Here is a 72089-nt window from a genome sequence, read left to right on the forward strand (position 1 = left end):
ATGTGGAAGTGTGTGTACCTCTGTTTGTGGGTAAGTACCAATGAGTGCGCGTATGTATGTATGAATGAATGTACGTATGTAAGTATATATGTATGAACAATTGTGTGAATGTGTGTATGAATGTGTGTTTGTATGTACAATATATTTGTCTCCCAGTGTGTGCGGGATCCAAAGTACGGCCCCAGCCACTCAAGGAGCCCAACCCAAAACAGCAGTTGTGCTGCGCAGGGAACCAGGGACCACCGGCCCCATGCAGTCAGGCCGGCCAGCGACAGGACCCCCAGACCAGGGTCAAACATGCCGCCCGGCAGGACCATCAGCAGGCCATAGACAGACGCGCCCAGCAGAGGACAAGGTACCTGGGAAGCAGGGGACAGCCAGCCCCCAAGCCAGCGAGAGATCACACCCCACACGGGCAGAAAGACGGGACGCCCTACCCTGAGGGGCCCAGAGACTCCCTGCAGCCGGACAGGAAGACTGGGCCGCACTTTGCAGTAGGAGGAGCGGCAGCACTTGCTGGCACCCCCTCAGCACTGCTTATTAGATTTTAGTACAGAATTTAGCACACACAAAAATCCATATTTACATAGATAATATAACAAACTGTAATGTCCTGGGTTCGATCCCCGGGCTCGGGGTCTTTCTGTGTGGAGTTTGCATGTTCTACCCGTGACTGCGTGGGTTCCCTCTGGGTACTCCGGCTTCCTCCCACCTCCAAAGACATGCACCTGGAGATAGGTTGATTGGCAACACTAAATTGGCCCTAGTGTGTGAATGTGAGTGTGAATGTTGTCTGTCTATCTGTGTTGGCCCTGCGATGAGGTGGCGACATGTCCAGGGTGTACCCCGCCTTCCGCCCAAATGCAGCTGAGATAGGCTCCAGCAATGGATGGATGGATAGATATAAAGAACTGTAATGATAATAATCATGGACAGTTCTGTAGATAAAACTATCATGATGAGTACTTGAGTAGAATATTCAGAATTAACAACGAAAAAGAGATTTATTCCAGTTTTTACAAGCACATCAGATTAACTTGACAAGAAAAATGTTTTTGATTTATTCACAATCACAATCAAATGTGCTTCTTAGTTTGAAGAAGTCCTCATCCGGAGACACCAAACACTTACATCAAAGTGTAGTGGTTTTCAGCCTGAAGGAGACGTTTCATTTTCCTGCCAAACTGAACAAAAAAAAGTAAAAATGTGACATCTTAATCCTTGCTAATCGGACTCTAAAATACAGACAAATCTTACTGAGGAGCTGTAGTACTCCGAGTCACAATGAGTCACAGGGGCGTACGTAAGCTAAAAGGTGCTTGTTGCCAACATCTCTTTTTTTAGAAGGAGCCAGAGTTAATTTTTTTCTAATTTTATTGAAATACACAACCCTTACACAAAACCCCTTAATAAAAGTAAATTTGTCATTATCCTTCATGACAGTTTGGGCACAGCTGGATCATCATTGTTTGTTTCTACTTCGATAAGTGTTGATCTTTTTGGGCACTTCCTAGCTGTACAAGTTATCGTTTGCATTTATTAAATTATCATTGTACCTTACCCTGTCTCTGCATCCTGGGGTCTGCCAATAACTCGAAACAAGTTTCTGACAAAACTAATCTCTTATTTTTCTTGTTCTTCTTCTATCAAACAACCTGTATTAACATTGATTAGAGTATATTAATTTTAAGTTAAATTTAAATAAATATTGTGAACATACAGTATGCACACGTCACTGATAGTCAAGTAGTTACATTGTCAGGCGGTTTCATTGTCAAGTAGTCAGGTTGTCAGAAGGTTCAGTTTTTTCTGTCATGATGGCACAGGTGCCCTCTGTGTCACAGTATTTGGCTAAGGTTTTGGCAGCATTGGCAGCTGGGAGAGGGCTGTTGTCCCCGATCAAACGGTTAAGATGGACCACGGTTGTTCTGGATGGGACAGAGTGTACGTTCTCTGTCATGTGGTGCCGGAAGTGGAACAGGGTCAGGAAGCAGCGGTAGAACTAGGACGGACAAAGAAAGCGAAATCTAGTCGATGATGATGGCAGGTAAACTAAGCTGGACGCTATGCTAAGGCTATTAATGGCAGTAAATGTTGATGTTTGCAGTGCAACTACAGTACTTAGTAACGCCTCACCTGCTTGTTCATCAGGATGTAAATGACTGGGTTGAAGACAGTGCTGCTCTTGGCAAGGATGGAAGGCACCACACTCGCCACCGGGCTGATGAGACCCGGCTGGCCGAACGTGGCTATCATAGCGACAACGCCATAAGGCATCCAGCAGAGGAGGAAGCACCCCACCGTGACTACAACCATGAACAGGATGTGGAACTCACGTCGTCTTGCCGCGGTGTGTCGAATTCTCCCCACCTGAAAACACACCAAATGTCGTTGTTTGCACGTACTGTATGTTCTTTGGTCAACCACACGTCGGCCTCAATTTCCTGCTTTTAAAGGCTTCCCTAATCTATTTTAATTTAATCTAAGCAAAATGATCAAGAAACCATAATCGTACAATCTTATCACTTCAGTTTAGTGAGCATCTAATTGTTGTTTTGCTTTGTCTTTGACTTTTGACTTTGCAACAGAGGAACAAACATGTCTGTCCTGATGCTCAACTTTTTTTTACACTTGTATGCTAGTTAACAGAGCTAAAAATCTTACTTGCTTTTAAAACAAACGAAGAATTATGCTGACTAATCCGACTATTTTTTTTTTATACAATTTCTAATTTCAAAGGTGCTCCTGAAGTGGACAAATACACACACATATTTGAAATATATGTTAAAAGTGTTTAATTTATCATCTATAAATAAATGAATATATTCCAAGTAAATCTTATAAATATTCATTTTTTATGTATTAATTTCACTATATTTGTATTCATATTACGGATATGTAACATTTTAGAGGGAACTTTAATTACCGTATTTTTCGGACAATATTGCGCCCAGGATTATAATAATAATAATAACTGGGATTTATACAGCGCTTTTCTAAGTACCCAAAGTCGCTTTACATGTAGAACCCATCATTCATTCACACCTGGTGGTGGTAAGCTACTTTCATAGCCACAGCTGCCCTGGGGTAGACTGACGGAAGCGTGGCTGCAATTTGCGCCAACGGCCCCTCCGACCACCACCAACATTCATCATTCAATTCACCGGTGTGAGTGGCACCGGGGGCAAAGGGTGAAGTGTCCCGCCCACGGACACAACGGCAGCGATTTTTGGATGGTAAGAGGCGGGGAGCGAACCTGCAACCCTCAGGTTTCTGGCACGGTTGCTCTACCCACTACGCGATGCCGCCCAATTATAAGGCACACTGCCGATGAGCGAGTCTATTCAGGTCTATTTTCATACAAAAGGTGCACCGGATTATAAGGCGCATTAAAGGAATCATATTATTATGATTTTTTTCTAAATAGAAAACACTTCCTTGTGGTCTACATAACATGTAATGGTGGTATTCGGTCAAAATGTTGCATAGATTATGTTTTACAGACAATCTTCAAGATGCTTTCTGACCGTTGCTTCAGGATGCACCGTTTTGTGGGCAGTCTTATTTACGTGGCTCACCTTTGACAGCGTCTTCTCCCCGTCATCTTTGTTGTAGCGGTGTGGCGTGCAAGGACGGGAGTGGAAGAAGTGTCAAGAGATGGAGCTAACTGTTTTAATGACATTCAGACTTTACCTAAATCAGTAACGGAGCAGCATCTCCTCATCCGTGGCTCACTCGTGCAACAACAACGCCGGAAATGTGTCCCATGAAAAACCGTCTGACCGGAACTCTCTAATAACTAAAGTTCCGTGGGTGAATTATGTAAACCCACTATACTGGTAGTTTTTAGCACTTCCATAGTGAGTCTACTGACAGATATAAGTTAGAACTTTACTCTACTTTATATTAGAAATGGAAACAGCGGAGGATGAATGTCCCATTACAAGAAGATTGTGAAAAAGAAGCTTATCGACTACAGTGGTGGAACGGACTACAATAGCGGACATGCGCACAAATTTTCAGGACTTATACAGATCAGCAGGCATCTGAAGGTAAGAAAAGTTGGTTTTGCATTAGATTGCGAAACAAAACGCCGGATAAAATGTCTGCTAAAAGGTGCCATTTTGCGGTCCTTATAGACACACACCATAATAATAATACCCGTATGTTGAAGCACAGTACGCCTGAATAGAGTAGCCATAATGCTCCGACAATCCATCAAGCGGTGCAGCTTCATAGCTTACCAAAGTCGTACTAAAACATTTTGACAGATTTTTGAGCGCCGTGTGTAATGTTCTATATCTTCAATGGAACATTCAAAGTTTTGGTGTTGTTTACTGGCCTCATCTTGCATTCTACACGTGTCTCTTATGTGTGACTGCCATCTACTGGTCACACTTATCATTACACTATGTACAAAATAAAATAGCTTTGAGTTCGGTAAGCACAACCAGAATTATTCCATACATTAGGTGCACCGGTTTATAAGGCGCACTGACGATATTTTAGAAAATTAAAATAATTTTAAGTGCGCCTAATAGTTAAAAAAAATACGGTAATATTTGAATAAAGAATTATTGAACGTATTAGAATATTTTTCGATTTCAGATTAAATCTCATCCGTGTCTTTTGATTGGCCGCAGGCAACCCACCTGTTTGACGGCGTGCAGCAGACGGCTGTAGCAGTACACCATGCTCAGGACAGGCACGCCCAAGCAGAAGATGAACAGACAGATGATGTAGGAGTGCGAGCGAGACGTGGGCTCAGTCCAAGCGACGGAGCAGCTGGTTCCGGTTCCCTCAGGCCCGTAGCTGCTCCAGCCCAGCAGGGGGGGAAATGTCCAGGCCAAAGAGTACAGCCAAGCCCCGCCTACTGCAAGCAGAGGCTTCCTGTAGTCGAACGTCTGTTTGTTGTAGACCAGCAGTGTGCTGTAGCGCTCGTAGGACAGCAAGGCCAGCGATACAAGAGACACGATACCTAAGGATGGAACCACACCTGCAGGATCAGCTGTTGGCTTAAACAAACTACTTATAAGTTCATTAACCTCTTTAATGTTTTCCTACACACTTCAAATATTACGCTTTACTACTATATAATCTCAATATTTACTAACGAGCGCTGACTGTTGGAAATTTTTATCCTCACAAATGTCCATATTGACTAAGCCCTCTATGATGAACTTCACACCAATAATGCATTGATAGTAAGTGAATCAGCTTTGCTGATGGAGTTATTGGCAAAATGATGATTGTAAGTACAATGTATGTCAGATAAGAAGTCCAACGTAGCTGTAAAGTCAGCAATCTCAACATGACTGACAGGGACAAACGCACAGCAACGTCCAAATGCTCCAAACATACATCATAAAACACAAACGATGCATCATAAAGGCCTTACCTGGCTCTCTTGACACAATCTTTATTTAGTCCCCACTGTCTACCGTGTTTTACGGAGGGTTTCAGTAAGGACAGAGCCCTGTTTCTTCCTCCACACCAGCTTACAAAATCGTAGCATTGATCTCCTTAGAGTGCTACCTTCCTCGCGCAGACACAATGTTTACCAGAGAATAATGAATACTAGTGTGATGGGATCGATATTTAAGTTTTAGTTTCTCATCTGTTGGTTGAGCAAATTGCTTGTTTTTCCTCAGAGTTCATGCGAGCACAGCATCTTTTGCATTTCTACCTTTCTCAATCACTCCTTTGCTCTAAAAATGATTGTCTTAAATCTATTAAGGACATGTTTAAAATACAATTTATATGAATACTTTGTTTTTTATAGTTGCTTGTAGTTATGAAAATATTTTATTAGGCTCAAATATTTTTCTTGTGTTACAGTCATAACCGATAAGAGGAAAATTCACAAAATGATTAAATGATTATGACATTTCAAGTCAAAGTATCAGTATTGGTTTTAACCTAGTATTGGATCGATATAAAAATTCCTAGTATTGTCCACCCCTATTATTCGGCCCTTGTCTTAACTGTTGCTGGCTGTTTAGTTTTGTTTCCATGGAGAGAAAAGACGCATTTCTATGTGTTGCCTAGACTATCCTGCTCTTATTGATATTCCATCCATCCATCCATCCATCCATCCATCTTCTTCCGCTTATCCGAGGTCGGGTCGCGGGGGCAGCAGCCTAAGCAGGGAAGCCCAGACTTCCCTCTCCCCAGCCACTTTGTCCAGCTCCTCCCAGGGGATCCCGAGGCGTTCCCAGGCCAGCCGGGAGAGATAGTCTTCCCAACATGTCCTGGGTCTTCCCCGTGGCCTCCTACCGGTCGGACGTGCCCGAAACACCTCCCGAGGGAGGCGTTCGGGTGGCATCCTGACCAGATGCCCGAACCACCTCATCTGGCTCTTCTCGATGTGGAGGAGCAGCGGCTTTACTTTGAGCTCCCCCCGGATGACAGAGCTTCTCACCCTATCTCTAAGGGAGAGCCCCGCCACCCGGCGGAGGAAACTAATTTCAGCCGCTTGTACTCGTGATCTTGTCCTTTCGGTCATGACCCAAAGCTCATGACCATAGGTGAGGATGGGAACGTAGATCGACCGGTAAATCGAGAGCTTTGCCTTCTGGCTCAGCTCCTTCTTCACCACAACGAATCGATACAGCGTCCGCATTACTGAAGATGCCGCACCGATCCGCCTGTCGATCTCACGATCCACTCTTCCCTCACTCGTGAACAAGACTCCGAGGTACTTGAACTCCTCCACTTGGAGCAAGATCTCCTCCCCAACCCGTAGATGGCACTTCACACTTTTCCGGGCGAAAACCATGGACTCGAACTTGGAGGTGCTGAATCCCATCCCAGTCGCTTCACACTCGGCTGCGAACCGATCCAGTGAGAGCTGAAGATCTAGGCCAGATGAAGCCATCAGGACCACATCATCTGCAAAAAGCAGAGACCTAATCCTGCAGCCACCATATTAGTTGAAAAAAATAATCCATTACGGTTGAATGAGTCTGTTTTAAACTCCCTTCACTCTGGACCTCTGCATCGTTACCATCCTGTTCGGATTCATGATGGGGATAAGTACTTTCCCATGACCTTCTGACCGGGCTCTCAGAACGACAAGCTGGACGCCCTCTCCAGGCAGTACTCCTCTGCCTTGTAGGATATCCACCAGGAGAATATCATTCCCCAATCCTAAATCATTGGTGCTCTTCAGTGGGACTTGGGGATCCTTGTGGTTGATGCCCCCTTAGGACTTCTCCCCTCCAGAATGCTGCCCATTGGGTTTGCATGTTTGTAGTTCAGAGGCTTTGCTCTGACGTTCTTTGTTGGGCACGCAGTTCCAAGATCACCTGTCATCCTGGAGTTACCCCATACCATTTTCCTACTGTCACAACAGCTCTGGTTGCCCTTGTTGTAAGCAGATGGCAATGATTGTATGGCCGTATGTTTCGTCTTGTGTGTGGAACAAATATTCCCACTTTAAGATGATGATGAGCCTGAGATTGACATCCCAGCTGCAAACGAAGGTGAAACTGACCCTGTGAGACAACGACCTCAGAGACTCAGACAACAACCGGCTGTACTAGAGTTATTACACTTTAAGTCAGCCAACTTTGGTGCAGAGAGACTTTAAGGTACCTGAGAGTAATACCTTCTTGAGACTATGAGCTCTTAAAGTGTGTTAAAGTGATTGTTGAATATATGATGTGAAAAAACATCAAGTCCCTACCTTATGTCAAAAATGATTTACGACCTAGCTGTCAAAAATGATTTACGACCTAGCTGTCAAAAATGATTTACGACCTAGCTGTCAAAAATGATTAATGACCTAGCTGTCAAAAATGATTAATGACCTTGGGGTCAAAAGGTCAAAGGGGCGTGGGGTTATGGAAAGGTCAGAGGGAGGGGGAGGAGGGGGGAATACACCTTGTGTCAGAAATGATTGATGACCCTAGAAGAGGTGGTGGGGTTATGGAAAGGTCAGAGGAAGGGGGGTATGAGGAGTCCCACGAGTCCCGCAGTCGTGGGAGGAGTGGTGGAGAAAAGTTGGAAAAGTGGTCAAAAGTCGTCAAAATGTTCAAAAATCACACGCGTAATAAACAGCATGTGCTCTCATTTTCACACACACACGCACACACACACACAAACATATATATGTGAATGGGTTTGGTTATAACAAAGTATTTGTTAGTACGAGCGCCAAGAGGAAATGGAAAAGATGGAGAAGCCCTTTGTTTCAGCAGCCGTGATTAGTGAAACGCCAGTTTCGATTTATAAAAATAATAAAACTTACCTGGCCGCTCCTCGCAAAAGTAGAGTTTTTTTGAAACGCACTCAAATTCCTCCAACCGAGTCTTTGCGTGAGAAATGGTGCTTGGATGCTTACGGAATGGTTGGATCTTTTGGATATGTTTTCAAATATCAGACAGGAGATATTTGCTTGTTTCAGCTGAAAGAGAGAAGAGACGAAAGCCCTTTTTCGATTGCTTCTTCGCTATCAACCGTGGATTGGGATGTGTTAAGTCTGACAATGCCCGATGTCCTTTGGCATGATCCTTCTCCGATGGAAAAACGGGTAAAAGGAAGCTTGTTTACTTACCCGACGATGGATGAGTTGAGTGAGAGAAGAATTCTGTTTAGCGCTACTTGGGAGACGAAATCTTCGGCCTCAGGTCGTTGGTTTTTCCGCGCCAGTCTCCGTGCTCCTAAAATCAGCGGTTCCTATACGCCCCAGTTGACCGAGCCAGACGTCTTTTCCCTGGAGTCTTTCAACTCCGAATGCGGGGTGTTTACACCGGTGGTGGTCGTGCCCATAGCGGCATGGCGAGAGTGTATGGGGGAATGAAGGAGAAGATAGACGTCTTGTTTCGAAGCAGTCGGAATTGGAAATGTATGGTGACAACGAGAAGAAGGTTGGGCTTTGAGACCACACCCCCGACGGAGTACGAAAGGACCTCCCCCGCTTCAGTTTCAACCAATAACCTTCAAGGGAATACTCCCGCCGAAACCTCAACCAATACCATTTGAAAACAACCCCTCCGATAGTCTGATTGGTTGAAACTTTTTTTTTTTTATCGGACTCCACCCCCTTTGAAAACAACCCACCCCAACAATTTTTTGACCAATCCACATCGGTTCCTTTTTTTTTGTACCCTTTAAAAACAAACCATTCCTGCAATTTTTGACTAAGCCACATCGGTTCCCTTTCTGAACGCAAGGACCTCTCAAACAAGAAAATGGCAAACAAGACAATTAGACGCGTAAAGACCTGTTTTATACCACAGGACCAATTAAAACAGACTGATGAAGCAACCATGGATGCAGCCATGGCTGAGATTTTTAACCCTCCTGAGACGACGGAGGATGCGTACGACGAAGAGACGCCTTCAGTCCCGCCGTGTCGCTTCAGCAGATGCCTCGGCAGACGGGGGATGAAAACCAGCGACGCTACACAGTCTTTGCCAGACAATGATGCGGAGGAGGAGGAAAAGGAGAATTGTTTCGTAAACATAACTCCGCCAACATCCCAGCCACCATCCCCGTCACTCTTGGAGCCCACATTGCACATCGGTGATGAAACCGATGGGGGTCTGTTGTTGTTTTTTGCCAGCACGGTGAAAACGGCCGTGTTTCATCTCCTCAGCCAGGCCATTTGCAGGTTCAGGCAGAACGAGTGCTACGGCTGCTGGGTGAACCATCCGAGCCAGAGACAACATCCATGCCTGGAACCCTACGAACGGGACTTTCTGCTGTACAACTACTCCGAAATCGTCAAGAGTCTGCGTACACCTAAATTCATTCAGGCCATTCAACGCTTGCTGATGCTTCATCGTATTAAGGCCGAGGATTCAAGGGTTGAAGCCTACGCCAACTCTCTGCTGTCTCAACTGGAATCTGAGAAAGATATCTGGGGGTCCATAGATGACATGTACAACGAGATGGTGACGGATGATGAAACGATTTTGGGACATTTGGATATGGTGACAGAGTGTTGGAAGAATTAAAAAAAAAAAAAGAAAAAAAAGATGGGTAATTATTGGGCAAAACTTGTATACTTTGTCGAGAACCACGCTGTTATTTACCCATTGACGGATGTGATAGAAGCATTTATTCTAAAACGAGACAGACCTCAAAAACTACAAATCATTCTTGACTATGCCCGCTCTCAGCCCGCATGGGAAACTATCAAGAAAGCCGTTGTCTCTCATGCGTTGGACTTTGACATTTTTGAAATCATTTTGGCTGAATGGTCTAAAGAAAAGTCTTTTCAACCCTCACCTTGTCATGTGTTTGTTTTATATGCTCTGTTTGTTGATATGACAATGTATCGTCTGCGACGTGACATCCCCGTCAATGTTTTGTTTGAACTACAAAAACTACACAATGCGATTAAATTTACCTACAGTATACCTGTTTTACATCAAACCTTGATTATAGTTTATAGTTTATAGAAAAATGTTTTAGATACATCGTGTTGTTTTTCATGAATAAAAACAAAATGTTTTAGATACACTGTGTTGTTTTTCATGAATAAAAACAAAATGTTTTAGATACACTGTGTTGTTTTTATGTGTTGTTTTTCATGAATAAAAACAAATTGTTTTAGATACACTGTGTTGTTTTTATGTATTGTTTCTCATGAATAAAAACAAATTGTTTTAGATACACTGTATTGTTTCTCATGAATGAATAAAAGAAATGTGTACCAAGCAAACCGAGGTCATTTCTCGGTGTCTTTTCACAATGAAGAAAGCTACGGAAAAAGCGTACTATACACCCGCAACCCGGGTAGTTTTGGAGGGGTAGATCGACTCCGTAGAGCTGTACAGGATGAAACGGGGCAATGTGTCAAAAGAGAAAAAGTTCAAGAATATTTAATGGGGCAGGATGCCTATACACTCCATCAACCGGCTCGCATCAAATTTCCAAGAAACAGAGTCTTTGTACCTCGACCTTTAGACCAATTTCAAGCCGACCTCTGCGACATGCAAGCCTTGGCTGAATATAACGACGGTTTTAATTATTTAATAACGGTCATCGATGTATTTTCCAAGAAGGCCTATGCGAGGGTTTTGAAGAGAAAGACCGCCGATGCCGTGGTTAAAGCGTTTCAATCAGTGTTGGAGGAAAGCCAGATCCCTCGTAAACTACAAACTGACGCGGGAAAATAATTTTTCAACAAAAGTTTTCAAGCTCTGATGAAGAAACACAATATTGTACATTTTTCTACAGCCAGCGATCTCAAAGCCTCGGTGGTTGAAAGATTTAATCGTACTTTGAAAGGACGAATGTGGAGATATTTTACAGCCAACAATACTAGGCGCTACCTAGACGTCTTACAAGACTTGTTAAAAAGCTACAACCAAAGGTTATCACAGCAGTATTAAAATGAAACCGGATGATGTGACTTTGGAAAATACCCCTCAAGTGTTTGAGAATCTCTACGGCTCAACCACAGTGTCCAAACACAAATACAAATTTGCCGCTGGAGATACGGTGAGAATATCCAAAGTGAGAGGAGTGTTTGATAAAAAAATATGAACAGAGTTTTACAAACGAGGTGTTTACAATAACCATAGGTGGATTAATGAACGGGCCTACCGGGCCCAGGCCCAGGGGGCCAGAGGCCCCAAGGGGCCAGGCCAACTTGGCCCCGCGGCCGCGACGCATGCAAAACTACTTTTGCAAAAATAATAATCTTAGGCCCCAAGGGGCCAGGCCAACTTGGCCCCGCGGCCATGATCCATAGAGGGTCAGAGGCCCCAAGGGGCCAGGTCAACTTGGACCGCGGCCGCGACCCACAGAGGGCCAGAGGCCCCAAGGGGCCAGGTCAACTTGGCCCCGCGGCCACGATCCATAGACGGTCAGAGGCCCCAACGGGCCAGGTCAACTTGGCCCCGCGGCCGCGACCCACAGAGGGCCTGAGGCCCCAAGGGGTCAGGCCAACTTGGCCCCGCAGCCACGATCCATAGAGGGCCAGAGGCCCCGAGGGGTCATGCCAACTTGGCCCCGATCCATAGTACATGGTAGCAGGCTGAGTGTGTCGCGTCTGCTCCTTCATGCCTAATTAACTTTAAATCCGCCGATACTAACTCTCTCCTAACAACATATTAAACCAATAAGTTTGCTGTTTGCACATGTTTATTTTCTGATTCCTCTAAAAATGCCGAAAACCAGAGGAAATCAGACTGATGCGGAACCCGAACTGTCTATGGCGTCTTTGACCACTTTGCTCGAGTCCCATCGGGAATCTCTATCCAAAGATTTCCAAACTTCGCTCGCAGCTATAGAGAGCAAACTGGACGAAGTACAAGCCACAGTATCTGCAAATTCTGCCAAACTTCTAAATCTTGAGATTACGGCTAATGACATGGAGAGCCGCGTGCGAACTCTGGAAACATCCATTACAGCACTAGCAGACAAAAATACCAAACTGGCAGTCAAAGTTTTAGACCTTGAGTCCCGCAGCCGCCGCAATAATATCAGAATAATTGGCTTACCTGAATCCATTGAGGGTCCACAACCTACTGCTTTCTTCTCCAACATGCTGGTGGAAGTCTTCAGGGACATCCTGGACTCCCCACCCGAATGCGAGCGCGCCCACAGGTCCCTCGCCCCCAAACCTCCAGCAGGCCAGCGACCGAGACCGGTTATCATCAAGCTCCTCAGGTTCCAGGAAAAGGACGCGATTATCCGGGAAGCCCGGTCCAAGAGAGGAAAGCTGAAGTTCCGTGGTCACTCTATCTTGGTCTTTGAGGATTATCCACCCGAAGTTGTCGATCAGCGAAAGGAATACAGCGATGTCATGTCGAAGCTCTTCAAGTTAGGTCTCAGACCTGCCCTGCGTTACCCAGCCAAACTTTCCATCATGGTGGAGACAGGCAGGAGATCCCTCTCCTCGGTCGATGAGGCTAAGGCATTCATCGCGACCCGGGCTGCGAGCTGCAACTTGGGTGTTGAGCCAGCTACTGAGGCGGCAAACGGCTAACGTGACTTGCTACACGGTAAGGCTAACGTTAGCTAGCCAGCTAACACACCATAACTTTCTCGGAGCAGAGTAACATTAACATTAACATACATCTCTCCTAACTGATCTACCAGCCCACGCCTTCACGTTGCGCTTTAAAGTCAATATGTACAATCCCACGCGTTGATGTTCCTCATATTGTTCACAGCGTTTGTTGATGTTTTGGTTTTCTCTGAAGTGAAATTAGAGCAGGCTACACCTGGCTTTGATACACACGTGACATTCTTGTTATTGTTTTGGTCTCGTATTGGCCGTAATTTCTTTTTACCCCGCGGGGTGGCGCTGATGTGCCTCGGAACTGGTCCAAAACCTGACTGTTAGTTGGGACCTCTCCTTTTTGGTAAGAAATGTTACGTTTTCGTGGGACTCATACGCCCATCGGGGTGACTACGAGTGACATTTGGTGGGTCGTTGGCGGGTTGGGGGAGGTGCGTGAATGTTTATTTTCTCGGCATGTCATGTCATATTCATGCATTGAAGGGGATTGATGCGATCCTATGTTAAATGGAAGCAGCTTTTTCCAGTATGTATGGTACGAGTGTGTGTGAATGGGAGTGTCCATGTATGAGTATTTACTATTTGAATGCCATCCCAGCAGGCAAACCTGACTACTTTCATATATTATTTTATGGGTTTTGAAGACCTTGACACAGTTGGAGATTTACAGCACTGCATTGGTATTGAGAATAATATAAACTGCAATGTCTATGACCCTGAGCAATTAAAGTCCTTATATGATCTTTATAATTACTCATTTTTACATTTGAATATTAGAAGCCTGAATAAACATCACACTGATTTAGTCTCTCTACTTTCCAATATGAGCTGTATGTTTAACTTTATTGCCTGTAGTGAATCGTGGCTTTCTGATTCCTCATATATTGATCTGTTTAGACTGGATGGATACAATTTACATGTAAAAAATAGACCCAGTGGAAGAGGTGGAGGTGTGTGCCTCTATGTCCAGAACAATCTTCATGCCAAAGTATGTAACATCACCCTAGAAGATGATCTCTGTGAATCCTTGTTCATGGAGATCAACAACAAAGGAAAAAAGTTAATTGTTGGTGTACTCTATCGTCCTCCTGACTCACCTCTTGACACTTTTCTTTCCAAATTGGATGAACTATTACTCAGTCTAAATAAACTAAACAAAAACTGCATCCTTCTTGGTGACTTTAATATTGATATTTCCAAGGACGATGGAGCAAAACTGAACTTTATCAACACGTTACATTCTTTTTCCTTCTTCCCCACCATCAATAGGTTCACTCGAGTCACAGATGCCTCAAAAACAATAATCGATAACATTATTACTAACATCCGTAATACAAAGCTCGTGACAGGGGTGGTGCAATCCGATATCACAGACCACTTTCCCATTATACTATTCTTTGACTCTGGCAAAACTCCCTCCTCCCCACCTCCTAAAGGTAAAACCAAAATACTCAACAATACAACTCTACTACACCTAAATAATAATCTGCTTGCCAGGAAATGGGACTCTGTGTTTAATTGCACCTGTCCTGATGCTGCATATGAACATCTGATTAAAATGATTCAGGATGCTATTCAGGAAACAATCCCTGAAAAAATTATCAAAAATCATACCTCAGAAAAAAATCCCTGGATTACAAGGGGGATCTTAAAGTCCATCAGACAAAAGAATAAACTCTACAAATGTTATATTTCGAACCCTACTACTGTCAACAAAGAAAAATACACAAATTATAGAAATAAATTAACTCATATTATCAGGAAAAGTAAGCGCAACTATTATTCTGAACTATTACAAGCATCGCAGGGGGATTGTAGGAGAACATGGAACGTGTTGAATACTGTTCTCAACAAGGGACATAAGGCCCCTGTTGTTCCGGATACAGGGTCAAATAGGGCTGATCTTGCCAATAGTTTTAATACATTTTTTGCTTCTATTGGGGAAAACCTATCCAGTAAAATAGGTCAACCTCCAGGGTATTCCTTTAAAGAATTTTTATCAGGCAGCTACCCTAGCTCCTTTTTCATGCAGCCAACCGACATCAATGAGCTTTATACGATCATTATGGACCTAAAGTCATCACATACAGCTGGAGTGGACGGGATATGTAGCAAAATCTTGAAAGCCATAGCAAATGTGATCATAAATCCTCTCTGTCACTGTATAAACCTGTCACTTAGTGCTGGCATTGTACCCAAAATGTCCAAAGTGGCAAAAATAATCCCAATTTTTAAATCAGGTGATAAAAATAATATGAACAATTATAGGCCAATTTCAATTTTACCAACATTTTCAAAAATATTTGAGAAAGTGGTCTATAACCGACTGAATGGCTTTCTGGAAAAACTAAATATCCTTGTCCCCTCCCAATATGGTTTTCGTAAAAAAAGCACCACCTGTATGGCTATACTCGACCTTTTGGAAAAGGTCAATGACTGTATTGAAGAAGGAAAATGCGGTATTGGCATTTTTTTGGATCTATCCAAGGCCTTTGACACAATAGACTTTGAGATCTTATTGTATAAACTATATCACTATGGTGTCAGAGGGGTACCTCTCGATTGGTTCCGCTCTTACCTATACGGAAGGCAGCAATGTGTATGCGTCAATGATCACAATTCACCCTGTATGACCATAAATTATGGGGTTCCCCAGGGATCCATCTTGGGGCCTCTCCTCTTTATCCTATACATAAATGATTTTGTAAACTCCTCCGAAACTTTTCATAAAATAATTTTTGCTGACGATACAAATTTGTTTACCTCACACAGGAGCCTACACGATCTACAAGTAACTGTCAATTCAGAGCTTGTGAAAGTAGATTCCTGGTTCAAATGCAATAAGCTCTCACTTAATGTAAATAAAACAAATTTTATTCTATTTCGATCTAATAAAAACCGGACAAATACTGAGCACTGCCATATCAACATCAATGGGCAGGAAATACAGAGAGTGTACTCCACAAAATTCCTGGGGGTCATCATTGACGAATACCTCAATTTCAAATGTCACATTAGCCATCTGTTAAACAAATTATCCAAATATGTTGGCCTGTTCTTTCACCTTCGTCATTATCTTCCTCTTTATGCTCTACTCACACTATATAAAACTCTCTTTGAACCACATCTAAACTACTGTAATGTCATCTGGTGTAACACCTTCCCTACCTACCTCCACAAATTAGAATCTATGCAAAAGAAAATTATACGGGCCCTGTCATGGTCCAAGTTTAATGCCCCCACTCGACATCTATTCCATAATTATCATCTCTTAAGACTGACAGAGTTCAATATTTATCAAAATGCTTGTTTAACCTATCAAGTCATTTACAGTCTGAATTTAAGGCTCTGTAGCTTGGTTCCTATCTACCATCCCCAGCATGCCCACAACACTCGTAACTTAGATTTGATATCAGGGAAACATCGTTTACTGGATTGTACCGCTCGAAGTGTTGTATGCAGGGGACCAAAGATTTGGAACCGGCTTAATGAGAACCTCAAGATGCTGTATCCATTCTCCAACTTCAAAAATAAACTAAAAACTTATCTATTAACCACCTATATTTAATGCCTCATGTAGGGTAGACTACTGTTGGGTTTTGCATGGTTGAATGAATGTATGTATGTATGTGTATGCTTGCTTTAGTACTATTATCTTGTGTTAATCATATAGCGTTGTTTATTGTTGTTGTACTTGCTACCACGTTCCATCATTCCATGTATATTCCATCATTTCATGTATATTCTATCCTCTGGACCCCCTGTCAAAAGCTTCTTCTAGCTTATTTGGGGGACCCTTTCACATACCAACATCTTTAAATGATGATATTTTACTACTATTGTATTTGTTATATGGTATTGTGAATAAACTTGAAACTTGAAGGGTCAGAGGCCCCAAGGGGCCAGGCCAACTTGGCCCCGCGGCCACGATCCACAGAGGGCCAGAGGCTCTCAATCATTATTATCAAAGCTAATTCTCAAATTGGATCACACAACCTCACTCACATATTCTTTATCAATTATTAAAGGTTGTTTCTGAATTTTGATCACAGAACTTAATGCAAATATTCTTGATTGATTGGCAAAGCTCATTCTCAAATTTTGATTACACAACCTTACTCTGACAAATTATCATTATCAAAAAGCTCTATCTCTAATTTGGATCACAGAATCTCACTCAAGTATTCTTAGCTGTGCCCCTCCCCCATCGAGTCTTTCATAAACCGGTCTGTTCTTTTAGAATCTCCTCATTTGGTACTTTGAACTCGTGAGTGACTGCTCAAAATTTGGTTTCCTTTCCCTCAGTTCAGACTCAGAGATAATTTGAAATCATTCCACAAGAAGTTTAACGCGCACACACACACGACACACACACAGAGTTGAGCATTACTTGGAAATTCTTATATTTTCCATTTTGCTGTTATTATCAGCATCTTTCCATTTTGTCCTTTTCTTTCAAAAAAGTTTACAGTCTGACATTTGTCACTGCTGTCAGTTAATAACGTTTTGGTCTTTGACCCATTTTGTCATTTTCTCGATTCGATCGTCACTGACCACTCTCTCCTGTCTGGCAGACATCGTTGCTGCCATCATAGCCAGCAAGCTGCCTGCAGATAGCAACATTTTGGTGTCCTTTGTGAAAATATTTAGAAAGTAGACAAAAGTACACAAAGTTGTACAACTATTATCTTTATGATCTTTTTGTTTGTTTGTTTGTTTCTCTGTTACTGTGTGTGGCCAATTAAGCGACTTTTGGCCATACCTGGCTGGTGACATTTAGCGACTTTCTGGTTGTTGTTAAAATTAATAATAGCAACAGTTCTCTTCATCTTAATGCAATTTATTGTGTCTGTCTCTCCACATTTTGCCATTAGGTACTTTGAGCTTTTGTTGGTCAGTCACTCTAAGGTACATTGTTGCTGCCATCATAGCTAGCAAGCTGCCTGCAGATAGCGACATTTTGGTGTCCTTTGAGAAATATTAAGAAAGAAGACAAAAGTACAAGACATTGTACGATTACTATCTTTTTAAAAATTATTTGTTTCACTGTCAGTGTGATTGAGCGACTTTACCGCTAGATTTCGCGTCTTTTGGCCATACCTGGCTAGCGACTGAAAACATCATTTAGCGACTTTTTGGTTGTGAAGATAAGTGGTAAAAGCAGATCTGCCTGTTGGTCTTCCCACATTTTGCCATTTGGTACTTTGCACTCTTGTTGGTCACTCCAAGGCATTTGTCCCTGCCTTCAGCTAGTCACTTGGCTCTTTTGGAATTTATTTCACTGTAATTGGCTCTCTCTTTCTCCTCAGTACAAATCAGTCTGTTCCCTTGCCATTCATCACTGACCACTCCGCTCTCCTGTCTGTCAGACATTGTTGCTGCATGCAGATAGCTTGGGGTCCTTAGTGAAAATATCAGAAGAGAAAAGTACACAATTATCTTAATCATCTTTTTTTATTCACTGTCAGTCCTTCAGTGAGTCCCAGTGTGTTGGCGATTAAGCAACGTTGGCATTCGATTTAGAGACTTTTGGCCATACATGACTGGCGACTCAAAACGTCATCTAGTGACTTTCGCTGTCTGAGTTTAGCATTGATTGGAAATCTGTTTTCAGTTCTTATAGAAATCAGCTGATTTCTGCTTTTGACTGTTAATGCTAGATTGCTAGTTTTGAAAATTGCATCACTCACACACACACACACACACACACACACACACACACACACACACACACACACACACACACACACACACACACACACACACACACACACACACACACACACACACAGTTGGTTAAGCTGTTGTGATAGGCAAAGAGCCAATGTGCACAGAAAGAAGGGAAATATGGATCATAAACGTCTAAGTGGAGGAGCTAGAAAAAAAATTCAGCATGAAAAGAAAAAAAAGGAATCAGTTTTACTTGAGAGTGTTCCAAATATCTCCAGCTTCTTCAGTACAAAGACATCTGCTGAAAGCAATTCTATAAATGCTACTGCAAATTCAGCTAAGGTTAGCAATGCACCTGAGCTAGCATGTAGCTCCCAAGATCCTGAGACCACTACAAGTGTACGCACTGAACCAAATGCTTCGGATGCTAATGATTCAACCAACTCAGCAGTAGCCAGTTGCTCGGATGAATGTGAGGTCACTGCACCTCTGGACAGCATAGAAAATGAGTTGAATCTTTCTTCAACACCATCTACAGTGACAACTCTACCTAGTGATCCCGCTAAATGGGCTGATACCCTCACTGAGTCAATGAAGGAAGTTCTTATTCAAAGAGGTGCAAAATCATTTCACAACCGTCACAGCCATTATCCAGCTTCTGTGAGGAACAGTGGGCTAGGAGGCAAAACCCGATGCCTAAACAATGAACATTTTACTTCACACCTGCCCAATGGACAACGAGTACAAAGAGAGTGGATGATGTACTCTCCCTCTACTGGTAATGTTTACTGCTTTGCATGCAAACTGTTTTCCCCAAAAACGCATTCTTTTGTGACAGGCTATTGTGATTGGAAACACTCAGAAAGATTTGGTGAACATGAGCGAAGTGCTGAGCACATAACCTGCATGCAAGCAGTCTTGAACCGCGCCACAGGTGCCACAGTTGATGCAGACCTGTTCAAACAGTTTCAGGCAGAGAGCAGCTATTGGAGGCAGGTGTTACAAAGAGTTGTTGCAGTCATTAAATTCCTTGCAGAAAGGGGCCTTGCATTTAGGGGTAAAAATGAATCGTTAGGGTCTCCTCTCAATGGGAACTACCTTGGTATTCTGGAGGTCCTGGCTGAATTTGATCCCTTTCTAAAGGATCACATCAGAAAGTTTGGGCAGATGGGTCGAGGTAATACCTCATATCTGTCCTCCACCATTTGTGAGGAATTCATTGAATTGATGGGTGCAAAAACCAAACAGGCTATAGCAGATGAACTGCAAGCAAGCAAATACTACTCTATCATTCAATCAATCAATCAATCAATGTTTATTTATTGTGGATTCAACCCCAGATTTATCTCATGTGGACCAATTGACATTCATATTCCGTTTTGTTAGCAAAGAGGGCAGTGTTGTTGAACGCTTTGTGGGTTTTGAGCCCATTACTAGCCATACAGGTGAAAGTTTGGCTAACTGTGTCATGTCTGTGTTGGAAAATCTAGGGTTAGAGCTGTCAAATTGCAGGGGGCAGGCTTATGATAATGCCAGCAACATGTCAGGGAGGTATAATGGGTTGCAGGCTCACTTAAAGAAAAGCAACCCATTAATACACTATATTCCATGTGCAGCTCACTCTTTGAATTTGGTGGGAGTCAACAGCATTGACAGATGTGGAAATGAAGTCTCTAAGTATTTTGACTTGATTCAGTCTATTTACAACTTCACAACTGCATCCACACACCGATGGGACAGGGTATTTGGCAATTCCAACATAGATCTCACACTTAAAGCTTTATCCAACACGCGTTGGAGTTGCCGTGCAGAATCTACCAAAGCACTGTGGCAGAACTACAGTAAAATAAGAGCAGCACTACAGGGTATTTCCACTGATGACACAGAGAAACGAGACACACAAACTGAAGCTGACAGTCTAGTGCGGAAGCTGGATTCACTTGAGATGGCCTTCATGGCAGGCTTTTGGGACACGGTTCTGTCCAGATTTCAGGCCACAAGTCTGCAACTTCAAAAAGCAGACATGGACCTTGGTACAGCAGTTAGATTGCTGGAATCTCTGCGCACCTTTGTTCTCTCCCAAAGAGATCTATTTGATCATTTTGAGCAGAAAGCCTTAAACATGTTGGGTGGCACCCCATCTTACAGGGCTGAACGGACGAAGAAACGTAAAAAGTTTGCTGATGAATCAGCATCCCCAGATGTTGTGCTTGAGGGAAGGCAACTGTTTCAAATAGAGACATTTATTGCCTCTATTGATCAACTGAGTTCAAGCCTTAATCACCGTCTGGAGGCCTACAAACATCTGAACAATTTGTTCAGTGTCCTTTTCTCTTTGGATACAGAGTCCAATGCTTCAGTCCTTCACAAGGCCAAGATTCTCACTGAATCATACTCATCTGACCTCAATGAAAGTCTTGGACAGGAGCTTATACAGTTCAAATCTTTTATACAGCTCAACAACACTGATGAGGAGAGGACCCCTTCAGGACTGCTCAAAACAATAATACATTTTGGACTACAGCCTACGTTTCCTAATACATACATTGCGCTACAGATTTTTCTCACTCTACCGATCAGTAACTGTGAGGGAGAACGCTCATTCTCTCTTTTGTCAAGAGTCAAAAATGAGCTGCGCACAAGAATGACTCAGAAAAGATTAAATGCGTTATCTCTAATGGCAATTGAGAGTGAGCTGACAAGAGAGTTGGACTTCAATGATGTGGTGGATGATTTTGCGAAATTGAAAGCACGAAAGAAACCCCTTGCTTAAAGGTGCACTGTGTAAGATTTTTAGGTTGTTATTTCCAGAATTCACCCATTCACTAATGTTAGGCTACCTGTTTTCATGAATACTTACCACCACCATAAAATTCTAAGTATCCATTATGACTGGGAGAATTGCACTTTCGCCATTTCTGGGAACTGTCTGTCACCTGGATTCTGAAGATAGGATTGACTTTAGGCAGAAGCTTGGTGCTTTCTCTGGCAAACTGAACCTCAAGCTTCATTCTCTGCAGCTTTGCATTCTTGTTCAGACTTTCATCGACAAGGAACTTTTCAACTTCCCCACTATCGTGAAGGGGCCACCAAAAGATTTCAGTGTGTCCAGCATGTCTAGTCTCTTCTTCTCCTGTCTTTGAGCCATCTCTTGTTTCTCGTCACCCCAACTCTCGAATTTTGCCTTCATGAGTTTACTCCAGTTGAGTTCAACCTCTCTTTTTGCTTGTGCTGCTGCCTTGAAACCTCTGAAGCGCCGGGCTCTTCTGTAAAATTATTGACCTATTGACTGCGTTCAGTGTGCCCAACTTCTTCAGTCTGTAGTCCACCTTGCCACATTGTCTCTCCATCCCAATGTTGTGCACAGGGGTGCCATCAATGTTACTAGCCTGTTCACTGACAGGGTCCATTGGGAAGGTCTCCTCATCCATCCCATAGTCCATCCTCTGCCTGGCCAGGACAGTCTTTAGATGGGGCAGCATGAGATCTGTCAGCTGCTTCACTTCATCCAAGTATTCGGCAGCCACGTCTGACACTGAGTTCAGGACATGTCCAGTGCCTGTCCAGCCACTATAGCATTCTTGCTGTCTACATCCAGATCCACCATGAAACTCTGTTGCACTTGCTCCATCTTCATATCGGCCTCCGCCAACCGCATCACTTTATTCATGGCACTGCTGAAGCCCAGTGTAGGGTGGGTGCCACAAAAGATCTGCCCTGCTGGTTTTTCCAAGTTGTTCATCTCTGCCAACAGCTTTGAAAAGCCTTTGTTGTGCTCTGTGCTGTCAGTCATATGTGCATCTACAAGTTTATAAACATCCTCCACATTGACTCCTCTGACCGACGCCAGTATTTCGAACCCCATATCCACTTGCATTTCTATGTCCTCAGTGGTCTCTCGGTGAATGGGTAAGACAGGCAGAGGAAATGGGCTATCTTGACCTGCATGCAGCCCTTGTACCATGAACTGGCCTACACCTTTCTTTGTGGTGCTCTCCGATGCATGTGTTATCATTTTACCTTTCTCCTTCTCCTCCTCAAGCTTTCCCACAAAATAGATACAGACTTTGAGCCTCAATTTGCTGCACAGCTGCCGTTATGCCAAAGTGTTTTCCTAAGATATTATTTTATTTTTAATGATAGAAGGGAGGAAAAGGGGGCAAAAATCATGTCCAATTTATTTTTTTGGGTGGGGTGGGGGGTTTATTTCATGATAGGTACCAACTTCCAATACATAATATCTCTCAAATGACCCAATGCACCATCACTGAAGTGGGCGTAATCATTTTCCAAAATTTTTATTTTTAGGCCATTTATCCCCTCCCCCTACCTGTGTCTGTGTGAAACCTGTGCTTGTCTGTGTGGTATACCTAATAGTGTGTGTGCAGTATGTGCACTCTTCTGTACAGTACAGTGTGCATGTCTGTTCACAGTATACAGTATTTCTTGCATAGTGCGTGCGTGTGTGTGCGCGTGCACGCGCGGGGTTGAGGGGCCAAGACCATGTCAGGCCCAGGGGGCCAAAATTTCTTAATCCGCCCCTGGTTGGGTGGACGACGACCTCCTTACAAATGTATAAAACAATCTAATGCAGCGACGAGCCTCCCAGTCTCGAGGACAAAAGATCAACGAGCATTATGGATCATTCTTACGAGGGTTTTTACCTTACCCTACCCTCCAACGCCAGCCTCAACGTGTTTAAAAAAAACAAAAGTTCCCATTACCAGATAGATTTGACTCAACATATAGATTTAGCAGGCTCATGGGAGGTGGCCTTAACAGAGATTTCATACCCTCGCTCGTGGTATAATGTTTGTAACGGAGTATTTTATGAATGGAAAAAGAACCCCCAGCATGCGGTGAACTCGCAAGTTTTTCATTCTTTTACCTTATACACGGAAACGGATAAGGATTCTAACAAGGGTCCTGTAAGCAATCCCCAAGAGGAGAAAGCTTATTCCCTTCGGGAACGCGGGAACGCTGAAACCTATCTCACCTTCAAACGGCCAGAAGGCGGGGTACACCCTGGACAAGTTGACGAAGGGGATAAGCTTTCTCCCCCTCAGGAACGCGGGAACGCTGGAACCTATCTCACCTTCAAACGGCCGGAAGGCGGGGTACACCCTGGACAAGTTGACGCCTCATCACAGGACAACTCGCAAGTTTTTCATTCTTCTACCTTAAACACGGAAGCGGATGAGGCTTCTAACAAGGGTCCTGTAAGCAACCCTCAAGAGGGGATAGTTTTCCGTCAAGAAATGAGAGGAGGATGTTACGAGAATGTTACACGATTCATAAATGAGCTGAATGATTCTTTACAAAAAATTTATCCTGGGGTGAGGATAGCCTTTGATGACGTTAAAAAGCGAATCTCCTATCTATCAGGGGGTCAAACTCATTTTCGTTTTCCTCCTCCCCTGGCTTACATCATGGGAGTGCGACCTGGAAAGTGGATCAAGTTTGACCATGGATGGGCCCCCTATCCATTGGATATAAATGCCGGTTTCTACCACCTTTACTGTTACAGTGACGTGGTGCGTCCTCAGATAGTAAGCGACGCTTATGCACCTCTCTTGAGAATCGTGAGTGTACAAGGAGCTTACGGGGACATTGTCACCAAGTATTTTAACCCTGCCTACTATTTACCCGTCTCCAAAAATCACATTGAAAACATCAGGGTGGAGATTAAATCCGATCAAAACAAATACGTCGACTTCACCTTTGGCAAGACTATCGTGAAGCTCCACTTTAGACCCGTCAGAAAATAAAAAACCACCAACATCGAGAATGAGTCAACCCCTGCACAACCCTCTACGTTTAGTGGGATATTATGAAAGCCAAGTGGGGGGTTCCCTCCCCGGTTTTGCAGGTTCACCTGTGATGTACGGGCGTGGTATAGGCTCCGTATTTTCGAGGCTGTTTCGTTTTGTATCCCCTCTTGTGAAAAGAGGTTTTGCCCTGGCCAAACCTCATCTTAAAACAGCGGCGAAAAATATCGCTTCCGACGTGTTCAGCCATGCCGTTGGAAAAATGGGTCGAGGAGTACAAGACGGATCAGGAGGAATAATGGTCCTGGCTAGACAACCCAGAAAGAGACCGCCGGGGCGACGTGTCTCCAGGATTGATAAAAAACGCAGACGCCTAGGGGAAAAAAAATCAGTCGGCAAAAGGTTTACAAAGAGAAGGACCAACGACGTCTCGAGCGATATATTTTAAAAAAAGATGTCTCTTTTACATCAAAATTCGTCCGAATGCACGATGGCCGAGCTGGATTTATTTTCAGCTCCTATGACTCAAATGTCCATCGACGATAAAACCTACACAGAAGTCCTGCCTCTGTCCGCCATCACCGACGGGGGCCCTATTGAATTTTTCATCCCGGGAGAAGGTGAAAAGTACTTGGATCTGAACGACACATTACTTTACCTACGGGTTAAAATCACCCGCGCCGATGGAACAAATATCCCCCTCGATGCAAACGTGGGTCTCATCAATTATCCTCTAAACACCATCTTTAGCCAATGCGATATTATGCTAGGGGATAGACTGATTTCTCAATCCAGTGCCACTCACCCCTACAGAGCAATAATTGAAACACTACTAAACTATTCTGAAGCCACCCTCAAAGGTCAATTTTCAGCCGGGTTATTTTACAAAGACACCGCCGGCTCTATAGACTCTATAGTAGGCGTGAATGGGCCCAACAAAGGACTTAACATCAGAAGCGCTTTCACGGCCGAATCTAATGAGGTTCATCTACTGGGTCCGCTTCACGCCGACATTCTTTTCAGTGAGAGACTCCTTCTCAACTCGGTGGATGTGAGAATCAAACTCACGCGTGCCAGCGACGCCTTTTGTCTCATGGGGGCTGCGGACGGTACTTTTCGTCTGAAAGTGCTGGGCGCCTCTCTCTTCACAAAAAAGGTCACCGTTTCTCCGGCTGTACGATTGGGTCATGCCTCTGCCCTGCTCAAAGGAAACGCCCTCTACCCTTTGTCACGGGTCAGCGTGAAAACGTACTCTATCCCCGAAAATTCCAGAGTATGCACCCAAGAAAATTTGTTTTTGGGGACAATGCCTAAATACATTGTTCTGAGCATGGTGAACCACGAAGCTTTCACCGGAAGAAGAGATCTCTCCCCCTTTAATTTCCAGCATTTTAATGCAGAATACGTCACTCTCTGTCAAGCGGGAAAACAAATTCCCTCCAAAGCTTTCCAACCTCAATTTAACCAGGGGGCTTCGGTCAGAGAGTTTTACAACATGTTTACCGCTACAGGGAGGCATCTGAAGGATTTACCTCTATGCATCAACAGACAAGATTTTGAACGAGGGTATTCGTTGTTTGTGTTCAATCTCAATCCGGAGGAGGACAGCGACGCACTGTCCAGGGTTTCTAACGGAACTTTAAGACTGGAAATGAGATTCAGAGTGCCCTTACCCAACACGGTCACTCTTGTGGTTTATGCGTGCTACGACTCTATTTTGGAAATTGATTCCAAACGACAAGTGCTGGTGGATTATTATTGATGACGGAAATGAATAACCATCAATTGGAGAAGCTTCTGCAACATGTGTTGGGGGATGTTTTCTGCGGTGTATGGGCCTCGGATCAACTCGTCTCGCTGACTCGCTCCTTCACCCCACCCTCCTACTTTATCGTCAACACCCACGAAGGACATCGGCCGGGGGAGCACTGGTTATCGATGACTCTGGAGGAAGATGGGACCGCCCCTTTTTTTGATTCTTTTCTCCCGATTATGACTACTATCCTCGGAGCATTTTGAGCTTTTTGGAAAATCGTTCTGAGCGGATATTGTACCACAACCTTCAGCTTCAACACCCTTTGTCCGTAGTGTGTGGTCAACACTGTGTTTATTATCTGTACCATCGATTTTGCGGACTGTCTTTTGAACAAGTTTTGTCTTTATACGACGATGATGTAGTAAAAAATTATCTAGAAGCATATACCCTGGTTAAAAAATTGCAACGTTGTACAAGTTGGAATAAGAATAATAGTAGTAGTTGCAACGCACAAGCTGTCTGTTGTTTAGAAACGTTTTTGAATCGTTGAAATGAAAATGCTGTACACAATGCGTTTGATGAATAAAAAACATTTTATTGAAACAAAAGTTTTGTCACATCATTCAAGGTTTAGCCAATGCGGGGACAATGTCACTTTTATACTTCTTCTTTTCCTCTCAGGGGATAGAAATGTTTCTTTTTTCACAGCAACCCGTTTCTCCTCTTCATTCCATGCCGGTTCAAACTCTACCCCCGCTTTTAGATGTCTGTATTGATCTCGTGCTACGGGGTTATGAATGGTTGATGCAGGGATGTTTAGCTCCGTCAACACTGTTAAAAAATTTCTCCATCCCTCGGGCGGGCGGTTCTGCGGTCTTTTGATCCGTTGCATCAGATGTTTTAGCAAATCGATCATATGAGTTCCTAGTAACGGCATTCCGTTTTGAACAAACTCCCCTTTGATGGTCCACCCCATGCCATTCTCGGATAATTTTTTCATAATGTACTCGGCGTTGTTACGATCGCGTTGAGGGAGGTTTTTTATAACTTGGATCATCGTGACATCCTCCGACTCCCCGGCTGTGTTCCTTGGTTTATCCATCTTTTCAGGGACATTCCACGGGTCGTTTGTCGAATCCTTGTGTAAAGTCACTGTCATCTTTTTTTCCTCACGTTGCCCCTGCTTCACCAAACTAAGGTATCTCTGCATCAGGGTGTCGTATATTTTTATTCTTTCATGAGGATTCATTCCCGGTTCGTTTAAGACGTCTCTCATTTTAGCGTCCAGATCATCCTCCGCCGAGTGTCTGATGGTCTGCTCAGATCGATTCAGACGATTTAATTGTTGGGGAGATAGGAGAAACATTTTTTTCGTCTTCAACCTTTTCCGGTCAATCCTCCGATAAGACTCCCTATAAAAGGTACGATTGTAGAGAGCAAAGGTAAAAGAAAAACGCCCGACTGTTTCATCAGAGTCTGGCGTTTGCGTTTCAGTCCGGTCCTTTTATCGGCCAGCAGTCTGATGATTTTCTTTTGTTTTTTAAGTTTAGCAAATTGAGACTGAGATAAGGGCACATTACCCTTCAAAATGTTTAAAGCAATTTCACACAGCGTCTGGATAAAGTCTGGAGAGCCATAACTCAGAATGTCTCGACGTTTTTGAGGCGAGGCATGGTACAGAGCTTTTAACATAGGTCCGTTCCTTTTTACACGCTTTGACATTTTCAAATTATGTTTTCGGCACGTACACAACGGGCCACTGATGCGGAAGCAAACCCGACCTCAGTCTGTATTGTTCTGGACAAAAATGTGTCAGGTCAACCACTAAATACCCATGAGCGTCCAAAGTTGCATCAGCAAAACTTTCCAAGAAAAAACTTTTTTGCGAGGGGAACATTTGTTGAGCCAACACGTTAATCTGCAATCTGTCCCTCGGGTTCTTAAACAGTATCATATAATTACAGTTTAGGCTAATTGTGCGTGAAAATTTACCTTGATAAAAAACATTCTGGGTCAGCATCATAACGTTCATATTTCTATGATGTCTATACTGAGTGAAAATTTTCACCACTTCTGGATGATTGGAGGCTTGGAAAATAACATAATCCAAAATGACCAGATGAGTTTGATCGTCCGGAAACAAGTTTTCATCTTCAAAAGAATCAGGCAGTCCTTTCACAAATTTTATTTTTTTATTCATCTTTTTTAGTTCTGCATAGATGGGTTGAAAAGAAGTATAAATCCACACAATATTATCGGGTACAGAGTTCATGACGTGTTCACAATTTTCCAATATACATTTTACAAAAAAAGTCTTTCCACAACCGCTAGGCCCTACAACCAAGCATGAAAAAGGTGTATACAATCTAGGATCAAAGTCTACTTGTTCCATTTTGTCCATTTTTTTTTCCTTCTCTAATACCCAAATGGTAAAGTTTTCCCGTGAGGAAAGAGACGTCTTTTGTCATACACTACGCTAAACTTCTTTTCGAATGAAGTGTTTTTTAAAAGGAAGCCCCTTTTATCACGAGCAATTTGTAGATATCCCTCTACCAAATCTTTGACGCTGTCAAAGTTGACCCTCTCGCAACACTCTCTGTTTTGAGTAATTCCCTTGGCACGCAGCACAGTTTTTTTACCCCGTAGGGTTTGGTAGGCCTAACTCTTTGGACCGGCAGAGGCAAATTCTTGAATGCTGTCGCCCCCCAACTCATCCGTCAAATCCCCTAGATAGGAGCCCGTCTCCAGAGAAGCTTCCCCCTCGTTTACCGTGTAGATTAAACTATCGGTGTCTGTGTAAAGAATTCTCTCTTGCAGCTTCTCTAGGTACCCATACATTTTCAAGCGTGCGTAAGCGGTGGTAAAAGCGGCGATAAATACATTGTTTGTGTTACCGGGAAGCACCACGCTGTTTTTGCCGTATCTCCAATGTACCATAGCAATCTTATCGCTGAGAAAGGAGAAATATTCAACCGTATATTTTCCTGAAAATACAAAGTTGTAAAATTCTTCACTTTTTTTCACCAAGGTGGTCTGAGTTCTATTGTGCCTCTCCGCAAACTTTCCCCAAAGACTGTTTGAAAAGAGTTTTGACATTTGTCTCTTGGCGGGGTTGACCTCGATTTTTGCAGCATCCAACAGTATTCCCTGATTTTCACGATATTCGCGAATGTACATTTCCCTGCTTTCTGCATCGACGGCTTCTTTAGGATACCCCGAAGCTTCTTGCTTCCCCTTTAGAAAAGTTTGAACGTAACCCGTAAAGACGCTACCGCTCTGCTTTTCAAAGTGCCATACCTCCGTAATCTTATCGACTCTGTACCCCAACTGCAGAGCTTTGTTGAATTCAACCGTGACCCAGACTCCCGTCAGCGCCCTACCTTCCTCATCATGCTCACAAGGTCCCTGTTGGTTATTGTTTTCGGCGCATGTGCGACAAAGTGTAAACACTAGTTTGCCTTTGGCCGTTCTGTAGGGTAGCACTGGAAAATAGAGACCTCGAGGAGGGTGAACGATAGCTCTGACCAGACCAAAATAGTTTTGAACGTCCTCAAAATCCGTGTGGATGATGACGGGATGACCCAATGGGTAAGGAAATGCGCTGTTGACGTACGGGTAGAGAGAGGTGACATCCTCATACAATACACGCTGCTTCTCACCTGCCGTGTGCCTCAAGCTGAAGGCACTCGTCCTACCCCCAAAAAGAGCATCTCGTGGGATGAGAGGTTCGGGGAAATTGTGAGTTTTGAGAAAGTTTATCACCCTGGGTTGTGATTTTTTCATCTCATTCCACTCGTGCTCTCTGATGATAATGATGTTGGCCTTGTGGTCGCGCTTTAACGCCTCCATTTTTTCCTCGGCAACCCTGTGCAACTCTTCATAACGAGTGTTTGTCAAAGGACATACGGCACTGGGTTCAAAACACGTCGGGCATCCGTGATAAAAATTCCCAGACAAACGGTTTGTCGCCGATTACAGCAAATCCGTCTACAAAGTATGACCCCATCTGTTTTTCTCCTTTGTTTAAAGCATGCTGTATAAAAATTCCACGACGATGCGCCTCCCATTCTAACCATTGGATGCTGGCGTGCGAGTATTTTTTACACGTCCCTTGGTAGTTATCCGGGGAAGGTATGGCTAGAGAGTCTGGTTCGAGGAAATTAGTCACAAACACCTTCATGCAGGCTGACGCTATGGTGATACGGCTAAAAGGATCAACATGCGTCTCATGCATAAACTCAGCTCTAAATTTGAGGCATCCTGCATGAAGAACGTCGACGTCGTTTTTGCAGTAATGTACCGCTTGTTTTTGAAAATCAAAGACCTCTCGGCTCTTTTTACGATACCACGTCTCAAACTTGTCCCGCTCGTCGGCCGTCATGCGTTCTACTCCGTAATTGCTGATTGGGGGGTATTTTCCTACATAGTTTAAATGTTCCTCCGAACTAAATTTGTGAGGAAAATACCCCTTGGACCAGCAATCATTGAGTCCCAACGCTTTAGGCATGGCACTGAGTGGCATGGTAAGAAAGGAAACCGAGTCAATGTATTTTAGCCTAAAATCACGGTCTTCAAAACAGAGAACTTTACTCCCCTGCATAATGATAGAGGGTGCTATGCCCAACTGTACCATACCACTCAGAATCAAGTAACCGTCAAATCCTCTCGAATTGTGGGCGATAAATGTAGATTGACGATAACAAGCTTTCCTAAAATGTGTGAGGAAAACTGTAACGCAGTCCGTACCAAAAGCACACCACTCTTCTCCTTGCAATGTCTTTGTACAGACTAGAAAGGGAATGTGTGTACTGTTGGCACCAACAAACGTCTCAAAATCGTAAAATATGATGTTATCATTGTGCTTTACGTCGCTTGGTAGTTTTTGTATATAGCAAAGATGTCCTGCTCCTGCTGCCTCTGTGTCACTGCGGGGTAACTCCACTTTACATATTCGACATTTTGACTTGGGTCACTTGTGATTGTCGATACCTGTAGAAACGGGTACTTCGTAATATAGTCCGCATTCAGGGCATTTTTTCCGCCGATCGCAAATGCTGAGTAGTTTACCCATTACCGGCTGTTTTTCCCTATGTTTGAGTAGACATGTAGGTGTACGTGCGCACATGTTGTAATCCTGGCAAAAGACTGATTTTGTCATTATTTTTACACAGTCGGGAATTGTACAGACCACGCAATGACCGTCGCATTTGTGTCTGTTGGCTTTGATGTACCCTCTGTAGCAGTAGTGGCAAACGTGCGGTTTTGACAAAAATCCTTTAATGTTGATGATACCATTGTAATGATTTTGAGATAAATACAAATACAACGGATTATCTGATTTAGGGGAATCTGTCTCAAACAGCGAGAAGGGGCGTTGATCCTCTTCTCTGTACAGTATGACAATTTTACGTCGCACGACTTTTTCAAACGCTTGAATATGACTGAAAGTGACGGGGGTTTGATCGTCTAAGCCCGCTTTTCTCTGTATTTGTTTAGCCTCCAGCACAGCCTGACTATCCGTAAATTCGGGATGAATCAGATGGGCTAGGCTGATGGCAAAACAGAGCTGATTATTCGTGTTGTTTGGTTTATACAGATAGCGAGCTTTCTTTTTGTTGAGTTCATGTTCTAAAAGGGTTTCGGCTTTTCTTCTAACACCGCCTCTAGGATTATGTATCACTTGAACTACTACCTGTATTTCGTCGTCGTTCATAATTTCAGCGTTTGATTGTACCAGCAGGTCTAGCACGTTTTGAAAAGCATTCATTACTTCCCCGGCATCGTTTTGAAACGTAAATGAAGCGTGTTTTCGCGCCCTGTCACCGATAAACTCTAATTGAACGATGTCGTTGGGTCTAGCCTCCTCAACGACCCTATTTGTCAAGTTTTCAAGGTTCCCCATGACTCGACGGTAAAATGTGGCGTAATCTGTTACACCGCTGTTTTGAGGAAAAGATAAAACACTTTTTAACTCAACATTGTTAAACACTTCGCGTCTCAAGACATTTAAACCCCCACCTCTCTGGGTCTCATTTAAATTTGGATGGTCATGAGCTGTCCTCTGCTGCTGCACCCCCACAATGCCACCCTGTGGTTGTACCCCTTCACCCTCCAAATCTCCCTGTTGCTGCGGTTGTGTGTGTGCGTCTGTGTTTGTGTTTAAATTTAATCCATTATGAGTATCTTGCAAAGACGGGTTATAGTTTGATTTCCAGTTTGAATGATAAATTGCTGTGTGTGAAGAATGAAAAAAGTTCGAATCACATTCTGCTTGGTTATTTGATTCTACATGACATAGCGCTTGTTGTAAAGGATTGAAAAACTGTGAATCACGTTCTACCCCTTTATTTGATTCTAAATGATGATTAGGAACGTTTTCGTTTTCTATTTCTCCGTCATCCTCCACTAATTCGGGCGAAACTACAATTTTTTCGTCGGCCATTCTTTTTCTCTAAAAAAAAATAAAAAAATTATAAAGCGGTTATATCAATCAAACATGTATTAAACAATGTCAGACAGCATCTCAAAGGTACGAGCCAGTATCTTGTAGTGTTGTTTGATCCGTTGTCTTTTTTGCTCCAGTCTGCTCGGCTCTCGACTCCTCCTCTTCCGCTTCTTCTTACTGCCTGTAAAAATAAAAAAAATAAAAAACATGATCGACTTTAACCGCATGTGGCGCTGTTGTTTTCGCTCAACACTCTCACAATCGCACCCGGAAACAAACCCCCACCTCCGGAATCAAACCCCGCCTACTTCTCTGAGCGCGAAATTCATTTGTGCAAAAGACGGGTTAGTGTGAGGAGCTCCTCAAAACTCCGGAGCTTTAAGGAAGAACGTACAGAAAGCAGAAAGTACTTACAGCGGGAGCATGTAGGACTTTCGCCGTCTTTTTCGATGATGTTGTCCCTGAGCAAGCCTTCGACGGCGGCCTCCTCTGGACTTTTTACCGGGAGAAAAGCCTTCTCGTCCGCAGCAAGCAAGTCTTCAACGGAGGGACATTCGACGTCTTTTTCGACAATTTTGTCCGGGAACAATTCTTCAACGGCAGGAGTCTTTTGCGGGTTTAAAACTTCCTCCTCCGCAAGCTGGTCTTCAATATAGACTTCTTCGGAACGTTTTGGCGGGAAGTGTGATGCCGTCGAACGTTCGGTTAAGACCAACCATCGTGCCAGAGGCGTGAAAGAAACATCTGTAAGTAAATATATATATATATATATATATATATATTGTATAATGTATGTTTTTTCTTGTAAATTGAAAATCATTTGACTCATCAAACTGTGATTGTGAAAAAGAGATCTCTTTAGAATCTTCCCACATCCCCTCTATAAAACAAAATAATGATTACAAATAATATAAAACAAATCAATAGTTTAAACTCACCGCTAGAGTCGTTTTCCAACTTTGTAAGATCAATCAAACAAAGCTCGTCGTCTCTTACTTCTGCGTCGACTAGATCATCGTCTAATAAAATATACCAATAACGTTGTAAAACAGAGGTAATAAAACAATGTAAAAAATAATCAGTACTTACGCAAAATGGATGAAGGTTCCCCTAGAACATCCCTCTGCTGAGCGTGAATTTCGACGCGGTGTTTAACTGCTTTTATTTAGAATAAATACTTGTTATTATATAAACTCTAAACAGATATATTGCAGTCAGTAAAAAAAAAAAATAATTACCCCTCATTCTCAAAACCCTCTGAAGAGTGTGCTCTACCAGAGTTTTTCCAGCTTTTAAATATGTTTTTCAGCATGTATCTGGTTATTTTCACGCACAAGAGTGTATCAAAGTGAGACTTTGTGTGTGTGCGTATGTGTGTGCGTGCGTGCGTCTGATTTTTGAACATTTTGAGGACTTTTGACCACTTTTCCAACTTTTCTCCACCACTCCTCCCATGTCTCTGTCGGGGCTCACAAGGCCGGCTGCGGGACTCGTGGGACTCCTCATACCCCCCTCCCTCTGACCTTTCCATAACCCCACCACCTCTTCTAGGGTCATCAATCATTTCTGACACAAGGTGTATCACGGTCATTAATCATTTCTGACACAAGGTGTATTCCCCCCTCCTCCCCCTCCCTCTGACCTTTCCATAACCCCACCCCCCTTTGACCTTTTGACCCCAAGGTCATTAATCATTTTTGACAGCTAGGTCATTAATCATTTTTGACAGCTAGGTCGTAAATCATTTTTGACAGCTAGGTCGTAAATCATTTTTGACAGCTAGGTCGTAAATCATTTTTGACATAAGGTAGGGACTTGATGTTTTTGATGTGCACAGAAATGTCAGGAGACATTTAATTTTGTGGGGGAATGTGGCACTGTATATACAGCTAAAGACATGACAACAGTTTCCCCCCATTTTATTTTTATACTTGAGGTCACTTCTTATTAGTAGAGTCGTGTGTAGAGAGAGTATGGATTACTAATTGTGTGCCATGTTTGGTACCTGGGACGTGTGCGGCTGGAAGCATGCAGTTGAATCGTTCTGACGTTAGTTTTCCTGACGAAATAAACCAAAATGTTAAGTCTAAATATAGTCCTAAATATACTCCAGCTCATAAACTTACAATAAAACATGATTTTATTTTTGTCAGTGTAGTGTATAAAATAATAACTTTTGATGCACTCCACCGCTATATTCATGTAGTGTTTAGTGACACGCTCATGCCTGCAAAATGTACGTCAGAAAATACACAACGACCAAAAATAAACGTATCACCACCAAAAATCATCATTAGCGCTGGACCAACAGTTACGGAAACATTTTGTGTTAAGTATGTCAACTGTTGTGTCTGCCTACAATGTATTGTTTGTAAACACTGCCCTAGTATGTATGCCTGTACTTTTGCTTTTTTGTCAATTGTTCATAGGTTTTGCTGTGGTAAGTCATAGCTTCCTGATTTAATCATCACCATATGAACTTGAATACTGAACTAATGCTGCTTTTTACTGCAATATTTATTAGTTTATTTTGGAATATTGGTGACACATGCAGAAAAAGTGCAATTTTGAAGCAAAGGCAAAGTGTATTAATTTACTGTTACTGAGAGTGTGATATATCACCTTTCCCACGTGTATGTATGCCTGCTTACCTCGCGCAAGAACCTGTTGTTATTGGCTCTCCAGTCTTCAGAGCGAACCTTTACTTGCCATATTTTTCTACTTTCTGGATTGTGGGAAACGTACCCAATTGCTTCCCGCATTTTTTGCGAGTGGTGCATCCCCATGCAGCACAAAAGGGCATGTTTACACTGAAAACACTCTTTAATTAAAAAAAAAAAGTATAATGAGGAAGTGAGTGCGGTAGTTAGGACCCCAAGATGCAGAAGACAGGAGGATGACGTGCAGGTAAGAGTCGTTTAATTCTTACAAATAGCACAATGAGGTGCAGCAGGTAAGTGCACGAAAGCTTAAGCAATCTGCAAGCAACACAGACAGCATGTGACATTGAACACAAAACAACAATCCCCGAGCATTGACGAAAAGGGTGAGGCAGGCATTTATAACACTGATTAGAAATGAAAACCAAGTGTGCTTAAACTAATCAGGGAACAGGTGAAGGAAAGAGGACACAAGGGAGACAAACAGGAAATGGAACCAAAAAAGAGCGCTCACTAGGAACAAATGCAGAAACTAAGGACACATAACAAGACGTGATGTGACAGATTGTCACAGTACCCCACCCCAAACAAGGTTCAAAGTCACGGGAGGGTGGAGGGAGGAGTTGGTGGCGGGTCACCAGACCAGGTGTCCCCAAAGCCAGCGAAGACAAGTCAAGTGGCGGCGGCCACATTCTTGGCCAACGACCGTGAAAGTCCATGCCCCGGTCCTGGGCATTGCTGCCAGTTACACAGAGAGTGTCCATGGAATGGCCACACTCTTGGCTGATGAGGAGGCGTGTGGGCGCCCGATGGGCGCTTCCGCAGCAGGCGAGGAGGGCGAACGCCAGAAGAGCGCTACAGCAGCAGGCGAGCTGGAGGTTGCGCAGGCTGCTGGGTAGGAGATCTGGCAGGCTGCAGAGTTGGATACAAGGATAGCGGCATCTGCTGGCCCGCTGAAGAGGATGACAAAGTTTGCAGGCTCGCCGGAGCGGATGGCAGCATGCTCGCAAGAGGAGACAATGTCATCTGCGGCGATGAGCAGAGCTGTGCGTCCTCCGCTGCTCAGCTGTTAGTCACAAAGCGGATGCTAGATGCTTCACTTCATCGGAGGATGAACAGTGCGGTGGGCTCCAGAAGAGCCATCACCGGACCAGCAAGTTGATGATGTGCCAGCACAGAAAGAGGCCGGGCTGTGGGACGAGCTGGACGTGGTGATGTCGGAAGACCCACTGGGAGAGCTGGACGTGATGTTGTTGGAAGGCCCATTGGAAGAGCTGAACGTGGCTTTGTTGGAAGACACACTGGGAGAGCTGGACATGGTGTCTTTGTAAGACCCACTGGAAGAGCAGGAGGCGGCAGCCGGGTCGGGCGCGGAGCGGGAGGCGGCGGCTGTGCCGGAGGGAGAAAGGGCGAGCTTGCCGTGGGTTAGAACCGCACAAACCTGGCTTCATGTCCTCCAAGAAATGTGCGGACCAAAAGGTCGGCTCAACGTTGTGGATAGGCATCCCTGCTAGGTCCCTTTCTGGCTCAAGGATTCTGTCAGGGACTTGCATGGCTGCGGTAGTGGAAACCCCAAGATGCAGGAGACAGGAGGATGACATGCAGGTAAGAGTCTTTTAATTCTTACAAATAGTACAATGAGGTGCAGCAGGTAAGTTCACGAAAGCATATACAGTCTGCAAGCAACACAGACCGTATGTGACGTTGAACACAAAACAGTAATCCCCGAGCATTGACAAAGGGGGTGAGGCGGGCATTTCTAACACTGATTGGAAATGAAAACGAGGTGTACTTAAACCAATCAGGGAAACAAACAGGAAAAGGAACAAAATAAAAGCGCTGACGGGGAACAAATGCAGAAAATAAGGAAACATAACAAGACGTAATATGACAGATCGTCATTTGCAGCTTCCTCTAGACTAGAGGCTAAAAGAAAGGGACACAAGTCCGTAATAGTGCTGTAACTTGTTAACACATCACATGACTGATATGTATGCATGTATTGACAGAAGAACTAAATGCTCGCAAATTAAAGCTCACATGTTATTACATTTAGCTTCTGTCATTGATATATGTCCTGACATAGCACTGCTTGCATCTGGAGTCAGTACAGAGGGCTACTAGCTAGATTCTGGCAGCACTGTATTAACAAATAAGTCAAATTATACATGGCAATACTTAAGTGTAGCTGTTAGTGTCATACTGTAACTGACAGTGTTACTACTGTACCAGAAAAAATAATGGTAGGCGGTTTCGCAAATCTTATTGAGGAGTTGGCTGAAGCGAATCGATCACTCTCTGCATATATCAGCTGGCGATTAGTTTAATGCTGCTCGCTTTCTTCGTTCACCATTATAAAATAAACCTACCTTGGTGCTAGGTAATACTTACATAATTATCAAACTTAATGCCTTTTACTTGCTAGCAAATTGGCGGGCAGGCTATACGTCTACGGACTAAGATTCCACAGTACGGCTATATTTCACAAAGTTAGCATTCAGTCAAACGATAACAGCCGATGGTATCTGAATGGGTTAACTAAATATATTCCGCAAAGACTTACCAGTTTGTTTCACACCGTGCCGCTTTTTTACACTTGACCCCCAAGTTTAAGCCTTCTCCTTTCTCTGCGGGTTTGAAACTCAAGTCTCGTGAGATCTTGCTAGTATCTAGTATCAATAAGGAAAGACCTGATTACCTCAATTCCTTTCTAGCAATTTACTACATTTGCGACATCACGTGCTGTGATATTCGAATGTTTTATATAGAAATAATTACTTACCTCTTAGTAAAAGAAAACAAGAATATACAATTCAACAAGGACTAGATTAAAAACATCTGACAGTATTATCGCCACACTTTCAACCAATTTCACTCTTCTGTCATTGCAATGAATGACGCACGGGGGCATCCATTAACTCCCATTGAGTATTTTTTTTTATGTTGATTTTTTTAAACGAGGCAACTAACTCTAATCTATTATTCTGTTATTAAAATAAAGATTACAAAAAAAGGAAAACATTTGAACAGTGAGGGCGTGCAAACTAAGTGATGCAGTCTTTGTGCCTGCGTGGACCATTTTCCGGTACCGACAGCGTTCGACACTCCCCTCCCCCATCAGTAACAAAAAAACAATATCAATTCAATGGAAGGTCAACGTTGAAATATCATCATTTTGTCAACTATTGAGTCAACAAAAGTTTTTCAATCGTTGAAATGATACCTATAATCAAACATTGAATCAACATTGATTTTTCAACCTCAACCCAAAATAACCAATATGACCAAAATCCAACATTGAATCAATGTATTTTGCTATGTAATTGTAAACCCAAGTTAACATTAACCTATATACATACTTGAGCAGATCATTCTGAGCTTTTTCTATTGTGCACATATATTCCATTGCTTGTTCTGCGTTGTTGATCATATTGTGGCATTTTTGCTATTTGTTGTAATATTTTTCTAAATAAACATAACTGCGTGTTTGTGTAAATCAATGACTATCAACTCTAGCAGAAAGAATATATGTTTATACAAAGTACATTTTGTTATAGTGCCACTGTTGATGATCCTCAAATGCATGTGCAATCCAAATAAAAGATCAGAAACTGGAATACATGTGTATTTGTTGATCGACTAAATAAAAATAATTAAAATTGGACAAATTGAAATGTACTGCTTTTAATAAGCACAAATGCACCCTCTATTAAAAACTACAATAAATTCAGTTAGTTGTATGAAAAGTTATTTCATTTAATGATTTAAATAAAATAATTTTAAATCTATCATATAAAAATTAGTTTAACTTAAGTATTTAAAGCATGTTGGACATATCTTTTTTATTTGAGCTGAGGGTAAATATTATATATTGCGTGGAAAACCTGCCAACAATTTAATGTTGTTAATGTTAATGCAATGAGTCATTTCTTGAATATACTCACAGAAATTCTAAAATGTTTGTTAATTTCTTTAAGGAAAAATACATGTGAATATAATAAAATACATTACTTTAAAACAGATTCAGTTTAATAAATGCATTTCATGGAAACAATAGAGAACATAAAAAAGCAATTAAAAATAATATTTAAAAGCACTATTAACATAGTATTTTGAGGTCGGTGATAAAGTAAACATGTATATTGTAAGATGATGCATTTGGGGAAAAACTGTACAAATATAGCAAAAGTAATTGAGTGGTGATTTAGTACCATTGTAATCCTGTGATTTTGTATGCGTCATATTACTGTAAAAGAAAAAAGTCAATTTGTGATGAGGAAGTGTATAAGACACACATTGAATCTGCTCCGGTTTACCTATATTTTCCTGTTTTGCAGTTTTTGCAAAAATAAATATGTTGCATGGGAAATGAGTTGGCCCATCATTCTCTGCAATGTAACATGTACAGTAGGTAAGGCTTTATGTTTGCCTCATTCCTGTGAGAATCCTGCATGTGACTGAAGCATTAAGCATTGTCCAAGAATAGCTGCAGTGTGCTCAAACATACACCAGGTAGTATCTGAGAGCAGATAATAGTCCATCATCTCTTTTGGACTTATCAGATTCTTTTCAGGTTGGTAGTGCATTTTTCACACAAACTAAAACAGACCCACTCTGTGTATGTTTTGTGTATATATATATATATATATATATATATATATATATATATATATATATATATATATATATATATATATATTTTATATATATATATATATATATATTATATAATTATTATATATTTTATATTTATATATATATATATATATATATATATATATATATATATATATATATATATATATACTAGACTTACCAAAGCATGAGTTGATGAATCCGTACCAGACGCATCCGAGCCGACCGAACAACCAGCGATGATGTAGACTGGACACGAAGCTAAGCGTCGTCCCACATGCGCAGACGAGCATGTCGCTGACGCTGATGTTGAGAAGCAGCATGTTCACAGGGGTCCGCAGGGTCTTGAACTTGCAAAACAGAACCAGAACCAGCAGGTTGTTGAGGATGCCGAACACCATGATGAACCCCAAGAACAGTGACACCACATGGTAGCCGCTGCGCGTCAGCTGCTGCTGCGGCGCCGACATCCAGTCTTGATCATACGGGTCCATCCTAAAAGTCCGGTTCAGGTCCATTCCCTCTGAAAACATCATGTCTGCTTGCCTGCACAGTCTAATGTGTGTGTGTGTGTGAGAGAGAGAGAGAGACCGTGTGTGCAGCTGGTACCCACAACCATCTGATGACATCAGTTCATGCTAAACAAAAGTCTCAGAACACGACCTGAGACTTTTCAACCCAATACTAACTATTAAAACCTTATACTACCTGATACTACCGAATAGTACCTGGTACTACCCAAAAGCTCTGAGACAGCAGTCACACTCTTAAATACGCTCACTGAAACACGTCGTCAACACGTGACTTCAAACACACACACACACACACACACAACACACACACACACACACACACACACACACACACACACACACACACACAAACACACACGCACACACACACACACACACACACACACACACACGTTATTAGGTACAATGGAGGTTAGTCAATGACAGTTTTAGTTGGTGTCCCTACAGTAATAATGTGGTCTTACCCGCTAAACAGGCAAAAAAAAAAAATAAACACCATCCATCCATCTTCTTCCGCTTATCAGAGGTCAGGTCGCGGGGGCAGCAGCCTAAGCAGACTTCTCTCTCCACAGCCACTTCGTCTAGCTATTCCCGGGGGATCCCAAGGCGTTCCCAGGCCAGCCAGGAGACATAGTCTTGCCAACATGTCCTGGGTCTTCCCCGTGGCCTCCTACCGGTCGGACGTGCCCTAAACACCTCCCTAGGGAGGCGTTCGGGTGGCATCCTGACCAGATGCCCAAACCACCTCGTAAATTACAGTCATTAAAAACGTAGAAACAAGCTTAAGCTCTTAAAACAAATGAGGGTTATTTTGTTTTCATAGCATTAACAATTGGAAAAAAATAAGGAATTTACTCATTATTTCTCTAATAAAATAATTAAACATTTTCATTTAGTAAATTATCCAAAAGGTGTTGTCAGGTTTAAACACTAATGACATATATTAAACAAGACAAGAAGCAAAGAATTAAACAGAGACAGAATTAAATTTAGCTAAATTTGAGCAGAAACGTCTGGTCCAGGGGTGGGCAATTAATTTTTACCGGGGGCCGCATGAGCAACCCGAGCACTACTGGAGGGCCACATCGACAATATATCAATTAAATTTTGCTCAATATTATTTTTGATATATACCGTAAGATTAATAATAATAATAATAATAATAATACTTCCATTTAACCTAACTTAACTTTATACCAAAAGCACTGCTTTGGAAATCATTTGTACCCCTTTCAGAGATCACATTTAGTTGCCCTTAAACATCCTCATGTTGCACAATGAAATGTAAGCATAAGATGAAGTGTGCATTCCTGTAACTTTCTCTAGTAACAGCATTCCATGATTAATATAAATAAATTAACATTAATAATAAATGACAGTAGAATAAGCACACGTATGACAGAGGAGTCATAGTGTAACTTTGTGTGGCGTTTGAGTTGTCCGACTTTTTGTGTGGCCATAAACGCACCAGTGGCTTAGTGCTATGCGTGTTGGTGACAGATGACAAGTTGGTTTTGGCCTGGTTTGTACGGCAGAAAATGACTAGTTTTTCGAGATAGAAGTGTTTTACTCATGTTTTTGGTGTGGTTATGGCTTAATATAAACAGTTTTGCTCAATAAAGTGATCGATATAATTCCTGTCCTCGAAGCATCTCCATAGACGTTACAATAATTGAACGGTGTTCAATTGAACGGTGTTGACGAACACCGTTAGGGCCGCTTGTTGTCACTGCCACTCAGAGTTGCATTGTAAAATTACACACAATAAATGTGTTTATTTTGTTTAGAATTCAGATGGGATTTGATTTGGTGCACGGCATATATTTGCTGTACGCTGAGGACGCTTGAGCAGTGCGCAATTGCGCAGGCGCGCACCTTAGAGGGAACGTGCTTGGCAGTCCATGTCTTGTTGAAAACACGCCATTCGTCATCAACTTTTCTCTTTTTAGCGTCTCGGGAGTAACCGTGCATCACTTGTCGCTGTGCACCTTCACTCACAGGTTACACACGGACATATGTCCATAAATAACACTTTTCAAAATAAAAGCAGCACAGTTGCATTGCGCGCACGACATAGATGTTTTTTTAAATTTATTTTGTAATTTGTGATTGCTGCCGTTCACACTCACTCACAATCACACACGCGCATACGTCCACACGGAAGTAATACAAATAACGCTTTTCAAAACAAAAGCAGCACCGTTGTATTGCACACTCAACAAAGATACTTTTTAAAATGTATTTTGTAATTTTTAATTGGCCTCACGCGGGCCGGACAGGGACGCACAAAGGGCCGGATGTGGCCCGCTGGCCGCAGAATGCCCAGGCCGGGTCTGGTCTGTACTCTTGCACAGTCTCCAGCACGCTCTGGCCAAAGATTGTACGCCTCCTCCTTTATTTGGACTTTCCCTGACCACATGGCAACAACTGCTTCCAAAGGGACATGGGTCATAAAAAGCGTTGCCTTTGGTTACAGAACAGTTCAAAAGAAAAGGTCGTAAAACAGTTCAAAGAAATGTTCGTAAAAGAGTTCAAAAAAGCGGTGTCTGGAACTTGGGCAGATCCTGCCTTCTCTCCGCTTTGTAGTCCTTGGGTTAAAACAATATATTTCTGTTGATTACAATACATGAAAGAAAACAGAACACCTTCATGTTGCTTCCCATCCTACACAGTGGAGTTTTACAAGCCTTCATCTTGGTAAGTTCAGCTTTTGGTCTTCTCGCTGGGAACTCATTTCAACACAAAGTTTTTGTGATAACTTAGATAAAATTATTCTAACAGGTGTAATTAATCATTTGGATGTATTATAAAATATATACAGTGCTTCCGGAAAGTATTCACAGCGCTTCACTTTTTCCACATTTTGTTATTTTACAGCCTTATTCAAAAATACAATACAGTTGTTTTGGCCTCAAAATTCTACACACAGTACACCATAACGACATGGTGAAAGTTGTTCACCACCAGCTGGAGGCAGAACAACTCGTTTGTGGCCACTCCTCCTCTGGAATAAGACAATCTTGGGGGAGACATCAAGACATTGTTGTAATATAGGCAGACGACAGGTGATGGTGCCAAAAAAAAGAAATTAAATAAGAAAAAGTGTTGCTATCCTTTATCACTTGACGAGTAACTATTGACTTAAAAAACAACCGAAGACAGTACAGATTGAGAATATGTTAGACGATCTTGTTTCAATGTGGAACAAAATCAATCAGTCAGTCAATCAACCTCTTTGTCAGACATTGTCACACCTTCTAATTATTTTAGTTTTACGCCTGCAGAAACACAGCAGGAATGCAAACACAAATCCCACTGCAGTTATTCATTTTAGCGATGATCAATTTATAACAAACAGCTGCTTACCAGTATTGTTGTTTGCAATGATTATTATCAATTTAAAACAGCAGTTGTGTTGAATGAGTGGCCTTAAACCTCCTCTGCATTGAATTGGCATGAATATTTATTGTGCCAATTCATCTTTAGCAAATGAAACATAAACATCAGTGTACTTTGTGACATTCTGTTACAATCAATCAGCTCTCATGTATTCACTTTTTGACTTATTTTGATAAGAGTAGTATTTCTGTCAGTACACTTCAGTAAGTGTATGTTTGACAGTACACTTTAGAAAGTATACGAGTGTGTACATATTATACTTAGTCACACAAAAAAAGAATGTGTTAATGCAGTGGTTCTTAACCTGGGTTCGATCCAACCCTAGGGGTTTGGTGAGTCGGCCTCAGGGGTTCAGCGGAGGTCAAAACACACCCGACTCATCGTGTAAATAAAAACTTCTCCCTATCGGCGTATTACGGATACGGCAACAGCAGAAGTCACACTGATTTGCAGGTGTCTAATTTGTTGTGAGTTTATGCACTGTGTTGGTTTTGTTCTTTGAACAAGGTGATGATCATGCACGGTTCATTGTGTGCACCAGTAAAAAAACATGGTAACACTTTAGTATGGGTAACATATTCAGCATCAATTAGTTGCAAATTAGTAACATATTGGCTCTTAACTAGTCACTATTAAGCAGAGGTGTGGACTCGAGTCACATGACTTGGACTCGAGTCAGACTCGAGTCATGAATTTGATGACTTTAGACTCGACTTGACAAAATGTAAAAAGACTTGCAACTCTACTTAGACTTTAACATCAATGACTTGTGACTTCACTTGGACTTGAGCCTTTTGAATTGACATGACTTGACATGACTTGCTACTTTCCCCAAAACCCAAAGATGAAAAAGTTATTCGGGAGCGCTCCGTATTTTTCATTGTGTACTTGTCTATCAGCGTTGCGTGTGTCAGCTGGTGTGGTCTCAGTACAACAGCCAATCAAATTAGATCTACTTTGTTTTCATCACACAGCATTCATCCAATCAAATTGCAGGACAACCAACGAAGAAGACATGTCCAAACCACACGCCAGTGAACAAAAAATGATACCTAAAATAATTTCGTTTGGGTATAAAAATTACGAGGTGGTCAACACAAAACGGTTTGCAGTATGCAACACATGCGGTTCGAAAATTACTGATGGAGAGGCAACAACTTCCAACTTCGTCCGGCATTTGAAGTTGCACAAAGAACGGTAAGTTTTGAATGTAAGATAACGTTTATTGGCTAAGTAACGTGACTTTTATTTGCTGTGTAGTTAAATCAGTGAGGCTGTAAACTCACTGCTAACGTTATAACGTTATTGCAAACACGGGAATCTGTTGCAGTTCACTACCTTATTCATACTTTTTGTTCAGTGATTTTTTTTAAGCAGGGTTACGTTAGTCAATATATCACACGTAACGTTAGACGGCGGTCAGCAGCACCGCGTATTTTAGCCACCTAAAAAAAGACAAAAATATTAAAATAAAGGTCAGTTAAAATGTATACTATATTATGAATATGTGTACCGTTTTAGCTAGCTTTCTGACATACTGTTGGTTGTTTACCTCAGTGGTCCCCAACCACCGGGCCGCGGCCCGGTACTGGTCCGTGGATCGATTGGTATCGGGCCGCACAAGAAATTATTTTTTTTTCTTTTCTTTTTTTAATTAAATCAACATAAAAAACACAAGATACACTTACAAGTAGTGCACCAACCCAAAACAACTCTCTCCCCCCTTTTGTTCTGGGCATTGAACATGAAGACTCTTCCTTCACTGTTCCGAGTGGCCATGAGAGTCTTGGCAGTGCCTGCCTCCAGTGCTCCAGTGGAGCGAGTTTTCAGCCATGGTGGCATCATACTACGCCCCCATCGTGCACAAATGACTGACAGAATCTTGGCTAATTTGGTCTTTTGCAAATGCAATGCAGCATAGGGCCCTGACATATAAAAAGTACAACTTTTTTGTTATGTTCACGTATATGTCATGTTTTTTCAATGTTAACACTTTTGTACAAATAAGTACATTTGCACTTTATTTTTCAATGTGTTTGTTCTGTAAAGGAATGAGTTAATGTTTAAAATGACTGGTTAATAGTGCTATTATAAAGTGCAATGTCAGCACAATTTTCTTTCCTGCAATTTAAAATGCACTTGTTTTAATAAATAAATACAGCGTTTGAAAAGCCTACACAATCTGTGTTAATATATTAGTCTGTGGTTAAAAGGACTTGAAAGGACTCGAAACCCAAAATGCAGGACTTAGGACTTGACTTGAGACTTTCCAGTGTTGACTTTGGACTTGACTCGGGGCTTGCCTGTCTTGACTCGGGACTTGACTCGGACTTGAGGGCAAAGACTTGAGACTTACTTGTGACTTGCAAAACAATGACTTGGTCCCACCTCTGCTATTAAGTACTTATTAATGCCTTATTCGGCATGGCCTTATTATAACCCTAACCCTCTAACCCTGGCCCTAACCCTCTAGCCCTAACCCTAACCCTAACCAAATAACTCTAAATTAAGTCTTTGTTACTTAGAATATGTTCCCCTAGTGTCCAAAAAACTCTAAATTAAGTCTTTGTTACTTAGAATATGTTCCCCATACTAAAGTGTTACCAAAAACATATAACTTTGTCTTGAATTTGAAAAAAAACATTGTATTTTTCACTAAAGAAGGGTTCGGTGAATGCGCATATGAAACCGGTGGGGTTCGGTACCTCCAACAAGGTTAAGAACCACTGCGTTAATGTGAAGACACAGTGGATGACATTGGTGAGTGTATAAATTACATGAAAATAATTGATAGAACATTAAAGAAGTATTAATTTGGAATAATAGGATATGTAAAATAAGTTGTATTCACCTTCCTCCTGCAATATATTGGAACCTCAGCAAAAGATACTTCTCATATATTCTAGTACAGTGGTTCTTAACCTGGGTTCGATCGAACCCTAGGGGTTCGGTGAGTCGGCCTCAGGGGTTCGGCGGAGGCTGTCGAGACACACCCGACTCATCGTGTAAATAAAAACTTCTCCCTATCGGCGTATTATGAATACCCCCAAACGATGTTCCCTCTAATTTTCCGTCTGATTTGCAGGTGTGTAATTTGTTGTGAGTTCATGCACTGTGTTGGTTTTGTTCTTTGAACAAGGTGATGTTCATGCACGGTTCATTTTGTGCACCAGTCAAAAAACATATTGTGGAGGTTGCCTCCCAGTGGGTTCTTGCTGATCACACACATGAGCTGGAGACCGGCATTCCGGGTTTAACAAAGTTTTATTTTTCATTAAAGATCTAGCACGACAGTCGACTTTTCAGTCCACTCCTCCGTGTTCCACGTGCTTCCGTCTCTCCAAGCCCTCCTCTTCCTCCTGCTCCCGGCCGCTACTGATAAGAATAACAGGTGATTTGACAACTAGCCCCAGCTGGGCAATCTAATCACCTGTCAGCTGTGTTCCAAAGCCGGCCCTGGCACACCCCGCTCCTGTAGCAAGCGGGCCGACCATGCCCCCCTCCACACATATACTGTAACTTTGTCTTGAATTTAAAAAAAAAAACATTTTATGTTTCACTAAAGAAGGGTTCGGTGAATGCGCATATGAAACTGGTGGAGTTCGGTACCTCCAACTAGGTTAAGAACCACTGTTCTAGTATAACTCCGACAATACACGGAAATACACTGAGCACCGTGACGATACCCCCACCTTTGCTGTCATTTGTCTGTGTTGAAGTGTGGCTTTTCACAATAAAAGTTGTCAGTGTGAAGGTCAGACTGCGGCCCTCGGGCTGCACAGCAACAGCTGATGTTTGCTTGCCAGCTGAGGACTCTTCAGCATCTTCCAGTGTGACAGGAAGTGTGAAACAGCTTTTTTTAAAGGTGTCAATTTCCGCAGGCAAGCATCAAAGAGTACTCTTTCATTTGACATGAGCCATTCAACATAAAGACCTGCTAACAAAGTCGCAGTCCAAATAGAAAGTTGCTACAAACATTAGCCTACACGAGTGACGGGTTCTTGTGTGTTTGTATTACAGTGTGTTAGACTGACCATACGTCCTCTTTTCCCCGGACATGTCCTCTTTTGCGGGGCTGTCCGGGCGGAGTTTCTTAAATGCCTCAAATGTCCGGCATTTTGAGTCAGGGTTGCATGTATTTTCAATGTACATCCAGGGTTAAGAAGGGGTTAAAAACAAAACAAATTGTGAAGGTGTGCGCACGCAGCTGCATTCGTGAGAGAGGGGCAGAGACAAAGAGAGCGAGGAAGTGGATTGATTGGCATACTTGCCAACCCTCCCGATTTTCCCGGGAGACTCCTGAATTTCAGTGACCCTCCCGAAAATCTCCCGGGGCAACCATTCTCCCAAATTTCACCCGATTTCTACACAGACAACAATATTGTGGGGGTGCCTTTAAGGCACTGCCTTTGCGTGCCAGCCCAGCCACACACTATTTATGGCTCTCCACACATGTAAAAGAATACCACGCATACTTGGTCAACAGCCATACAGGGCACACTGAGGGTGGCCGTATAAACAACTTTAACACTGTTACAAATATGCGCCACACTGTGAACCCACACCAAACAAGAATGACAAACACATTTCAGGAGAACATCCGCACCGTAACACAACATAAACACAACAGAACAAATACCCAGAAACCCTTGCAGCACTAACTCTTCCGGGACGCTACAATATACACCCCCCGCTACCCTCTACCCTAGGAAAAACTTGAAGAATAATGGGCTGCATGGTTGAGTCGCCAGAAGAAAGCCATCACTCCAAATTACTTTGTTCTAGAAGTTTTGAGGCTTGTCTCTGTGCTGTTTAGCGTAATGTAAGCGGGATACTTTGTGACATTTGCGCAGAAATGGCTTTCTTCTGGCGACTCGACCATGCAGCCCATTTTCCTTCAAGTGCCTCCTTATTGTGCATCTTGTAACAGCCACACCACCATTTTTCAGAGAGTCCTGTATTTCAGATGAAGTTATTTGTGGATTTTTCTTGCATCTCGAACAATTTTCCTGGCAGTTGTGGCTGAAATCTTTGCTGGTCTACCTGAATCCCTCATTTTCTACTTCTTAATCAGCGTTTGAACACTGCTGATTGGCATTCTCAATTTCTTGGATATCTTTTTATACCCCTTTCCTGTTTTGTGCAGTTCAATTACCCTTTCTCGCAGATCCTTTGACAATTCTTTTGCCTCCCCCATGACTCAGAATCCAGAAACATCTGTGCAGCACTGGATGAAAGATGCAATGGTCTGTCAGAAGACCAGAAACTCACTGACCTTTTATACACACACATTAATTACAAACAAACATGTCACAGGGTAGAATTGGAACCTTGATTAGCCATTCAAACCTGTTTGTGTCAACTTTTGTGCATGTTTTCAGATCAAAGTCACTGGGGTAAACTTTTGATCAGGGTCATTTGGGTACTTTTTGTCATTTTGATTTAAAAGGAGTAAACACAGTTGTTTGCCAATAAATAGCTTCACACAACCATTAAGCATGAGTGGAAGAAAGTTTTTTGTGTTATCATTCATATTCTCTGAAGAATGGCCAAGAAATCATAAATTCTCCCAGGGAAACTTATGAGCACAACTGTATATCAATGCTCAAAACTTTCTCTTAACTGGATTTATAGACAAGACAGAAGGTGATCATACTTTTACATAAAAGTAAGTTTTCCTGTGAAAGAATGGGTGTGTTTTATACATATAAAAAGATAAAAGCTCAAATGTTTTTTAATTCTATAAAAGTAAATAATGGGACGAATGAGTATTTGATCAAATTGGTCTTAATCAGCGAGCTACTACCAAGTCCCCAATCAATAATTATTTGCTCTTCTTATAGTCCATAGAACACAAGTAATATCTAACAACATTAATATGAATGTTGTTGCTCGGTTGGTAGAGCGGCCGTGCCAGCAACTTGAGGGTTCCTGGTTCGATCCCCAGCTTACAGCATCCTAGTCACGTCCCTTGTGTCCTTGAGCAAGACACTTCACCCTTGCTCCTGATGGGTGATATTTTGGGCCTTGCTCCCGTCATCAGTGTGCGTGATTGATTGATTGAAACTTTTATTAGTAGATTGCACAGTACAGTACATATTCCGTACAATAGACCACTAAATGGTAACACCCCCAATAAGTTTTTCAACTTGTTTAAGTCGGGGTCCACATTCATCAATTCATGGTACAAATATATAATATGAGCATAATACAGTCATCACATAAATTAATCATCAGAGTATATAAGCATATTGAATTATTTACAATGCGACAGTACACGGTGGTACAGGGGTTAGTGCATGTGCCTCACAATACGAAGGACCTGAGTTCAATCCTGGGCTCGGGATCTTTCTGTGTGGAGTTTGCATGTTCTCCTCGTGACTGCGTGGGTTCCCTCCGGGTACTTCGGCTTCCTCCCACCTCCAAAGACATGCACCTGGGGATAGGTTGATTGGCAACACGAAATTGGCCGTAGTGTGTGAATGTGAGTGTGAATGTTGTCTATCTGTGTTGGCCCTGCGATGAGGTGGCGACTTGTCCAGGGTGTACCCCGCCTTCCACCCGAATGCAGCTGAGATAGGCTCCAGCAACCCCCGCAGTACAGTATACTTAAGTGTTAAATCTAAAACACAGCCTCTTTCTAATCTAACTCAAGGTGAAAGACACGTGGCTCCCATGTTTGAGATGATTTTATATTTAGAATATTCTCATTTTGTTCGCAAATCTTTTTCAGTGACATTTCACACATTCAAAAATGAAACCAAATAATATATATAATAACTAGAAAGAGAGCACAGAGGTCCACCTACCAATAAAAAAAAAGTTCTGAATCCAGACAGTGTTCAGGATGAGCCAAAAAAATAATCACTTGTTCCGTACCCCATTTCTGACATTATATAAAAGTTGAAACAAAATCTACCCATAACTTTTTAAGTTATTTATAGCGGAATGAAAGAAACTGAGTGAAGCTTCACTTGTCAGTCATACACTGTATTTTTTTTCCTGTTGGGCCGCTAACATATACACACAGAAACATCATTGTAAAATACAAAGTAATTATCCGCCCAAAAAAATGTTCAAGAAAATTTGCCCATACCTTTTTTAATTGTTACTCACTAATTAACTGAAAAAAACTATAAAGCAATCACATAACCTCCTGGTGTAAGTAATAATACAACCAAATAAATACAATTCTTTACAGGCATCATGATTTTAATAGGAGTCATTGATTTATTTAAAATAATTGTATCATTAGCATGAAGAAAGTACTTGAGACATGCTATTGTAAGTACAACATGTCTTTTGCATTACATACGCAATGCCATGACTACAAATGAATAAAATAACATGAACATTGACATATTTACACATTTCTAATTTCATTCCTTAACAAACAACCTCAGCACACTTTCTCATAAGCTGCTTCGGGACTGATCACGTGAGCTATTACCTGATCATGTGACGAATCAACAGCGGTGATGACATCAGGAAGAGTACAAATAATAACATTAAATAAATATGAGTATTTGTCCACTGATCTGTGTTATTAATGTAATGTGTGGGATTGTTAAGTTTCTCGTGCAAAAAAATGCTGAATTTGTGTATTTTTCCATCAATTACAGAGCATAAAGCAAGTTTGTCAGCAATATAAAAATGTATTTTACAGCATGTGTAATGTAATGCCAGTTAGGGCATCATTATTACCTGCTGAGTGGACAATAAAGTGCAGAAACAAGTCCGAAAATAAGGCAGATGCATACATCAGCAGTCATCAAGGACACCTTTGTCCTTGTTTAGTCAAGTGTGAATCAGGTTTGAAGCACCTCCACTTTGCTTTCTGAAGGGGCCTCCAACACTTCTCCCACCATGAATGAGTCCTGAAAGAAAACATCATCATCAGTGCTGCTGTTGTCAATTTATAATAATAACAATATTTTTTGAACTTGTTTTCACTTTCAAAGCAGTCCAGTCTTTATTTTGCTTATCAGCAAAACTGCATTTAGCAGAAAACAAAGTATTACTGGTGTAGTGAATAGAATGAACACTTTGTTTTCTCTCTTTCAAGTTCATATTTACGAAACAAATCACTTTCAAAGGATTGTCTCTTATTTCTTGACTACGTACTCATATTGTGTGTGTCCCACCGACACGAGTTAATGGCAAGTGGTGACACAAACTGCAAAACCGTTTCAGAACAATATCGTATATTTAATGGTCAAATATGTAAGTGCAGTTTGAATTTGACGTTGGGCAAAAATAACAGCAGCCGCTCAATTTGACAAAAAAAATGGCAAATTGGCGTTATTTCTACTAGGTTTGAGGAAACACAAGGTCCTTAGGTATGAGACAGTATTATTTTCATCTAATTGTGGCACACCCACAATAACAGTCATGTGATATGCACTGACATGAATGCTGGTAAATGCAATTTTTTTTGATGCGGCTCTTGTATTGATGTGTGCAAGTGTTCCTAATGTTGTAACCGGTAAATCTAAATAACGTTAATAAAGTTTATTTTAAATAAAATTGGCACCTATGCATATCTAATACATAGTATCCAACACAAGGTCCAGTTACAATGATGTGAGGGGGGATAAAAGGGAGGCGTGAGTAAAGAGGCATTACATTACATTGCAGTTTTTCGCTACCCTGGACAGTCACGACCACAGTGCAAAACTGTTGTCCATAAAGGCATATTGTTAAGTGTTGGGGGGAGACCGATCGGTCCAGTACTATACTTCTTACCGTGGCATACCTAATTTTAAGTTTATGATTATTTACCTTGTCGTAGATAACCCTGACAATAAGCGAGCAGCTGGGACACGTTGCCACTTCTTCACCGTTTTCTAGATCCTCCTGTCAAAACACAGATTACAACAATAACATGCGCATGTTGAACAACAACATTAAACACATTCGCGTACAACATAAAGAACATTACACATGTTCACATATCACCCCAATAAGATTTTTGAGACACTAACGGTGCACCCTAAAAGTATTAACGGTGCTTCACTCTTTACACGTTTTGTTACATTACGGATTTCTTCCAAAATGGAATAACAGTACATTTGATTTCTATTCAAAATTCTACACACAACACCCAATAATGTAAGCATGATAAATGTAGTTTTGAAACGTATGAAAAATATAATATAATATAATAATCAGCACATCCAAGTCCGAGTACATGGTTCTCGCCTGGAAAAGGGTGGAGTGCCATCTCCGGTTGGGGAGGAAACCCTACCTCAAGTGGAGGAGTTTAAGTACCTCGGAGTCTTGTTCACGAGTGAGGGAATAGTGGATCGTGAAATTTACAGGCATATCGGTGCGGCGTCTTCAGTAATGCGGACGCTGTATCGCTCCGTTGTGTTGAAGAAGGAGCTGAGCCGGAAGGCAAAGCCCTCAATTTACCGGTCGATTTACGTTCCCATCCTCACCTATGGTCATGAGCTTTATGACCGAAAAGACAAGATCACGAGTACAAGCGGCCAAAATGAGTTTCCTCCGCCGGGTGGCGGGGCTCTCCCTTAGAGATAGGGTGAGAAGCTCTGTCATCCGGGAGGAGCTCAAAGTAAAGCCGCTGCTCCTCCACATCGAGAGGAGCCAGATGAGGTGGTTCGGGCATCTGGTCAGGATACCACCTGAACTCCTCCCTAGAGAGGTGTTTAAGGCACATCCGACCGGTAGGAGGCCACAGGGAAGACCCAGGACACGTTGGAAAAACTATGTCTTCCGGTTGGCCTGGGAACGCCTCGGGATCCCCCGGGAAGAGCTGGATGAAGTGGCTGGGGAGAAGGAAGTCTGGGCTTCCCTGCTTAGGCTGCCGCCCCCGCGACCCAACCTCAGATAAGCGGAAGAAGATAGATGAATGGAAAAATACAATATGATACATAATGTTGGCCCTGGGATGAGGTGGCGACTTGTCCGGGGTGTACACAGCCTTCCGCCCGAATGCAGCTGAGATAGGCTCCAGCACCCCCCGCGACCCCGAAAGGGACAAGCGGTAGAAAATGGATGAATGGATAATTTAGGTGCAAATATATTTGGAGACTTTCACACATTCCGGGATAGAAGTGTGGTGTACATTTTTGACGGAATTCAAGTTTGGGTTCTGGCTGGTGTATCTAAAGCAGGGGTCACCAACCTTTTTGAAACCAAGAGCTACTTCTTGGGTACTGATTAATGCGAAGGGCTACCAGTTTCCATCCATCCATCCATTTTCTACCGCTTATTCCCTTTGGGGTTGCAGGGGGCGCTGGAGCCTATCTCAGCTACAATCGGGCGGTAGGCGGGGTACACCCTGGACAAGTCTCCACCTCATCGCAGGGGCTACCAGTTTGATACACACTTAAATAAATTGCCAGAAATAGCCAATTTGCTCAATTTACCTTTAACTATATGTTATTATTAAAATGTAATGATATTTGTCTTTGTGGAAACACTGATCATCTTAATGATTTCTCACAATATTAATAGAAACAGACAAATATCAATATGCAACACTTTATTTTTATATTTTCTCTAAGTGCACATTTTTCAAATTGAACATTTTCAAATGATCACTTCTAAGAGAGTCTTGTGAAATCACAATATCCCATTTTAACTAGCTAGCCACTAACATTTTTTAACAAATCATGAATTACTTTGCACCATGTTTGTACAAATAATAACTCGTGTAAAATACAAAAGTCAACTCTAAAATGTTTAAATAAATCATGTCACACTTTGAACTGGACACCAAATCTGTTATCTGTTTCTTTGTCAGTTAGTGAGAAGACCAAGTCTTTAAAATATTTTCTTGGATTTTCAAATTTTATTTGAGTTTTGGCTCTCTTAGAATTAAAAATGTCGAGCAAAGCGAGACCAGCTTGCTAGTAAATAAATACAATTTAAAAAAATAGAGGCAGCTCACTGGTAAGTGCTGCTATTTGAGCTATTTTTAGAACCGACCAGCGGGCTACTCATCTGGTCCTTACGGGCTACCTGGTGCCCGCGAACACCGCGTTGATGACCCATGATCTAAAGACATCCACTGCTGTGCTGAAGACACTCTTTTTAGATCTTGCTTGTGTCTGTAGAACCAACACTGTTGTCTGAGGTCAAGCAGGTTCTAGCTCAGGTTTGTATGTGTGTATACATTGCTGTTAAAAAGATACAATATTATCTGGACCACAAGAAAGTGCAATTATTGGAGATTAGAATCATTATAGGTCCCCTTTAAATACCCTCTGCACACGTTAACGCACAGCTATGCCCACTACACACACAAGCACGTCTTCTACGAATGTATAGACCAGGGGTCGGGAACCTTTTTGGCTGAGAGAGCCATGAAAGCCAAATATTTTAATATGTATTTCCGTGAGAGCCATATAATATTCTTTAACTCTGAATAAAACTAAATGTGTGCATTTTTAAGTAAGACCAAAATTTTTAGAGTACCGTATTTTTCGGACTATAAGTCGCAGTTTTTTTCATAGTTTGGGGGTGCGACTTATACTCAGGAGCGACTTATGTGTGAAATTATTAACAAATTACCGTAAAATATCAAATAATATTATTTATCTCATTCACGTATGACTAGACATATAAGATTTCATCAGATTTAGCGATTAGGAGTGACAGATTGTTTGGTAAACGTATAGCATGTTCTATATCTTATAGTTATTTGAATGACTCTTACCATAATATGTTACGTTAACATACCAGGCACGTTCTCAGTTGGTTATTTATGCGTCATATAACGTACACTTATTCAGCCTGTTGTTCACTATTCTTTATTTATTTTAAATTGCCTTTCCTTTCAAATGTCTATTCTTGGTGTTGGGTTTTATCAAATACATTTCCCCAAAAAATGCGACTTATACTCCAGTGTGACTTATACATGTTTTTTTCCCTTCTTTATTATACATTTTCGGCTGGTGCGACTTATACTCCGGAGCGACTTATACTCCAAAAAATACAGTATAATAAGTCTCTTATTCTTTTTAATAAGTTATTCTGAAGGTAACCAATAATAAATAAAATACTTCTTACCATTAATGCGACATCTGGTGCTGTATGGTTTTGCTGATGGCTTTGTAGTCTGATTGATACGTGGTTATTTTTAACACTGTGATTACCAGCGGAATTATTCAATACTTATCGTGTTAAGCAATGTCAGCTAGGATTTATCTGAGAGCCAGATGCAGTCATCAAAAGAGCCACATCTGGCTCTAGAGCCATAGGTTCCCTACCCCTAGTATAGACCATGTTGAAAATGAACTCAATTACTACCATGTTGGTAACTAATAGCGTATTTATGAACGTGTCTGTATTCTAATGTATGTACACACAGGTGAAACGTGTTAACATGTTGGAAACAAACCATGATCTAAATAAAATGTATATATACACCAAATGTACAAAAGCTTCTGAAATGTCAGTAACAACTTGTTGACAGTAGAACATCAATAAACTCAAAAAGCATAGAATGGTATTTTTTTATGAAGATATTATTCCAAATATTACAATGCAAATGAGATAGGTTAGCTGTTAGCTTCACATTACTTACTTTGCTGATGGCGAATTTGTCTCCGCAGGGACACGGAAAGTAAAACATTTCTTCGTCTTCGTCGTATTCAAAGTCTTCTATCTCCACTTCGTCATGAAAAACAGACATTTTCACAACACATTCACTAATGACGAAAACATGAAATGATGCAATTAAAGGGCGAACTGATGAAAGTTTTAAAACGATGCCGGTGTGAGGATTGCGCGTTTGTAAAAACACATGCAGTCGCTGTTTGATGACGTCATCTTCTTCTTCTTTTCTGGTTTACTGGTGGTTGGCAAGCAACCTTCTAGTGTGCATTACCGCCACCTTCTGATGTGGAGTGTGGGCCGAAGCGGATCCCTACTCTATATTATTTTATTTAATCCAGTCTTTTTTAAATATGTGTATAATGCTTTGTAACCTACGTGTTCTGAGTCCAATCCTAAAATATCTTCCACTACTAACCCAATCTTCTCTTTCTCTAACTTATTTCCTTTTCTCTATTGTATTTCCTACAATGTATTAAAATATGTCCTACACTTTCTGTCTGATGACAACATTCACAAAGTCATGTATTATGTTTCTCTATCAAGTTCAATGAACTATTTAGATATGTTTGTCCTAATCTTATGCTAGTAATAATGTCTTCTTCCTGTTTCAATATCCATTTCTCTGTTCTCAATTGTTGATGACTGATGATAACAACCAAACCTACCCCCCCCCCCCCCCCTCCACACACCAAATTGTAAATAATGTAAATAAATCAATGTATACACCCTGATGATTATCTTGTGTGATGACTGTATTTTGATGATAGTATATATGATAGTATATATCTGTATCATTAAGTGGACCCCGACTTAAACAAGTTGAAAAACTTATTTGGGTGTTACCATTTAGTGGTCAATTGTACGGAATATGTACTTCACTGTGCAACCTACTAATAAAAGTCTCAATCAATCAATCAATTCCTATTTCTATTGCCTCCTCTCATTACATCTACTCTCCTCTGGACTTTGTAATACTCCCTGATTGGTTGATTGATTGAGACTTTTATTAGTTGTTAATGGTTTAACAATTCCCTCAATCGCCCTTTTCACAATTTTCAATGTCCTCAGTCAGTAGAGTGCTATAGTTTGTTCATCTTGCAATGATATCTAGAATGTCCTTCTCATCAACTGACGTGAGGAGCAACCAATTCAGATTCCTTTCAATTAACTTGATTGCAAAGAATTTGTCAAAATTGGTCAACAATGTAATTCATGTTATATATTTATTTTGTATTAGCAATATAATACTTAGTATGATTTACTTGTCTGGGACATTTTTTTTATTACAGTATTCCTTATGTCCCATATACTTTTGATGTTATTTTTATTCTTGTATTTTATCATAATATTATTTTTTTTAGCTGTTCTCTTTATATTGGTTCTTTTCATTTTATAAATCCCCTCAGCCACTTTAGTTCTCAGTCTAATTAATTATTTTTAGGCATTTGTAGGCATTTTGCAGCCCAATTGTTATCTAAGGATGGTCACTATATATTCATCAACTATCAATTTGTTTCAAAGGACAGTTTTTATCATACAATACAGTACTCCGAGTATTCCTAGTAATTCATCATACACACTGTTGATGTTATCAAGTCATTTCTAAGTTTATTGACTCCTCTGTTCTGATACTTCTGTTTTGTTGTACATTGAGCACCCTTGTAGTTATTGTCACATATTGTAAAAAATGTGAAATGGTCACTAATACAACTACATATAGTTTATATAATCAAATTTGCTGCTTGATCATGTCAAACTCTCTCTGCTTCCGTCTGCTCCAACGTTTCACCCTTTTTTTCGTGCTTGCTTTCTATAAGCAGCAGTTCAGCCTCCGTATATTCAGCTTCAAAAAGATAAGGTTGTGAATCCTCATTTGTCCAAAAATAGTCATCTTTGTTGTCTATTGCTGAGTCAGCCATGCATGATTAAAAAACACGCTTGTATTTGATTCCGAGAGTAGGAACACATTTTTTGCAGGAAGACGGAAATGCGCTGCCATGGAAACGGAACTAAATGTGCAAAATAATTAGATCTGGCTGTGCATAAAATCAACAAAATACAGTAAATATTGAACATATTACATATTGTTATGATCGTGTCTGTTATTACATTAGATATAGATTTGCAGTGTGTACACAAAACTTTGATGGAGGGTTTTGAAGTTGTTTTAGAGCACAGGTGTCAAACTCCATATCTGGCCCGCCACATCATGTTACATGGCCCGCGAAATGGTAATAATATGCTTTTAATAAAGAATATTTTCTTACTAAATATTTGTTCTTTTCATTTTGACATTCAAAAAATACATGAACTGCATGCTTATCTTTATATACATATCTTTTAAAATGTAATATTATCTAATAAAGCATCACAATGTTATCATATTTAAAAAATAATACTTGAATATCAGCTTCACTTATTATCAAATTTTGCACTGTAAAAATGACAATAGACTTTACGGTAAAAACTATTAAACACAACTTTGGTACTGTTTGTGTTTACAGTAATACACTATAAAATCAACAACTCTAGATTTTACTGTAAAAAAAAAAAAAGAGTGGTTCTGTTTTTCCATTCCATTTCCAGTAATATGCCGTAAAAAATACTGCAACTTTTACGATAAAATATCTGGCAACTGAGCAAGTTTGTTTTTAAAAGTTTTTTTTTTTTTTTTTTAAACAAATGTAAAAAAAAAAGTGAATCATCAAATACTTAGGCAATAATGCAATGTCATGAGCCGAATCTTTCATGTTTTTAAAATCATATATTGACAAGTGGCCCTTTGAGGGCAGACATAACTGTGATGTGGCCCTCAATGAAAACAGGTTTGACACCCCTGTTTTAGAGGGATGTGAAGGCTACAAAGGTGACTCCTATCAGTCGCATCTACCAAGCATTTTTTTATCATCTTTAAAATGCTAAAAAATAATACATGTGTGTTCTTGATTGTCTCTCGTTATGATCGTAAACGATAGGCACCATTCTAAAAAAAAGTGCAGTTACCCTTTAATTTTCTTGGGCGAGCCACGGTAAATTTGTCGTGCCGCAACGCGCTAGTCGGCCACTAGATAGCATTTGTGCCCCCACAAACGTCTCTCGTGTGATTGATTTAGACTTTTATTAGTAGATTTATGTAAATATTACGTGTATATGTTATATTTTATATCGCTATATTTAGTCTATTAAATATACAAACCCCGTTTCCATATGAGTTGGGAAATTGTGTTGGATGTAAATATAAACGGAATACAATGATTTGCAATTCCTTTTCAACCCATATTCAATTGAATGCACTACAAAGTCAAGATATTTGATGTTCAAACTCATAAACTTTTTTTTTTTTTTTTTCGCAAATAATAATTAACTTAGAATTTCATGGCTGCAACACGTGCCAAAGTAGGGAAAGGGCATGTTCACCACTGTGTTACATGGCCTTTCCTTTTAACAACACTCAGTAAACGTTTGGGAACTGAGGAGACACATTTTTTAAGCTTCTCAGGTGGAATTCTTTCCCATTCTTGCTTGATGTCCAGCTTAAGTTGTTCAACAGTCCGGGGGTCTCCGTTGTGGTATTTTAGGCTTCATAATGCGCCACACATGTTCAATGGGAGACAGGTCTGGACTACAGGCAGGCCAGTCTAGTACCCGCACTCAGGGGCGGATTAAGAAATTTTGGCCCCCTGGGCCTGACATGGTCTTGGCCCCTCAACCCCCGCGCGTGCACGCGCACACACACACACGCACTATGCAAGAAATACTGTATACTGTGAACAGACATGCACACTGTACTGTACAGAAGAGTGCACATACTGCACACACACTATTAGGTATACCACACAGACAAGCACAGGTTTCACACAGACACAGGTAGGGGGAGGGGATAAATGGCCTAAAAATAAAAATTTTGGAAAATGATTACGCCCACTTCAGTGATGGTGCATTGGGTCATTTGAGAGATATTATGTATTGGAAGTTGGTACCTATCATGAAATAAACCCCCCACCCCACCCAAAAAACTAAATTGGACATGATTTTTGCCCCCTTTTCCTCCCTTTTATCATTAAAAATAAAATAATATCTTAGGAAAACACTTTGGCATAACGGCAGCTGTGCAGCAAATTGAGGCTCAAAGTCTGTATCTATTTTGTGGGAAAGCTTGAGGAGGAGAAGGAGAAAGGTAAAATGATAACACATGCATCGGAGAGCACCACAAAGAAAGGTGTAGGCCAGTTCATGGTACAAGGGCTGCATGCAGGTCAAGATAGCCCATTTCCTCTGCCTGTCTTACCCAATCACCGAGAGACCACTGAGGACATAGAAATGCAAGTGGATATGGGGTTCGAAATACTGGCGTCGGTCAGAGGAGTCAATGTGGAGGATGTTTATAAACTTGTAGATGCACATATGACTGACAGCACAGAGCACAACAAAGGCTTTTCAAAGCTGTTGGCAGAGATGAACAACTTGGAAAAACCAGCAGGGCAGATCTTTTGTGGCACCCACACTACACTGGGCTTCAGCAGTGCCATGAATAAAGTGATGCGGTTGGCGGAGGCCGATATGAAGATGGAGCAAGTGCAACAGAGTTTCATGGTGGATCTGGATGTAGACAGCAAGAATGCTATAGTGGCTGGACAGGCACTGGACATGTCCTGAACTCAGTGTCAGACGTGGCTGCCGAATACTTGGATGAAGTGAAGCAGCTGACAGATCTCATGCTGCCCCATCTGAAGACTGTTCTGGCCAGGCAGAGGATGGACTATGGGATGGATGAGGAGACCTTCCCAATGGACCCTGTCAGTGAACAGGCTAGTAACATTGATGGCACCCCTGTGCACAACATTGGGATGGAGAGACAATGTGGCAAGGTGGACTACAGACTGAAGAAGTTGGGCACACTGAACGCAGTCAATAGGTCAATAATTTTACAGAAGAGCCCGGAGCTTCAGAGGTTTCAAGGCAGCAGCACAAGCAAAAAGAGAGGTTGAACTCAACTGGAGTAAACTCATGAAGGCAAAATTCGAGAGTTGGGCTGACGAGAAACAAGAGATGGCTCAAAGACAGGAGAAGAAGAGACTAGACATGCTGGACACACTGAAATCTTTTGGTGGCCCCTTCACGATAGTGGGGAAGTTGAAAAGTTCCTTGTCGATGAAAGTCTGAACAAGAATGCAAAGCTGCAGAGAATGAAGCTTGAGGTTCAGTTTGCCAGAGAAAGCACCAAGCTTCTGCCTAAAGTCAATCCTATCTTCAGAATCCAGGTGACAGACAGTTCCCAGAAATGGCGAAAGTGCAATTCTCCCAGTCATAATGGATACTTAGAATTTTATGGTGGTGGTAAGTATTCATGAAAACAGGTAGCCTAACATTAGTGAATGGGTGAATTCTGGAAATAACAACCTAAAAATCTTACACAGTGCACCTTTAAGCAAGGGGTTTCTTTTGTGCTTTCAATTTCGCAAAATCATCCACCACATCATTGAAGTCCAACTCTCTTGTCAGCTCACTCTCAATTGCCATTAGAGATAACGCATTTAATCTTTTCTGAGTCATTCTTGTGCGCAGCTCATTTTTGACTCTTGACAAAAGAGAGAATGAGCGTTCTCCCTCACAGTTACTGACCGGTAGAGTGAGAAAAATCTGTAGCGCAATGTATGTATTAGGAAACGTAGGCTGTAGTCCAAAATGTATTATTGTTTTGAGCAGTCCTGAAGGGGTCCTCTCCTCATCAGTGTTGTTGAGCTGTATAAAAGATTTGAACTGTATAAGCTCCTGTCCAAGACTTTCATTGAGGTCAGATGAGTATGATTCAGTGAGAATCTTGGCCTTGTGAAGGACTGAAGCATTGGACTCTGTATCCAAAGAGAAAAGGACACTGAACAAATTGTTCAGATGTTTGTAGGCCTCCAGACGGTGATTAAGGCTTGAACTCAGTTGATCAATAGAGGCAATAAATGTCTCTATTTGAAACAGTTGCCTTCCCTCAAGCACAACATCTGGGGATGCTGATTCATCAGCAAACTTTTTACGTTTCTTCGTCCGTTCAGCCCTGTAAGATGGGGTGCCACCCAACATGTTTAAGGCTTTCTGCTCAAAATGATCAAATAGATCTCTTTGGGAGAGAACAAAGGTGCGCAGAGATTCCAGCAATCTAACTGCTGTACCAAGGTCCATGTCTGCTTTTTGAAGTTGCAGACTTGTGGCCTGAAATCTGGACAGAACAGTGTCCCAAAAGCCTGCCATGAAGGCCATCTCAAGTGAATCCAGCTTCCGCACTAGACTGTCAGCTTCAGTTTGTGTGTCTCGTTTCTCTGTGTCATCAGTGGAAATACCCTGTAGTGCTGCTCTTATTTTACTGTAGTTCTGCCACAGTGCTTTGGTAGATTCTGCACGGCAACTCCAACGCGTGTTGGATAAAGCTTTAAGTGTGAGATCTATGTTGGAATTGCCAAATACCCTGTCCCATCGGTGTGTGGATGCAGTTGTGAAGTTGTAAATAGACTGAATCAAGTCAAAATACTTAGAGACTTCATTTCCACATCTGTCAATGCTGTTGACTCCCACCAAATTCAAAGAGTGAGCTGCACATGGAATATAGTGTATTAATGGGTTGCTTTTCTTTAAGTGAGCCTGCAACCCATTATACCTCCCTGACATGTTGCTGGCATTATCATAAGCCTGCCCCCTGCAATTTGACAGCTCTAACCCTAGATTTTCCAACACAGACATGACACAGTTAGCCAAACTTTCACCTGTATGGCTAGTAATGGGCTCAAAACCCACAAAGCGTTCAACAACACTGCCCTCTTTGCTAACAAAACGGAATATGAATGTCAATTGGTCCACATGAGATAAATCTGGGGTTGAATCCACAATAAATAAACATTGATTGATTGATTGATTGAATGATAGAGTAGTATTTGCTTGCTTGCAGTTCATCTGCTATAGCCTGTTTGGTTTTTGCACCCATCAATTCAATGAATTCCTCACAAATGGTGGAGGACAGATATGAGGTATTACCTCGACCCATCTGCCCAAACTTTCTGATGTGATCCTTTAGAAAGGGATCAAATTCAGCCAGGACCTCCAGAATACCAAGGTAGTTCCCATTGAGAGGAGACCCTAACGATTCATTTTTACCCCTAAATGCAAGGCCCCTTTCTGCAAGGAATTTAATGACTGCAACAACTCTTTGTAACACCTGCCTCCAATAGCTGCTCTCTGCCTGAAACTGTTTGAACAGGTCTGCATCAACTGTGGCACCTGTGGCGCGGTTCAAGACTGCTTGCATGCAGGTTATGTGCTCAGCACTTCGCTCATGTTCACCAAATCTTTCTGAGTGTTTCCAATCACAATAGCCTGTCACAAAAGAATGCGTTTTTGGGGAAAACAGTTTGCATGCAAAGCAGTAAACATTACCAGTAGAGGGAGAGTACATCATCCACTCTCTTTGTACTCGTTGTCCATTGGGCAGGTGTGAAGTAAAATGTTCATTGTTTAGGCATCGGGTTTTGCCTCCTAGCCCACTGTTCCTCACAGAAGCTGGATAATGGCTGTGACGGTTGTGAAATGATTTTGCACCTCTTTGAATAAGAACTTCCTTCATTGACTCAGTGAGGGTATCAGCCCATTTAGCGGGATCACTAGGTAGAGTTGTCACTGTAGATGGTGTTGAAGAAAGATTCAACTCATTTTCTATGCTGTCCAGAGGTGCAGTGACCTCACATTCATCCGAGCAACTGGCTACTGCTGAGTTGGTTGAATCATTAGCATCCGAAGCATTTGGTTCAGTGCGTACACTTGTAGTGGTCTCAGGATCTTGGGAGCTACATGCTAGCTCAGGTGCATTGCTAACCTTAGCTGAATTTGCAGTAGCATTTATAGAATTGCTTTCAGCAGATGTCTTTGTACTGAAGAAGCTGGAGATATTTGGAACACTCTCAAGTAAAACTGATTCCTTTTTTTTCTTTTCTTGCTGATTTTTTTTTCTAGCTCCTCCACTTATACGTTTATGATCCATATTTCCCTTCTTTCTGTGCACATTGGCTCTTTGCCTATCACAACAGCTTAACCAACTATGTGTGTGTGTGTGTGTGTGTGTGTGTGTGTGTGTGTGTGTGTGTGTGTGTGTGTGTGTGTGTGTGTGTGTGTGTGTGTGTGTGTGTGTGTGAGTGATGCAATTTTCAAAACTAGCAATCTAGCATTAACAGTCAAAAGCAGAAATCAGCTGATTTCTATAAGAACTGAAAACAGATTTCCAATCAATGCTAAACTCAGACAGCGAAAGTCACTAGATGACGTTTTGAGTCGCCAGTCATGTATGGCCAAAAGTCTCTAAATCGAATGCCAACGTTGCTTTATCGCCAACACACTGGGACTCACTGAAGGACTGACAGTGAATAAAAAAAGATGATTAAGATAATTGTGGACTTTTCTCTTCTGATATTTTCACTAAGGACCCCAAGCTATCTGCATGCAGCAACAATGTCTGACAGACAGGAGAGCGGAGTGGTCAGTGATGAATGGCAAGGGAACAGACTGATTTGTACTGAGGAGAAAGAGAGAGCCAATTACAGTGAAATAAATTCCAAAAGAGCCAAGTGACTAGCTGAAGGCAGGGACAAATGCCTTGGAGTGACCAACAAGAGTGCAAAGTACCAAATGGCAAAATGTGGGAAGACCAACAGGCAGATCTGCTTTTACCACTTATCTTCACAACCAAAAAGTCGCTAAATGATGTTTTCAGTCGCTAGCCAGGTATGGCCAAAAGACGCGAAATCTAGCGGTAAAGTCGCTCAATCACACTGACAGTGAAACAAATAATTTTTAAAAAGATAGTAATCGTACAATGTCTTGTACTTTTGTCTTCTTTCTTAATATTTCTCAAAGGACACCAAAATGTCGCTATCTGCAGGCAGCTTGCTAGCTATGATGGCAGCAACAATGTACCTTAGAGTGACTGACCAACAAGAGCTCAAAGTACCTAATGGCAAAATGTGGAGAGACAGACACAATAAATTGCATTAAGATGAAGAGAACTGTTGCTATTATTAATTTTAACAACAACCAGAAAGTCGCTAAATGTCACCAGCCAGGTATGGCCAAAAGTCGCTTAATTGGCCACACACAGTAACAGAGAAACAAACAAACAAACAAAAAGATCATAAAGATAATAGTTGTACAACTTTGTGTACTTTTGTCTACTTTCTAAATATTTTCACAAAGGACACCAAAATGTTGCTATCTGCAGGCAGCTTGCTGGCTATGATGGCAGCAACGATGTCTGCCAGACAGGAGAGAGTGGTCAGTGACGATCGAATCGAGAAAATGACAAAATGGGTCAAAGACCAAAAAGTTATTAACTGACAGCAGTGACAAATGTCAGACTGTAAACTTTTTTGAAAGAAAATGACAAAATGGGAAGATGCTGATAATAACAGCAAAATGGAAAATATAAGAATTTCCAAGTAATGCTCAACTCAAGTGTGTGTGTGTCGTGTGTGTGTGCGCGTTAAACTTCTTGTGGAATGATTTCAAATTATCTCTGAGTCTGAACTGAGGGAAAGGAAACCAAATTTTGAGCAGTCACTCACGAGTTCAAAGTACCAAATGAGGAGATTCTAAAAGAACAGACCGGTTTATGAAAGACTCGATGGGGGAGGGGCACAGCTAAGAATACTTGAGTGAGATTCTGTGATCCAAATTAGAGATAGAGCTTTTTGATAATGATAATTTGTCAGAGTAAGGTTGTGTAATCAAAATTTGAGAATGAGCTTTGCCAATCAATCAAGAATATTTGCATTAAGTTCTGTGATCAAAATTCAGAAACAACCTTTAATAATTGATAAAGAATATGTGAGTGAGGTTGTGTGATCCAATTTGAGAATTAGCTTTGATAATAATGATTGAGAGCCTCTGGCCCTCTGTGGATCGTGGCCGCGGGGCCAAGTTGGCCTGGCCCCTTGGGGCCTCTGACCCTCTATGGATCGGGGCCAAGTTGGCATGACCCCTCGGGGCCTCTGGCCCTCTATGGATCGTGGCCGCGGGGCCAAGTTGGCCTGACCCCTTGGGGCCTCAGGCCCTCTGTGGGTCGCGGCCGCGGGGCCAAGTTGACCTGGCCCGTTGGGGCCTCTTACCCTCTATGGATCGTGGCCGCGGGGCCAAGTTGACCTGGCCCCTTGGGGCCTCTGACCGTCTATGGATCATGGCCGCGGGGCCATGTTGGCCTGGCCCCTTGGGGCCTCTGGCCCTCTGTGGGTCGCGGCCGCGGGGCCAAGTTGGCCTGGCCCCTTGGGGCCTAAGATTATTATTTTTGCAAAAGTAGTTTTGCATGCGTCGCGGCCGCGGGGCCAAGTTGGCCTGGCCCCTTGGGGCCTCTGGCCCCCTGGGCCTGGGCCCGGTAGGCCCGTTCATTAATCCACCTATGCTTGTTAGTCACAGCCAAAGTACAAAATCTGTCAGTAAGGCCTTGTTCACACTACAGGTCAATTACGATTTAATTTGCCCCTATGTGACTTGTATCTGATTTTTACATGTCAATGTGAACAGTGCAATTCTGAATTTTTCGAATCCGACCCAGGCCTCTTTCGTATGTTTTTCATACTTTCTTTATACACGGCTTTGGCTGACCTTATTAAGCATTTAGATTGGCATGCTAATGTTAGCAGCTAACATCACAGCCAGTGCAGTTTCCAGCGCATTTCTCTTATTATTGTTGATTATTATTACATTAATTTACAGAAAGGAAACAGTGGATATTGTAAACAAAAGTAAATCTAAATATGTACATGACAATTGTGAAAAAGGTAATTGAAGGCATTTCAAAAGCACTAACATTCATCAGTCACCACCCATCTATCCACTCATCCATCTTCTACCCCGCTGTCCCGTTGAGGGTTGCGGGGGGGCTGGAGCCTATCCCAGCTGCACTCGGGCATAGTTCATCAGTAACCTTCCATTCCAATCCACTGCATTCACAGACAAAATGAAAAAATATAAACATAGACCACTTTTCAAGTAACAGACCAGTTTCTTTACTTCCTCAGTTTTCAAAAATTCTGGAAAAGCTATTCCACAATAGGTTAGATACATTCATACATAAACATGCATTACTTTCAAACAGTTAATACAGATTCAAAGCACACACGTCAACATCATTGGTACTAATTGAATCAATTGGAGAAATAGCCAATGTATTCAATTGTTTGTTTGTTAGGGACAGTGCATATTAATAAACTTCTTCAACAATACAGGTGTAACTGTGCCACATTATAGTACAACTGATAGTTTCCATCTGTTTCCCCAGGCAGATATCATAATAAAAGAACAGATACAGAATCACAAATTGTAATAAGTAAAAAACAGAACATTAAAAATAAATTGAATGCTTCAAGTGATCACAGACATCCAGAAATTATACTGCAATCATGGTCAAAATTCTGTAGTCCCCTCCGACTCTCCATGACTGAGGTTGTCAGATACGCAGCCAAATCTGAATCTTACTCCAAGGAACTTCATATGTCAATGGACGAGTCCTACGCTGTTTCTCTTTTTTATGCTTCTTGCAAGATGGTTTACTAAGTAATTATGCCACATTTCACTGATGTCGATTAGCCAAATGTATTTGTAAATTTACGCAGCAATATTTTCGTCAGGAGTCAGGACAGATTGTTGGCTTTACCCTGCTTAAATGTCTAGTTTGACCGCACGGACCACCATCTAAATGTTAATATGCAATAATATATTATACAGTATATTGAAAAGGCCTAAGTTGATGGCAAGCCAAGGCCAACAGTAAAAATTACATTTTGTTCAGAATGACCCCATTTTGCATCCAACTCCTCCATGTACGCACATCACCATCTTTCAATGCAGAGTGCAATTCTATGAGCCAACCCACGTTATGCAAAAACCCCGTTACACATAAATCGTATAGCCTACTACCATGTCAATACACAAAGTAGAAAATCACTAAATGTGATGCATTATATTGTGCCAAGCAAATACCACCGCATATGTGCCTGATGCATATACAGTACCAGAAACCGCAATTAGCCGTGCTAATGTTGCAACCTATTTTCTCAGCGTATCAGCATATTGAGAACAAAGTAGGCACTGACACTACCCATATCCACATAGATTTTATTTGTCGAAAATATATTTTGCCCTGTCAGTTGGATGACACATCGACATACAGGCTAACGGGCATATATTTCCCCCATTAGCCTATATGTCGATGTGTCATTGACCGGGCTAGCATGTTAATAAGCATTACACTAGGAGATAAGCACCATCAAACTAAGCATTCGTTGCACGAACATACTAGCTTTGTTAGACAAGATCATAGACTGTATTAGACAATATAGTTTACATACGAAATGTCCATTTCCATATATTACAAGTAATATGAAAACATAAATGCCTTACTTACCTATCAAGAAGAAAATTAGCAAGTTTGGCGTCAAATGAAAAAATCTTCTCCGCCTTTAATCGTCTCCATGCATCTTTTAAATGCATCCCCGATACAAATCCTCGTTTTGTTCCTGGCTTTGTCATGAATAAGTTGAGAATCGTAACGACGCCTTTTAGAATTACTAAACTTTACTTTAGGGGTGTCATGGCGTAGTGGGTTGAGCAGCCGCGCCAGAACTTCAGGATTGCAGGTTTACTCCCCGTCTCTTGCCATCCAAATCACTGACGATGTGTCGTTGGGCAGGACACTTCACCCTTGCCCCCAGTGCTGCTCACACTGGTGAATGAATGATGGGTGGTGGTCGGCGGGGCCGTAGGCGCAAACTGGCAGCCACGCTTCCGTCAGTCTACCCCAGGGCAGCTGTGGCTACAAGTGTAGCTTACCACCATGTATGTAGAGTGAATGAATGATGGGTTCTCACTTCTCTGTGAAGCGCTTTGAGTGTCTAGAAAAGCGCTATATAAATCAGAATCAGAATCAGCTTTATTGTCATTATGCAGGGTAACGAGATTGAGGCCATTCCATACAGTGCGATGTGTGCATGCTAGAAAAACGATGTGTAAATATATAAAAATATTAAAAATATAGAAGTGCAATGAATATAGGGTGAAATTAATATATACATGAAAAAAACAGGGTGGTTGGTGGAATGGGTTATTGCACCGAAGAGAAGGCAGTTATGAGGGACAATGGGGCAGTCCGTTCAGGATGGTTATGGCCCTGGGGAAGAAGCTGTTCTTTAGCCTGTTTGTTTTGGTTTTAATGCACCTGTAGCGCATCCCAGAGGGCAGCAGGTGGAACAGGTCAGAGCCAGGGTGGGTGCTGTCCTTGATTATGGCACTGGCTCTGTTGAGGCAGCGGGAGGTGTAGATGTCCATTATTAATATTATTATTACTAACGTCATGTTTAGTAACTTTACCAGTGGCAGTAGCTAGACGAAGGTGGTGGTGCGTAACTGGCAACCTGGATGTGGCACACTCACAGACTTTCTAATTGGTTAAACGGTGGAGGGCGGGACATTGAAATTAAAATAATAATAAGATTTCAGGGCTGTAAATCAAATTTTGAAATAAGCATATCTCGGCTGAACTACTGTTATCAGTTATAAAGGTATTCGAAAAGAACACGATCTATTAATGCCTTTTGACAGATCAGGCCATTTAATTATCACTTGACATGAAATTATTACATATGGCATCTTTAATGCAATTGATATGCAGCTGGACTATTTGTGATTTCTAAAAAAAACATTTGGTACTGATTATGATATTTTAATCAACAAGTTATAAAACGCTATTGCTGATAAAAAGCTACTTGACAAAGAGCAAGTTGGGAGAATATACATATTTGTGCTCAGACATTCCTTTGGCATCTCCAAGAGGTCAGTACTGAGACCAAAATATTTCATTTACATCTGCCAGAAGATATATGTAACTGCCAGGGTTTGTCTGTCTGTGTTTGTTTGTTAGCAAAAAAAACCTCACAAAATAATGGGCGGATTCTCAGGGTGACTGAATCATTTCCACTATGTTACATTATGTTTGTTTAGTGAGGCACAACTTCTCTGTGTGTGTATTCTAGCGGCATTGCTTCTACCCACACAGACAAAAAGAGTGAATGACTGAAAAAAAGAGGGTTCACTCTATTTAATTCCAATGGGGATAGTGCCTGGTCGACGTCTGTTGTGTACACACAAATTAAATCTGTAAGGTCTCGAAGGTATTAAACTGAGTCCTTTTTGCATATCCAACAAATATATTTTAATCTTAGGAGAATTTACAGGAGCTACTAAGAACGATAACGGTAGAAATGTTGAACCTAAAAATGTGGTCGGCAGGTCACAAATTATCATTAAATGTAAGTAATACTAAAATATTATTTGGTAAACACAGAATGTACCTAAGCATAGTTAAAGATAGAGCAGTGGTTCTTAACCTTGTTTGAGATGCCGAACCCCACCAGTGTCATATGCACATTCACAGAACCCTTCTTTAGTGAAAAATAAAATGTTTTTTTTTCAAATTCAAGACAAAGTTATATGTTTTTTTACTGGTGCACAAAATGAACCGTGCATCAAGATCACCTTGTTAAAAGAACAAAACCAACACAGTGCATGAGCTCACAACAAATTACACACCTGCAAATCAGTCTGACTTCTGCTGTTGCCGTATCCATAAAGCCGATAGGGAGAAGTTTTTATTTACACGATGAGTCGGGTGTGTCTTGACCTCCGCGGCGGAGGCTCCGTCAAACCCCTGAGATAGAGTGTATTAAAATTGAAAGAGTTCATGAAGATATATTTTAGGAGTAATAATAACATTAAAAAAGTTTGAAATCACATAAAGAACAACACAAACTTTAAAAGGTAACAAAGTCAACACGTTCTGGACCACAACTAATTTCACATTCTTTACTGTTAACTGGTGTAACTTTATTTAATTATTGTGCAGCGGTCTGGGAAAATACTTTACAATCACTAATTCTACTACAAAAACAAGCATTCGGTGTAATTCACAATTCTACTTATAACAATCAAACAAATCAATTATTCTTAGATTAAAAATTATTGAAATTCACTGATGTGGTTCATAAACTCATATCCTACTCCCCAATACCATCCAAAAACATGCTTTTTTCACAGATATGGTGAATATAATCGGTTAAAGTCAATTTAAAACATTTATCCAACCATCCATTTTCTACCGCTTGTCCCTCTCTGACCTTAGTGTGGCTCTCAAGTAATGTTTAAGCATGAGTTAGTTTAAAAGCAATATAAAATGTTAAATTTTTTTTTACAAAGTAGGCCTCCAGTTAGGGATAGGAATTGATAAGATTTTTCCGGTTCCGATTCCACTTTCGATTCTGCTTAATGATTTGGTTCATTAACGGTTCTCCTTTCGGTTCTTATTTGGAAAAAAAGAGAAAAAGACTGAATCAGCATAATTTTTGTTTAGTTTAGAGGTAACATGACCTTACAAAGCCTACAGTGAGTTCTCAAGAAGCACATACAGTGCATGACTATTTACATTGTAGATTATCACTGAAGGCATTAAAACTATGAATGAACACATGTGGAGTTATGTACTGAACAATAAAAGGTGAAATAACTGAAAACATGTTTTACATTGTAGTTTCTTCAACATAGCCACCCTTTGCTCTGATTACTGCTTTGCACACTCTTGG

The 72089-nt window shown here is 41.6% G+C and overlaps 2 protein-coding genes across 2 annotated transcripts; both read right to left on the reverse strand.

Annotated features, from left to right (window-relative positions):
• Window positions 1–1016: 1016 nt before the first annotated feature.
• On the reverse strand, window positions 1017–40392 carry LOC133618392 (opsin-3-like). Its single transcript, XM_061978709.1, has 4 exons — window positions 40098–40392; window positions 4653–4978; window positions 2137–2370; window positions 1017–2002 (listed from the first exon to the last, which is right to left on the reverse strand). Exons 1-4 carry the CDS (start codon window positions 40384–40386, stop codon window positions 1775–1777), a joined length of 1077 nt encoding a protein of 358 aa, XP_061834693.1. The 5' UTR covers window positions 40387–40392; the 3' UTR covers window positions 1017–1774.
• A 10136-nt stretch (window positions 40393–50528) lies between these two features.
• Window positions 50529–56681, reverse strand: dph3 (diphthamide biosynthesis 3). The gene is made up of 3 exons (XM_061970755.2): window positions 56402–56681; window positions 52630–52704; window positions 50529–51725 (listed from the first exon to the last, which is right to left on the reverse strand). Exons 1-3 carry the CDS (start codon window positions 56507–56509, stop codon window positions 51657–51659), a joined length of 252 nt encoding a protein of 83 aa, XP_061826739.1. The 5' UTR covers window positions 56510–56681; the 3' UTR covers window positions 50529–51656.
• Between the last annotated feature and the right edge of the window lie 15408 nt (window positions 56682–72089).

The sequence above is a fragment of the Nerophis lumbriciformis genome, linkage group LG01 (genome assembly GCF_033978685.3).
Source record: "Nerophis lumbriciformis linkage group LG01, RoL_Nlum_v2.1, whole genome shotgun sequence".
NCBI lineage: Eukaryota > Metazoa > Chordata > Actinopteri > Syngnathiformes > Syngnathidae > Nerophis > Nerophis lumbriciformis.

What these genes read in the sequence shown, in the direction of transcription:
- LOC133618392 (XM_061978709.1), bottom strand. Translation starts at nt 40,386, where the DNA reads ATGTCGGCGCCGCAGCAGCAGCTGACGCGCAGCGGCTACCATGTGGTG. An exon ending in ATTCATCAACTCATGCTTTG is followed by an intron (nt 4,979 to 40,097) that starts GTAAGTCTAGTA and finishes TTCCATCCTTAG; the next exon opens with GTATCGTGTCTCTTGTATCG. An exon ending in ACATCCTGATGAACAAGCAG is followed by an intron (nt 2,003 to 2,136) that starts GTGAGGCGTTAC and finishes TGTCCGTCCTAG; the next exon opens with TTCTACCGCTGCTTCCTGAC.
- dph3 (XM_061970755.2), bottom strand. Translation starts at nt 56,509, where the DNA reads ATGTCTGTTTTTCATGACGAAGTGGAGATAGAAGACTTTGAATACGAC. An exon ending in ACAAATTCGCCATCAGCAAA is followed by an intron (nt 52,705 to 56,401) that starts GTAAGTAATGTG and finishes GTGTTTTGACAG; the next exon opens with GAGGATCTAGAAAACGGTGA. An exon ending in TCAGGGTTATCTACGACAAG is followed by an intron (nt 51,726 to 52,629) that starts GTAAATAATCAT and finishes GTTTTCTTTCAG; the next exon opens with GACTCATTCATGGTGGGAGA.